Source organism: Chanos chanos, chromosome 2 (genome assembly GCF_902362185.1).
Source record: "Chanos chanos chromosome 2, fChaCha1.1, whole genome shotgun sequence".
Lineage (NCBI taxonomy): Eukaryota > Metazoa > Chordata > Actinopteri > Gonorynchiformes > Chanidae > Chanos > Chanos chanos.
In genome coordinates, this window is record NC_044496.1 from 31,990,812 (window position 1) to 32,054,324 (window position 63,513).

Below are 63,513 nucleotides of genomic sequence, written 5' to 3' on the forward strand. Positions count from 1 at the left end.
CCGAAAGCGCCTTTTGACGAGTTGGGGATGAGAACGTGTTATATCTACAATGGGGCGGGAGAGCCCAATTGCCAGTGGTGTCGCTAAGCCTAGCACCGAATATTTTCGCCCTGAAAAAACATACTGACTGTGTGAGAGGGCAGAACTTGATTTGCAACATCCGAAGGAGGGGGAGTAATCAAGCGCTGTACAGTGCACACAAAGTTGGAGGACGAGCGCACCCAGACGAGAAGCTCCGGTTTTCTGAGTTCCGGATCTTTTCAATAGCTAGAAACGCCCCTACCAAATACTCCAGCATATCTAAGAAAGTTATTGAAACATTGTGCTTCTGGAGATACACTTTCCTAACTTACCCTTTTTTTCCCCCAAAAAATTATTCCAGTTTGTAGAGTGGGGGTGACTATGCCATATCTCTTGCGGGGGAAACACAGCGAGTGAAAAATGCGCCATGACGCTTTTCGAGTGCGACCAAAGCGTAGAGTACGTCATCTACCGGCGACTCAACGGAAAGAGTGGCCTGCTCAAATTTTATGGCAGACTTGAAAAATTATGACACAGCTGTACGCAGAAATTTAAACCTTCGTAATTCTAGTACATTTGCACAATTAAATAATTATTTGATGTGCGTTCACAATCGAATTGTCATTTTGGGGAAAGTTAATTGTTCTCCGGGTACATTTCGTCTACCTGTCCTGTTTATTTATGTATTTATATATTTGTTATGACTTTGTAGAGTTAACATTGTAACTTTTAGCTGTAAAGGGAAGGGCCGAGAAGGAGGCATTAAACATTAAGCTAATTTAATGTTTGTAATAGTGCGGGTAGCCTATTTTACAGACAGTTTTGGCCGTTGATGTGAACAATGAGCAAGAGGGATCCCCCTGTTTGTGAGGACCGCATGAGTTATGGGTACGGTAACAGAAGGGGCCGAAGGGGAGGTCGGAAGTTTGGAGATGGTGCCGAAGAAAGGTGGGATAGAGCTCCAGGCTCCAGCGGTGGCGGCTATCAGAGGAATTCCAGATGGGAATCAAGAGAGGACCAGGGACGAGGAGGATGTAGCGGTGGTTCGCGGGGCAAGCACCCACCACACCTGAAAGGCCGAGAAATAGGACTGTGGTATGCGAAATGGGGAGGCATCAAAAGATCAGAGCAAGAAAGAAAGTCTGTGAGTAGTCTGTGCAGACGTGGTTATCTATACTACTGTCAGTTCATCTGCTCTTTGTCTAAGTTTTTCTATGCTAGTCGCGTGAAAAGAGCCACCCACAACAAAGAGTGCAATTTTTGTGGCATTCTTTTTATTGTTGCATCTTTCGCTTTAGCGTTATCTATTTCTACTTAAACATGTTTTGCTGCTGTTGTTGTTTTTGTTGTTTTCTGGGAAGTACACGATTTTAAACACTTGTGGCTGTAGGACTCGGCTGTAAGACTTGCATAACGAGAGAACATGTAAGAATTTTTAATGATTACACGTTCCTTGATATTGACAACATAACAGTGTCCTCAAATTAATACCAATATTTAAAGTTTAGTACATTCTGATTATATTTACGGGTCTGTAATATTGCAACCTGCCACTGTTAAGCTATAGGTAAAATGAACTAGTTTTAATTTTTAATTATATTCATAATGATTTACCCAGGATAGTTAGTATCACAGCTGGTTTCCACACTATGACACTGACCATCTCAGAGATTGGGGTTAAATGATTTTTGTAGTTGGAAATGGATTCCATACATTTCTCTTATAAATGTTACATTACATGTTATGTTATAATGATAATGTTACTGCAGTACTGTTTTAAAAATATATATAGTGTTTAGTTTCAGAAAGATCAATTTCATTGATGGAACCCAGAGTGGATTCTTTGGTTTCAAAGGAATCATAAAATATTTGATTAAAATAGTTTCTAACATCTGCTTTGTCCCAAAGTTCTAACTAACAATGATTATGACTTGAGAAATCCAAATAAATGGTGAAACATCACCCATGGACTCCCCAACACCCCATTCTGTAACCTTGGGTTTCTGTTGTGATCATATAGTGAGAACCATAACCTTAGAGTGGGCTTATAATTACTTCAGTCTTTCTAACGCTTTTCCTAGAGAAATGGAATTTTCTTGTCTAGGACTGATTAATTAATCTTTGAAGTTTTTTATTGATGTCGTTCTACAAAGTACTTTGATAATGTCATGTTTTGTACACAGCAAAGTCCTTCTAAGAATGTGAATGTCATATCCTGTTATAGATGCCTCTTTTCACTCAGTTTACACATCTAACATTGTTATATGTAAATGCACATGCAAATATCAGGCCCAGATGGGTTGGCCATGAATCACCATAGAGCTCTATGAATGGCTCTACGCCCTTCGGCTGTATGTTTGGCTGTGTTTGAGTAGTTTCTATCTTAAGTAAGTAGGACATGTCTAGCTTGGGCTCACATCATTCTTGATATGTACAGAGAGCTGTTGTGCAAATGGACGAGTCAAGAGAACAGTGCATCACTCAGCTGCTGAACACAGTTCAAACAGAGCCTACTGATCCCAACAAAAGTGACAATGCTTCAGCATCTCTGAACGGGTGTACTAAGCCAGAGTTTAGTGGTCACTGGTGAGTGTAACATTTTATTAAATTCCCAACAACTCTGTGTCTGTGCTCAACATCTCCTGGCTTATGTTACCCTTCTGGAGTTCTGCATTAGGTACATCAGAAGTAAGTGCATTTAGCAGTAGCTATAACAGTGTAAATGAAAAACCTGTACGCTTAAACTTGTAGATTAAGGTTTAATGTCTCTGCGATTGTTATCTGCATCCAGTTACTTTGACGGGGACAAGCCATCGGACGAAGCACAGGAAATTGAGAAAGTGCCAAAGATGGACCTAAGAGAAGAGTGTGAGGAGAAAGAGAGGATGGACAACAAAGATCTGGAATATTTGTCCCAGGAAATTATCCGAAACACCTCACTGGATGAAGAATTGAAGAGGGACCTTCAGATGAAAAAAGAGAATTGTCAGTACGTGGAGATGCTGGTGAGATTCATTATTAGGATTCATTAGAACACTCTACCAAGCCTCTCACTCAAAACTATTGCCCTAATGATACATTCCTACTTTCAGAATTTCAGGGAAAAGCTCCCATCCTATCACATGAGACAGGTAAGATTAACTGTACGCTATTATAATATTATATAATATTAATTATTACAATTATCATAATTAGTCTCTTTTTATGCATAAAATATATTGAACACCTGATGTGTTTAATTATCTGATACCTCAATAAAACCATAAGGGCAAATTACAACAATGTTTTGTCATCTTTTTCAGCTGTAACCAAAACAGCCAATGATTGGTTGATTGATTTTTTTTTTCTTTCTTTTTTTTTTTTTCCATGGATTATGTTCTTGTTTTTGCTCAGGTTGTCTGGTGTCACAGCCTTCATGCTGGCAACAAAGTTCAGATATGTTCAGATATATTGTTTCCTTTCATGTTTTCCCTTTTGTGGTGTTTTTTTTTTTTTTTTCCTTTTTCAGGAGCTGGTGAAGCTGATCCAGGATAACAAAGTGGTGGTGATCAGTGGGGAGACTGGCTGTGGAAAGACTACGCAGCTGCCCCAGTTCATCCTGGATGACTTCATAGAGAGTGGCATGGGCTCTGTATGTAGGGTGGTATGCACTCAGCCTCGACGCATCAGTGCTATCTCTGTACGTATTCCAACACAGATTAGCAGTAGTGATTACTGATAAAATGATGCTGAATTAGCAGTAATGATTCATGTTACTGATGAAATGATGTTGAATTAGCAGTAACAACTCATGTCATTGATGATAATGATGTTGAATACTGCTCAGGTTGTGCCAGAGGGAGACACAACCAAAGCACCACAGTGGCCACTTTGGCACAATGACAATGTGTCCTAAAGCATGTGTGTGTGTTTGACCTGTAGGTGGCAGAGAGGGTGTCAGCGGAACGAGCTGAAACAGTTGGAGGAGGGAATTCTTGTGGGTATCAGATTCGACTGCAGAGGTAGGTGAATTAATTCCAATCTGCACGTGAACATTGCTGTTTGAGAGAGATTGTTTGATTGCAATAGTCATTTCAGCTCTTAAAGATTCTGATTTGAAATGTTTACCAGCTAACAAATTAATTTAGAGTGGCTGGGTTCAAATAGGGAAAAAGCAAAGATTGCACATGTAGTGTGTACAGTTGTTATCATCTGGCTAATTCTCAGATATTTCTCCTTAATTTATGATTAACACGAGTCTGCACAGTTGAATAGCTGGGTATTTGAAATGTTTGCTAAGGCTTGTGCACACTAAGACAGTGAAGTACTACATCACCTGAAGCTCAGTTTTCATGTTGTCCGTTGAGGGATTGAGAAACTGTGCAGATAGAATTCTGTGTGTGTGTGCTTATTTATTTATTTTTTCTTTCTTCCTCTCGCACTTTAATGCATTTTAATCTGGTATTTCAGTACAGTTTTGTGGCTGCAGTTGAAGTGAAACGTTCAAATCAGTCCAGTTAGTGGTGATGTGACCAGTGCTCCCTCTTCCCCCTTGAAAATGGTGTGGTTGTGTGTGTTTTTGAGAATGGGGTGGTGGTGTGGTTGTGTGTGTTTTTGAGTCTTGTGAACGGTGTTGTTGTGTGTGCTTTTGTGAGTGGTGTGGTTGTGTGTGTTTTTGAGAGTGGTGTGGTTGTGTGTGTTTTTGAGTCTTGAGATGGTGTGGTTGTGTGTGTTTTTGAGTCTTGAGATGGTGCGGTTGTGTGTGTTTTTGAGAGTGGTGTGGTTGTGTGTGTTTTTGAGAATTGGTGTGGTTGTGTGTGTTTTTGAGTCTTGAGAATGGTGTGGTTGTGTGCTTTTGAGTTTTGACAGCCATGTCACTTGAACATGTTGTGGGCTAGAGGAGACAACTGGTTCTTTTTTGGGACTTTCTAAGAACACTGTGTTGAGACCAGCTCTCATCTCTTATTTTAGTACACACCATTTTCACTCCAGTTTCATTTCGCCGTTCCCCTCTTTCTTTCTTTTAGTCTTGTCTCCTTCCTCCACTCCATCCCCCACTTACTTAACGCTCTCTCCCTCTCCCTCTCTCTCTCTCTCTCTCTCTCTCTCTCTTTCTCTCTCTCTCTCTCTCTCTCTCTCTCCCCCCCCCCCCCCCTTTTCCTGCGGGAACTGCTCATGCTTCAGAAGATCATCAAATGTCAAGGCAAGCCAAATGTGATAAAATGTCAGGGCAAGCCAAATGTGATAAGATGTCATGGTGTGCCAAATGTGACAAAATGTTGCGGCATGCCAAACATGATAAAATGCCAAGGTGTGCCAAACATGATAAAATGTCAAGGCATGCCAGAAGTGATAAAATGCCAAGGTGTGCCAAACGTGATAAAATGTCGCAGCGGCCAAGTGTGGTAAAATAAAAGGCAGCAAGTTGGCAGCAAGTCTCTTTGTCATAATTGTCCAGTGATTCAACCCGTGTTCAGTTAGGAATAAATATCAGAGGAGCTAATTCAGCTGCCATGACAAATGCTGTGGAGGAAACTGCTAGACTTTAAGGTTTGCTGGTAAGAAGCTGATTGAAGGGTGATGGTGCAACGAGCATGGTGGTCAGATAGAGGAATGTTGAAGCTCAAAGTACTTGTTTGATAGCACTGTTTTGGGTGATGATGAACCAGCTGAGAACAGTAAGTTTGGCTTCAATAGAACTTATTGGTTTTCATGAAGTATAGAAAGCTTCATACCCGCAATCAGTGTGGGATTATGTACAATTTTACATGGAGAGATTTAGCCTACTCCAGCTCCTTTACTTTTGTGTAGAAAAGAATTAGTTATGTATGAGATAGATGTGCAGACCATAGGCGAGTGATAAAAATTCGAATTAAATTGAAGAACACAAACTACTGGTTTCTGTCAAATGATTGTCGTGCAGCAGTCACTGATCTAAAAATTGCTTCACTGTGTTTTGTAGGCAGCTGTGCTAGTCAAGAGGTGGAACGGTGATCTTAAACATGGTTTTGAATTATTCATTTCTTGATATCTCAGTAAAACATTGTATCGTCTAACCAGAGCCTGAGGATTTTTAAGATGATACCGATTTCAATATTTGAGGATTTAAAAAACGATAATGATTTTTTGGCCGATACTCTTTTTTTTTTTTTTTTCTTTTCAGAAACTCATAACATGAGCAAAGATTTAGAGAGAGAGATAGAGAGAGGTGTGTGTCTGTGTGTGTGTTTATGTATGTATGTATATCCACATATACATATACATACATACATACATTTTTTACTTTTAATTCTGTCCAATGTGAGCTACGAAAAACCATTTTTCAACCACCATTTGGCGCCGTCTAAAACATGCCATCTTAGACTATGCAGTAAACTGATAGTGACCTAGAGTAAACGCTGAATGCATCTAATACTATGTGACTGTCTGCAACGAGGACTCATGGCTGTGGGATTTCATGCTACACTTTACAATTTACAATTTAGCATTTGGCAGATGCTTTTAGCCAAAGCGACTTACTATCAGTGCATCAGTCAGATTCCTAATACCTCATAAGCAGACATCACAATAAGACTGAGCGTCAATATGCCCCTTCGTATTGCGCCACTGGAATACTTTGCCAAACATAGATACAAGACAAGGTTTTTTTTTTATTTTATTATTGTAAGGAAGGGAGGTTAGGCATTGGGGGTCAGGTGGGTTCTGAAGAGGTGGGTTTTCAGTTTCTTGCGGAAGATGGTAAGGGATTCCGCAGTCCTAACTGTATGAGGGAGGTCGTTCCACCACCACGGGGCAATGGCGGAGAAGAGGCGTGGTCGGGAGGAGGTCCTAGAGCGGAGGGTTCTAGTAGGGGTATACGGAGTTAAAAAGAGAAGTATTTGAAAGAGAAGCTCGATAACTTTGTTTGGCTACCAAGCGATGTTAGATACTTGTGCAGCTCACGTTTATTTATGTGTCCGCTCTGGTTTAATAATTTCCAATGCACCGACTAACTACAGACATACGAGTCGCAGATATATTTACGATTGCTTCATTTAGGCAGACTAAGATAAACGCCACAGTTAACCGTGCATTAACGATAGCGTTCTTCCATTGATAAACATGGCGTGAGCTAGCTTTGTGGATAACCTCATTTAGCAATGGATAGCGTTATCAGCCGCTGTAAGCGATGCTGCCAGAAAATTTTTAGAGCAGACGAGGGAGAAATGATAGAACCATTGTTTGTTTCCTCGCTAGAACTGCCGCGCTGTTAAATAAATAAACCTGCAATCAAGTTTGTCGACAGCCTACACCACTCAAACACCTTAAAATTTAACGTAATTTGTCATTTGTTGTGTTCACACGTGTTGCCAACAGTGGTGTTGCAGTGTGCCTTCTAGAGGATAAACTACACAATGACAACATTCATAACATCTTCTGTCTCCGTTTCTTTTTTAATTGTCTTTTATCAGCCGCTGTAAACGCCGATACCGATTTATCGACAAGTAGCTCATATCGGCTGACAATATCAGCACGCCAGTATATTGGTCGGGCTCTACTTCTAACGTTAGGACTTAAATTAGTAATATCTTATTAAAACTGGACAATAAATAGCTTGGTCTTTACCCTCCCTTTACCCTATCGCAGATGGCTCCATTTGCAAACACTTAGGCCAGTAATGTGTAATGATATGTGTAATTGCACATAACATGTCAGGCTTGGGCCTGGCTGAGGCTTAAGCATTGCTCTGTTCTATGGATACCTGAGGCCATTAAAAGCAATGACAGTAATCAGTGGACCAAAGCTAGGCATTGGTTTGGTAGACAGGATTAATATGGGTTAACAGTACTGGGTTAACAGTAGTTGTTATTGAGCAGTTACCATTGCTTGGTGACCTTGGTGAGCATTGCAGTTTAGACGGTAAGAGTTTACTGTGCAGGAGTTAAAAAATGGGTGAATGAGGACTGCCCTGTTTGTAGAGCAAGCAGAATGTCTTTTTGAAAGTCAAATGAATAGTCAGATAATATCATCACAAAGAACTGATGTATTTTAAATTGCTTATGTCAGGGACTTGTCAATTTAGCCTGAATTTAAATGTCAGAAATGATGTGGCAAAATTTTATTAACTGTTTTGTTTCCTGTATTTTTCTTCCTCTTTCTCTCCCCAATATCTTCATCTGTCGCTTCGCTGTTCAGTCGGTTACCACGGAAACATGGGTCAGTGTTGTACTGTACAACAGGCATTATTCTTCAGTGGTTACACTTGGATCTGTGAGTACCCATTCGCCTCTTTTCTTCTTCATTCATTCATTCTTTCCTCTTGTCTCCATTTTCGCTTTTCTCTAAGCACTGTTAATGAAGTTCTGTCTTATCAGACTCCGTGATCCCAGTGCTTACTTGCATAGAGGCATAGTTTGTCAGACTCTCAATGTCTGATAAGAGCAAATCTGTTGAGGCTTCACGGTGGCAGCACGGTGGCTCAGTGATAGCACTGTTGTATCTGGAACTGCGGCTGCCCACTGCTCCTAGCTCCTAATGTGTGTGCTCACTGCTTGCTCACTAGTGTGTAGAATGGGTTAAATGCGGAGGCGGCATTTAAACCGCTCACAGCTCAGGTGTGTGTGTGACAAAGTGCTTCTACTTCTACACATTTTTCTGGAGAAGAAGGAAATAATTCCATTAACTTGTATCTGGATCTGTTTTCATCCCAAAATATATGTACATGCATAACTTGTGTTTAAAAACCTCAATATACTGAATGACTCAAGAAGAGCATGCATGATGATGACAGCTTTGTTCCCTTTTCTTTCTGGGTCTCTCCATGTTTTTCTGCAAACCTCAGGCATCTGTCAAGCATCAGTCACTTGGTTATCGATGAGGTACATGAGAGGAATCTACAGTCAGATGTTCTTCTCATTATAGTGAAAGACCTGCTTACAGTCCGTCATGACCTCAAAATCATCCTCATGAGTGCCACTCTTAATGCTGAGAAATTCAGCAAGTATTTTGGTAAGAAAGCTGGTTTTCTAAGCTATGTGTGTTTTAGAGAAAGAGAAAGATAGTGTTGGAGTCAATTCTGAATTGAATTGAGGACTGATGATGTATTTTTTTCAGCTCTTAGTGTATGAAATTATTAGAATAGTACTTGCGCTCATTTAAAATAGCAATGATATCTAGATATTTAGTCCATTACATTTCTGACTGTTACACTGAGTCTTTTCATTTTTTTAACCTTAGAGATGGCATACTGCTATTCAGTAGTTCTGTGAATTGTGAATTGCAGTTTCATTTTTGGTTGCTTTTCTGTCCCTGAGGGATCGGACGCAGCAGGGCCAGCTCTCATGGTATTCCCGCTTTTTTAAATTATGTTTGAACAAAACCTTTTTGAATTGATTCAGAATATCCAGATAGTGTTCAGAGGAGGGAAATCAGAAAACCAGAATTTTGGAAGCCAGCACCAATACCAGTGCCTTGATACCGCAGCCAAAAACAGAAATCCCATTCAGCATTCATTCTTTTATTAAAAAAAAAAACTCACATTAGATCTATTAAAAACCCCATAAAAACTAGAACTATGACATGTTTCCTTCAACTTTTTAACATTTATAGTGAGTAGCAGCTTTAGAGTATGTCCTTCATCTCTGAAGTACACAATATTGTGCTTCTATTCAGTATTAGATTGTAAAATGTACAGTAAGCAGTTTACCGCACAACTTTCCAATTGCAGTTCCCTAGCTATTAAAAAAAAATAACATAAAGTAACATAGGGCCATATATCATGTGTTGTACGTAACACTGTTGTCTACAATCAGTGCAAGCTATTTATACCAAAATAGTGACAATACGTGTATTTGTTGATAAGAATGCTGTGACGAAATGTTATGATGGTAGTTGTTAATGTATTCTCATCATGAGTCTTGTCGGTTCTGCTTGAACTCATTGAACAAGTCAGAGTATCAGGTTGTCAGTTTTTTGGGTGCCTTCTTACATTTGGTGTATTTCCTCTTTTAGTTTGAGCTGGTCATATTACATAAAACATATTTTGTGAACTAGACCATGGCTGTCCATCTAGTTATCCCCCAGTTTACATTAAAATATCTAGAGTCTAATCTAAAAAAAATGTTGAATTTTTTATGTTGTATTCATGCAGTCTTGTGGCTGCGACTTTTTAGACCCAAATGTCTCACCCAAGTTTCTTCATAGATCATAACAGGAGAGTAGTACACAACTTTGAGAAGAAAAGTGTGAATACTTGTATACAGTTAAAAAAAGAAAAATCTTTTCATTAGAAAATTTACATGCATGCATGCAATTCTCTGTGAACAGACAGCAATATTGGTCAATAATTCAGTATGTTTTTTGGGATAGGAAATGACTGAATTGAGAAAATAGACCTAATAACTAATTTACATTTGCTATTTGCATAGTTGTCTGAGTTATTGCGATATCATTTCATTGCTGTTGTACATGTACAGTTATGCATGTGACAAATACATCTCTTGAATCTCTTGAACCCAGATTAAATCTTGAAATAGAAGCAAGTGATATTCTGAGCTTAGGAGTTTCTGATGGTGAGATGGTAATAGGCCGGAACCATGATGTCAGTTAAATGCAGCTAAACTCTGTCCTAACCCCCCCACCCCCCACCCCTCTACCTTTTTTTCTTTGTTTCTCTCTCTCTCTCTCTCTCACTCTCTCACACACACACACACTCTCTGTCTCTCTGTTTGCTCTGAGTATAGATAACTGTCCAGTGGTTCACATCCCAGGATTCACGTACCCAGTCAAAGAGTACCTCCTGGAGGATGTAGTAGAGATGCTAAGGTAAGAGAGGGATAGAAAGACACAAACAAGGGGGAATAATGATGGAGAAGAGACACAAATACATGAGGCATGTCCATCTTTAGAACAGAAAGCAAATGCCAAGATCACAGTGCAAAAACTAGATGAACAACAGTGCAAAATGGAGTAAAAAAATGTCAGGTATTGTGTGAATTGTAAATTACAGGGCTCTATACTCATTTCCTATAAAATGTTGTGAAAGGTCTAAAAAGAGTTATACAGGTGTCAGTGGATGTAGCAGGCTCACTGTGTTCTGGTAGACTTTTCTATAATTTAAATTTTGAAAACAAATGATGCCCTGTGATGGACTGGCAACCTGTCCAGGATGTTTCCCCGCCTTTCATCCAGTGAGCACTCTGTGACCCTTATTTGGATAAATGTCTTTGAAAATGAATGAATAAATGAATGAATGACTGAATGAACACAAATGAAGACCACTGGAACTGTATTTATAGGTGTAACTGTGTAGAGAATGAAGAAGACAGAAACGACTGCATTTATATGCTTCTCTCCATTTGCAGGTACTGGCCACAGAGCCAAGAGAGACGGCCACGGTGGAAAAGAGGCTTCATGCACCGCCAGGCTCTCCGCCCAGAGAGAGTGCAGAAAGAGCGGGAATACCGTGAGAGCTGGCCCTGCTACGTCCGATCCCTCAGGGACAGGTGAGTCACTTTGGTGATGGAGAGGACAGAGTGAGTCTCCGTAGCTGCATATACACAGGCAAAACAATTGGGTTGCAAACAGTACTCATGGGGTCAAATATCCCCCCTGGTGGCCCATTAGTAACAGTTTGTCTCAGGAGCAGTTAGTGCCAGGAGGAAGTGATGTCATCAAAGAAACAGAATGATTATGACCACTTTTCAGTGCTTCAAGCTGTTAAAAGTTTGTTGTAATAAACCTATTAAATTTCAAAACCAGTGTCAAATGCTACATTCCAAACCTCCTTCAGGTTAAATTCATAGAAGTACTGAACAGTATGCTGCTCTGAAGCATTATGCAAACTGTTAGCACACTTTACACAAACAGTACTACAGACACACGCACACTGTAGGTACAGTAGCAATCCTAATACGAGGGCACCAAAAGATGTGGGTGCAATAGGATTATCAAATCAGAGATTGGCATTCAGTGAATATTGCAGAAAAAACAGAAAGGACAACATTTTATTCCAAAGGCACCATCTATTAACATAATCAACACTACTTAGCAAACTAATGCTGATATGACACAATCAATAATCAGCAGGAAACAGAAGGATCAAGGTGTCACGCTGGTGGTGTGGTGCAGGACCCAAGTGCAAGACACGATGGTTGACGGTGACAAACGGAAGACTTTACTGACAAAAGAAGATAAAAATACAAGTGCAAACTGATAACAAAAGCCGATAACAAAAAAGGTGCAGCTTGACAGTGCGCAAAATACACAAACAACGATAGACAAAGGACAAGGAAAACACTAGGACTTAAATAGAGGGAGAACTAAACAGGGCAACACAGGATTGGTAGAAACTAACAAGGTTAATAACTAGACAAACAGGAACAGGTGAGGGGCGGAGACAGACAGAGCAGGAGCACAAAGACAGAACAAAACAAAATGGAGGTGCAGGCTGTGACACAAGGCACAAATGGTAATATAATGGTAATGAGGTTGTGGTAATGTACAAGTATTCAGTGTAAAATTGAATGAGTGTAAGAGCAAAGATATGTGTGTGTGTGTGTGAGAGAGTGTGTGTGTATGTGGGCGTGTGCGCAGCTGCGCACTGAAGGCACCGCCAAGAGTGGGGATAGGCAACAAGAAGCGTGTGCGAGGGAGAGAAACAAAGGATCTCTAACCTAACAGCTACTCTCAACTAGGCTCTAAACCCAAACTTCTACCCAACCTTTAACTAATCCTGAAGCCCCAGTGTTAAGGTGTGTGACCAGATAAAGGGAGTTGGAGAGAGAGAAAGAACACATGCAAGTTCTATCCTTTAAAAGTAGCAAACAAAAGAGAGATAACGAACAGCTAAAACTGAATGCGTGAATTACAGTGTGCACATTTAAATCACAAAATAATTCAAATACAACAACACTTTCTTCATGTTACCTAAATACACCATTAAAACTGACTTTGCCCAGATGCCATCCTTACTTGTTTTAAGGAGAAATCGCATCACGGTACCGCTATGTCCAGAAATGTTATACTGAAAGGTGATACCGTCAGTGAAAGGGGATACTATTGCACTAAAGCGTGAGAAGATGGGTGAAGATGGCCAATGAGGTCAGGCAGGGGATTATGGGTAGTATGGGCTACAGGCCTGGCAGCCCTTACAATACATGTACTACATCCATGCAGTAAGTAATATAGTGAGTGATAAAACTGGGGTAATATAACTAATAGTTGTTATAAGTAACATTGGTGTAGAAACTGTCAAGAGTTTTTAGAATGTGGTCTTGGAACCATGTTTTAGTGGTTGAAGGCTTGACAGTTTGAAAGGCTTGTTCTCTTGGTAACTCAGCACTTCATTATATATTTGGCTTGAAACAAAGCAAACTTGTTGAAATTTAAAGCCTAACACTCTAGCCTTTATGAATTCTTGTGAAAAAGCCTTTTTGTTCTGTAAAATTTCTTGTATGACACCTATACAGTTTATGCAGATACTACTCACAGTCAGCATTTGTCACAAACACCAAATATACTGTACGCACTGTACGCATGTGCGCGCGCACGCACTTATGGAGTCAAGATGGCTCTGGTGAGACCGATCGCAGTCACAACGGCTCCATTCAGACTGCTTTTTGTTTGTTATTTATGTGGTTTTTTATGTTCTTCTACCTCCCAGTCTTCAGCATTAACTAGCTATGACCGCAGCACAAACATAGCAGCCATACCTTGTTTCTGAAGTCACAGTGCTTCAGCCTCACTTGGCCGAAAGAGGTGCTCTGGGACAACAGAAACGAGCCTCTGTGCAAACGCGGAAAGAAGGACACTGGGGGGAAACGTGCCGGAGTCTAAAACAGATTGCGGACGAGTTCACATCGCCCACCTCTGCCCAGTATCCTGCTTGCAAATGTTCAATCCTTGGGCAATAAGCTGGATGACATTAGGACCTGCATCTGATTCCAAAGGGACATGTGAGACTGCAACATCCTTTGAGACATGGCTCTTCCCTGTGGTGCCGGATCATGACATTCAGCCTATCGAAACATTCTCTGTGTTTTGCATGGATAGGACGGGGGAGTCTGGCAAATTTAAAGGTGGCAGAGTGTGTTTCATGACCAGCAACAACTGGTGGGATCTGAGGAATGTTTCTGTTCTGTCACGCTCCCGCTCGCCCAATCTCAAACACCTAGCGATGCTCTGTCGCCCTTTCTACCTGCCCCGAGAATTCCCTTCGGTCATTACCATTGCCGTTTCATATTCCACCACAGGCAGACACAGACACTGCTCTGTCCACATTACACGACGCCATCAGCAAACACTACGCCCAATCCCCGGATGCAGCCCTCGTCGTGGCTGGGGACTTTAATAAGGCAAACCTGACACAGGTTATGCCGAACTTTTTCCAACACGCTACATGCCCTACCAGGGGTGAAAACACACTGGATCACTGCTACACCCCGTTCAAGAACGGCTACAAAGTCACCTCTCTACCGGGTTTTGGTAAGGCTGACCACGCCGCCATCTTCCTCATACCGGAATACAAACAAAGGCTAAGACAGGAAGCCCGGCACTGAGGGAGGTTAGAGGCTACAGTACAGGATGTGCTGAGTTACATAGGCTGGGACATGTTCCAGGAGCGCTCTGATGACACCAACATGTTTACGGAAGTGGTGACATGCTTCATATCCAAGCTGATAGACAATATCATTACCATGGTGACTGTTAAGGTCTTTCCTAACCAGAAACCGTGGGTTGATAAAACTAACCGTGAGGCTCTGAAAGCACGCACCACTGCTTACAACGAAGGGCTCAGCTCGGGAGACATATCACCATACAAAGTGGCGTCCTACAAGCTCAGACAAGCGGTAAAAGCAGCTAAAAGGCAGTACAAGGATAAAGTGGAGACTCAATTGTTTAATTGTGACAGCACACGCATGTGGCAAGGACTTCGGAGGATCACGGACTATAGAGGACGAACATACACCTCAGCCATTGTGGACTCCTCACTGATGGATGATACAAACACCCACTGTGCTTGCTTCGAGACCTACAGCGCTAGCACCAACACTGTTAGCACTGCTAACATAGTGGCTAGTGCTTGCGCAACTGACGTGGACAACCTGACCGATGAGGACCGCCCACTCTTTGTCTCAGAGCACGACGTGAGGAGAACTCTGAAACAAGTGAACAGCAGGAAGGCAGCTGGCCCAGATGGCATCCCTGGGAAGGTGCTAAAGTCATGTGCTGACCAGCTAGCCCCGGTGTTTACTTCCATTTTCAGTCTGTCCCAGGCTCATTCTATCATTCTTACAGGTTTAAAAAGTCCACCATACCGAAGAACCCAAGAAGTCCACTGTACCCTAGAAGCTCAACCCAGCCTGCTTAAATGATAACCGTTCTGTCGCTCTGATCTCTGTGGTGATGGAGTGCTTCTAGAGAATCATCAAAGACTTCATCTGCTCATCTCTGCCTTGCTCATTAGACCCACTTCAGTTCGCTTGTCGCCCCAATAGGAGTACTGACAACGCCATCTCCCATGTCCTCCTTTCCATCCTCTCCCACCTGGACATCGGCAAGGGGAATTATGCACGGCTGCTGTTCATTGATTTCAGTTCGGCGTTCAATAGTCCCCCTCAGACTTTTTACCAAGCTCAGGAACCTAGGGTTGAGCTCATCACTCTGCTCCTGGGTCCAGAGCTTCCTGACTGGCAGACCAGGGTGAATATTGGAAACCGCTCCTCCAGCACCCAAACCCTCAACACCAGCGCCCCCTAAGGCTGTCCTGAGTTCTCTGCTCTATTCCCTTTACACCCATGATTGCATAGCCACACACAGCTCCAGCATCATTGTGAAATTCGCGGATAACACAGTAGTGGTAGGCCTTATCTCCAACAACAATGAGCCTGCCTATCTGGACAAGGTGGAGGTCCTGTCATCATGGTGTAAGGACAACAACCTGGACCTGAATGTCTCTAAGACCAAGAAAATGTTGGTAGACTTCAAGAGGGAGAAGCAGAGGATCCACTACACAGCACTCAGGATCTACGAGACCCCAGTGGTGATCAGTTACAGGTACCTTGGAGTTCACATCTCTGAGGACCTGACATGCACCACACACATCACCACTCTGGTGAAGAAGGCTAGGCAGAGCTTGTATCACCACAGACGGCTAAGGAAATTCAAGATCTCTACAGCACTGCACAGATTCTTCTAAAACGGCACAGTGGCGTCTGTGCTCTCTTGAAGTATCACCACCTGGTATGGCAATTGCAGCTCTCTAGGAAGGAAAGCTCTCCACAGAGTGATCTGGTGTGCCAAATGCATCACCAGGACTGCATTGCCCTGCCTCCAGGACATCTACACCAGGTGGTGCAGGTCCAGGGCTAACAAGATCATTAAGGACATTCACCACCCCAACCATAAACTGTTTCAGTGGCTGCCCTTTGGCAAGTGTCTGTGCTCAATCATGGCCAAAACAGAGAGGATGAGAAGGAGCTTCTTCCCCCAGGCCATACGGAACATAAACACTTACAACCCCACAAAACACACATCCAACACATATCTTTCATCCATTTTGTACACTGCATCTTGCAGCACCTTACATTACATACCATTATAAACTGTTATTCACTTGCACCTTTTGGACAATGCATAGTGTTCATACTCCTGCAGTTGTCACTTCTTACTGTCACCCTACCAGTGGTACTTCTCTGTACATAGCTTTATTTATTATTTTATTTTGTGTCTCCGTTACTTACTATATGCAGGTTTAGTTTGTATATTTCCTCTATTTTCTTTATTATAGCTGTATAAAGGTTTGGTTTTTATATTTCCTCTTTTATTCTAGCTATTTTTATTCTACCTTTTTTGCACTATTGCTTTATGTTTGCACAGTTGTTGGTGTCGGAGTTGTTGCTATTCATTTCACTGCTGCTGTACTTGTACAATCAGGCATGTGATGAATAAATTCTTGAATCTTGAAATGGACACTTTAACAGCACTTTGCTCTGTATGCATTCACACATGCACTCACTCACAATCTAAGCCATTTATCCTAATCAGGGTCGCAGGGGCTGCTGGAGCCTATTCCAGCATTCATTGGGCGAAAGGCAGGGAAACACCCTGGACAGGTCACACACACTCAGACAAACACACACACTCATTCACACCTAGGGGCAATTTAGTATTTCCAATTTGCCTGACTTGCATGTCTTCGGATTGTGGGAGGAAGCCGGAGCTCCCGGAGGAAACCCACGAAGACGCAGAAAGGATACATACAGAAAGGACCCTGGCCATCGAACCCAAGACCTTCTTGCTGCGACAGCGCTACCTCCCGCACCACCGTGCACCCCCTCCACACATGCAATACACATGAAACACAGTGTCTGGGAACCTATGGCCCACACAATGCACACTACGCTCCAACCCACCAACCCAAAATATGCACAAACACACCCTGCTCAGATATAACATGCCACACAGACACAGATGCGCACACACACACACACACACACACATGCACTCTCTCTCTCTCTCTCTCTCTCTCTCTCTCTCGGCTGTTTCAGATATTTTCAGGTTTTCAGGTATCACCATAAGCAATACGAAAAAGCTAAAAACAGTAGTGTTCCAACATTTTCTCTGCTGCATCTCTGATGAAAAAGAAGGATAAAAAGGAAACAATAGGCTGCACTAACAAGAATATTGTCATTTAAAGAGAAATCCAGTGGCATTTCTGCTCAGATCAACAAAAGTGCTCCAGCAGCCTCCAGTCTTAGAGTCACTGAAATCATGTTACAAAGTCTTTTGATTGTTTGTTTTAAAAATGAGGCCTACACCACTGATTTACTCTGGAACGACGAGTCATTTGTTGCCCAGAGTTTTGGTTCTGAATGTGTGCTTTAATTGGCAGGTACTCTGAGAGCACCACTGATGTTGTGGAGATGCTGGACTCTGATGACAAGATCGACCTGGAGCTCATTGTAGCACTGATTCACCACATCGTCATGAATGAGGAGGTGAGTAGGTCCCTCAATGTGCATGATGAATGAAGAGGTGAGTATGTCCCTTTGAATGTGCTTGATGAATGAAGAGGTGAGTAGGTCCCTTTGAAAGTGCTTGATGAATGAAGAGGTGAGTATGTCCCCTTGAATGTATTTGTGTTAGCTCACAGAACAACTAGCTGATGAGGCCCAGACAGACACAGATGGTGGAGACCTGTTTACTGAACCAGTAACATTATGGCATGAGAGATGTACTAACTGCACTGATTAACAGACGCCCTGGTCCTTTCCATTTGTTGTCTTTCCTCTCTCACTGTCTTTTCCTCTAGCCTGAATGAAAGTCTGTGTGACTCTTAAACATGGAACTCGCTCAGGCTTCATTTCCCAAGACTGCCCTGGTATTTTAGGCATCAGTGATGTCACTCACTGCTTTTGCTAATCATGTGTCTGGTAACTGCGATGGACTAGCGTCCTGTCCAGGGAGTTTTCACACCCTTTCCCAGTGAGCGCTGGGATGGGCTCCAGCACCCTGCCACCCTAAGTAGGATAAACGGCTTAGAAAATGAATGAATGAATGAATGAACGTGCCCAGTAAGATTTGACAGTGAGAGATAAAAACAGATTGAACAGGACACATTTGCAAATACCATCTGCTGTATGGCCCCCTGGGTTCTGCTCTCTTTTTAAAATATGAATTGTTTGGGGTTTTTTTCTACTCATCTGTAACATCATTGCTTGCATGAATGTTGATCATAGACAATAAGATGGATGGATGATCCCAATGACCTCATATCAGGGATGAAGAAAAGGAGGAAAAAAGTAGGGAAGAGTAGCCATGGGGAACTGATTTGCCCTGGTTGGAGTGAGATGGAATAGAGGGCTTACAGCATCCATCTCTGGAATGAAAGGCTGGGTTGAATTATCATAAATTAACCATAGCATTTGGGAAAATGGAGCTTTTTATATCAGTTTGGTTTCACATGTTGATAGGTTGAACACACTGATATTCTCTTACAAATAGACCCTCTTTCTGCTAACACACATGCTTACACACCTAAGTTTATGAAGCAATAAAAATAACTAAGAACCGATAAATGAAAATTTCAAGAAACTTTCTTTCTGAGCAACAGCAACACTTGTAATATTATGTAGTTATTTCATTAGACTGTAGATAAGCTCTTTTAACAGCTGAGAGCACCAGATCAGCTCTGTCATGCTGAGGGCTTTAATGGAGGCTTCAAAAGCATGTCTGGGTGTAAGGTGTTTTAATGGTTTTGTACGGAAACTGAAAACAGTGGCTCTGTAGTCCTTGGTTTGTTTCATGGTACGTGTGTAGTGAACCTTGGATTTTTTTTTGTGCCTCATTCATTCGTTTTCCAAGCCATTTATCCTAACTAGGGTAGTGGGGGTTGCTGAAGCTTAACCCAGGCACCCACTGGGCGAAAGGCAGGGAAACACCCTGTACAGGTCGCCAGTCCGCAGGGCAGAAACGCAGACCAACACATTCACACCTTGTATCTCCAGTTTGCCTGACTTACATGGACTGTGGGAGGAGGCCAGAGCTCCCGGAGGAAACCCATGCAGACACGCGGAGAACATGCAAACTCCACACAGCTTAAAGGCTTAAAGTTCTCCCTCAGGGTGGTTTTAGGTTCCAAAATAGATAATTATGTCTATGGAAAAGAATAAGGCTATGTGTGTGTGTAAATGTATATATATGTATATATATAAATACATATTTATGACAGCCGTAAGGAGCCATATATTTTGTATTAATCAAGTAGACTTACTTTATTAATAAAAACTTTTCTTTATATTGTGACTCAGTGAAGTGTCAGCTCAATAATGACTGTGCTACTTTGAAAAAGCACTGCAATGAATACGCTATTTGTTTTGTGTTCACATCGTCGTTGCGACCTTTTGGACTAATTTAGCAATCGTCTGAGAACAGTAGGCCTATTATGGCGCATGCACTGTTTAGAGACCAACGGAGGAATGAGCGTCGAAGTTTGTAAGATAGGTGTATTGGATAGGCTGTGACTTTGAAAGTTGTGCTTGGACTTGGATACAATTACCAGACTACAGTTTCCGACTGGGGAATTGGTGAGTAGATAACACATTTTTCCCCCATTTGGACCTTTCAAGTTAATGTGAGGACTCACATTTATAAACGAATAGATTTGGTGTCTTTCTGAAACGGGTCGCGATTAGGGTTGCCACCTTTCATGTACAGAAATAAGGGACGCCCCCCAAGACAACCCCCCCTTGGCAGGTTCTAGCTCAGGTTTTGCTTAACAGCGTGACAGTGTCAACTCTGTGTCAACACTGCAGCTGTTACCTGTAGAGGAGGCATCATTAATTGGATTGAAAATGTGTATGGATTAGGCTGTTAAATACAAAAAGATACTGTAATTCTTTTTTCCCTAAGTTTAAAAAACAAAAATTGTGTATATGGCTTATACAGGATAGACTGATAGGATTATTTATTTAGATGTTTTAAATTGTAAATTGTCATATTTATATAATGTATCACATTTATGGATTATAAAATAAATAACTATCTTAACCTTCAGCCCAAAATCTAAGAGAATGGATGGAATATCAGGATTATCTTTGTACTGATTATTGCCTAGATATTTGTACTGGTTACTGTGTAATATAGGCTACAGTTGGCAGTCTACAATTAATTAGACAATACACCATGTCCGTCTTGGGGGGAAGTCTGAGCTATAAGGAATCAAGCAATTCCACTCCGTCTGCTCTGCTCGGACATGGGTAACACCTGCAGCGTGCAGTTTAAGGTCAGACACCCCTCCATGGGCGACCAAAAAGTTTGTCACCAGGGAAAGGGCTGACCCACTGATCATTCAGCCCAATGACTCGTCTGCCTCTTATTTTTCACCAGGGACTTGAGACATCATTGAAATTATAAGGAAAAGAAAAATACAATGACTGAGGGTGCTATTTTCAACTGTAAGCTACAAGACAACCACTCAGTCACACCTAATGGCAACGATGACGCTGACGTGCAATCTAACACAGCACGGAGAGCTTGTTGTTCTGTAGCTCACCACTGAAATTAAACTTCCCCACTCCACTTGTATAACTGGTTTGATTTTACTTGATATTATGTTATTCTCAGCACTTTGAAGACCTAGTGTATATAGGAAACGACGTGTATGAAAATACGTGACAAATTGAATCAATATGGGACGCAGCATTTTATTTTCCAATACAGGACGATCTTGTATTATAAGGGATGGGTGGCAACCCTAGTCGCGATACGCGCCACAGCTGTCATCCATTTGGCTTAGCCTACAGCTGTTTTTAGCAACTTACCACCAAAGTATCTCTAATTTGGCATCTTACCACCAAGGTATCTCTAATATCCTCCATTTAAGTTTGTTTGTTCGCATATATTTTGTTATTGCACAATGTGTTATTGTTTGTTATTTGTATCAGTTGTGGTAATAAACATGTTCATTTTCAGTCAGACACAGAAGGTAACAATGGCTGACACTGCACGCTGCGAAATTGAGATGGCGAATGCCTAATTTTATGCAAATGAAAACCACACAAGAACCAATCAGTTAAGCATGTGATGTGTTCGATATGTGGCGATCTCTAGAGAGGCGGGAGTAATAAAAAAAAGTCTGACCAAGATGAAGGCTAAAGGCTACGTGTTGCATGAAAACACATATATGATTAAAATATATATGGGTGATCTTATTGTGTACATCAACAAGAATTGTTGTGTAGGTGTTATACGAACTTAGTTTGGGCCAGAGTGGTAGAAAAAAACTCTCTCAGCGGTTCTGGTCAGGGCAAATAGACCACTGTAGACCTTCATTTAAGCATTCGATCTTTTGAGCTTACTGTTTTCGTGACCACGCCCCCAGAGTGAAATTTTGTAGGGCGAAATTCGCGATTCGCTGTTCGGTGTGTTTTTTGCGCACTTTTGTGCTCACATGACTTCCATCATTGGCGCTGATGTTTTAGGCTATGCCCATTTCTAATTAACATATATTTACATGTAGGCGAACTCGAAAACGAAAAGGCAAAGTGGGAAACATTAATGCAATGCTCATTTGCATTTGCCTTTTCATATTGTCAGATACACTGTGTTGATGTCGAATATTAAATTGCAAACCGGGACTTTGCCACAGGTTTATCTTTTCTTTAGCATTTTGTCTGATTTGTACCGCAAAATCTGTTGAAAGGAAAAGTATAACTAATGATGTGAAATGACAAGAAGATATTTTAGTTTTATGTTTATTTTTGTCAGAAAAGACTCGTGTTTGTAATGAAAATGAGAATGAAAATTGAGTTATCTAATTTAATTTTTCATTTTGGCAGGACATGTGTGCACAGGTATTGAAAAAGAAATGGCAAAACGGTGTTTGAACTTTCATATTCAGTTTCATTCTGGCAAGGATTACCTCCCAAAGGAGTGAGAGGGATGTCAGACGCCCGAGCTGAAATGGTATATATTTCCACACTTTAACAGTGCAATTAAAAGTATAAATACTGTACAAGAATGTGCTGACAAAACGTATTTTGCAGCTTGTCTTTATTGATAGCCTACAATTAGGAATAAAAAAGAGCGCAAAAAAAAACCCAAAACCCCTGAATATCTGAATCTCACAATTGAAAACCGAATACCTACCCCAACAAATGAATATCCGAATAGTCGAATATTCGGGTCCTGCCCTACTAACAAACTAGAGATAGGCAGTGACAAAAATATCCTAGCTACCCTAAGTGTCCCTGAATTTAACAATATTACATTTGTATGGATTATTACTCATGACGAGGCACGAGTAAACAAAAGATACTGTCTGAGCTCTAGTTCATCTAGAGATGTTCTAGTGGAATTACTTAAACACAAAATGGTGCTGAGGCAATGAGAGAAAATGGGAAGAAGAAGAGCTGGCCCAGCCATGTTCAGGTGTGAAAGTCTGTGGTTACAAAGCTTGACAGTAGGAGATCACGAGCCAGACTCATTGTCACTTTTAAGAGAGTCTTTAAGCATTGCAGATCTTCTGAGGTGGTGAGACTGGGCTGATTCTTTGCAGAGACCACCAGGGCAGAATGGATGGACTACATGAAAGTTGACACAACCAGAGCGCAACTGGCTTCAGTTGTTATGAGCTTCCCAGAGCAAAAGCTGGACTGAACCGTAGGATAGCAAGGGGTCTGGCATTTTTGCTGCTATCCCTTTGGAGGTGTCTCTGGCTTAAGGGAGGAGACATTCTTTGGAATTTTGGAAGTGTTAATCTTAGCTCAGTTTGCAAAGGCTTTTCCAATTAAGGAGTGGTAAAATTATATATCAGCCAACTCGTATCTGCAGCGTTTTATGCTTCTGAGCAATATCAAAAACATGTGATTACTCCATAGTTTAACTTTCTTTTGTTCCATGTGATTGGTGAATGAGTGAAGGAATGGATTGAACTGCATTCTCATTCTCATGATCGTTATCAGCTTGTGACCAAATGGTACAGGGGTTGCTGTGCTTAAACGTCAAGCCTATCGTCTGTTTGATGTTAAGGTTAGTGGTTTTTGCTTTAATGTGTGTTGGTTCTGAAAAGAGGGGCTTGGGCCATGGAAAAGGGAAATTAGGATCAAAGGGACAGGGATATTTATTAGCCCATGTATGGCAGTGTAAAGTCTCTCCTCCCATTGCCGCCCAACACTCCTGTCATGAATCTTCTTGGCTTAAAGGATTTGATGCCTACAGTCTCCTGTTTAAGCTCTCTATCATCAACTCATCAACCCATCCATCATCAACTAGAGTTTTTTCGGATTTCAGAATACAGTCGTTTGTCGCTTAATGTCAGGGATTCATTCGGAGATGTGTCGTTAGGCGATTTAAGCGTTGTGCGAACATCATAGAGTGTAGCCTACTTACACAAACCTAGATGGTTTAGTCTGACAGTGCACTCTAAAATTACAATAAAAAGTACAGTATAGTAAATACATAAACCAGTCACATAGTTGTTTGTCATTATCAGGTATTATGTACTGTACATAATTGTATGTGCTGTACTTTTTTATGACTTACAGCACAGTAGATTTATTTACACCAGCATCATCACAAACACCTGAGTAATGTGTTGCGCTACAATGTTACAATGGCTACTGTATTTAAATTTAAATAATGAGATATCTTGGCGCCAAGAGAGTGTCAGAGCCTCACATGGGCAAGTGAGGCTAAGTGTAGAAGTTTCCACTTGTGGCGTCTTGTTGGTGCTCAAAGTTTTTGATTTTGGATTTCAGATTTTCAGATTAGGGATGCCCAACCTGTATTGATTGATTTTTTTATATTTTTATATATATATGTGTGTGTGTGTGTGTGTGTGTGTGTGTGTGTGTGTGTGTGTGGAAAGACATAGCAATTAACATTAACTATAATGAATGAGGTACATTAGTATTAAAGAAATAAATAAAATAAAATTAAAGTGAAAAAAAAATTAAAAGAAAGGAAAGTGTAGTGAATATATGCAAGGGTCATTGCAGTGCATAACAAGCTGTTGGGAGGTCTTCACTGTCTTGTCAAAATGTAGAATTCAGTCGTTACCTTGTATTAATCGTCCCACCCAGCTAGTCATTTTGGGGAAAGGGAGGTCAGACTCTTAACATAAATGATAAGTGGTTGCCAATGGCGGTAAAATTTGTCTGCCAAACCCCGTATGGAGAATTTGATCTTTTCCAAGCCCAAAAAGGACATTGTATCACGCAGCCACGACGTTGGTGGTGGGGGCAATGGTTTCTTCCATAATAAAAGTTCTCCGACGGGCTATAAGATAGGTAAATTAGATTACATTTGCTTGCTTCACTGATATATTTTTGCCGGCTTTGGGTATACCAAATATAGCAATCAGTGGGGATGGTTTGCTTGTTCTACTTTTAGGGTCTGATACATAAAGTAACAGGTCGTCTGCATACAGGGACACTTGCTCTGTGCTCAGCTCCCCCCCTCATGACTCCTGGGATGAGTCTGCTGGCCTTTAGTGCTATAGACAAAGGTTTGATAGCTGTAGCAAAGAAGGGGGGGGCAGCGTGCAACGTTTGCATGCCCCCCACATTAAAGTGAAGAATTTGGGCTTGATAGCATTAGTACATATACATGCTTGTGGAGATGTGTATAGTAGCTGTACCCTAGACATAAAGCGTTCTCCGAAGCCACATTTTTTGAAGGAAAAGAATAAATAGTTACATTCCACCTGGTCAAAGGCCTTCTCAGTGTCTAAAGAAATGACACCTTCTGGAACCGTTGTTCAGGCTGGAGAGAAGACTATATTAAGAAGCCGTTACACATTTGAGAATGAGTGTCGGTTTCTGATAAGCCCTGTTTGGTCTTCTGATATGACAGTAGATAGAACAGTTTCAAGTCTGCATGCCAAAACTTTGGCAAGCATTTTGCCAAGTATTTATCTGGGTCTTCTCCTTCTTTAGGTATTAATGATACGGCTGCTTGTTTGAGGGTGGGTGGAAATGTACCTTGCTACAAAGATTAATTGAACATCTCTAACAACAGAGGGGCAAGTTGTTTGGAAAACTTCTTGAAAAATTCTACAGAGAAGCCGTCAGGCCCTGGAGACTTTCCACTGTGCATTAGTGTAATGGGTGTGGTTATCTCAGCTATATTTAGTGGAGCTTGTAGGTCGTTTTTCTCTTCAGTTGATAGGTTTGGGATGTTTTGATTTGAAAAGAACTTTACCAATTCAGAATTGCTGCTCAGTGACTGACTCATATAGTTGGGAATGAAAAGGCCTGAAGGTATTGTTGATCCCAGATGGGTCAGTTATTATTTGACCTGAAGCGTTTTCTATTTGAGTAATCAGCTGTGAGGCCAACCCACCCTTTAGCTGATGTACAAGGAGACACCCTGCTGTCTCTCTGTGTTCGTATAAGATGCCTTGTGATTTGAGTAATAATTTCACTGCCTTGTTTGTTGATATGAGATTCAGTTCTGTCTGCATTTCAACTTTTTCTTTGTACAGTTCTGCAGTTGAAGCCAATGCATAACGTTTGTCTAGATCAGCTATTGATTTTAATAGCTCTTGTTTTCTTTCTTCTCTTATCTTGTTAATATTTGCAGGACATGAAATTATCTTGCCTCTAAGGACTGCCTCAAGAGTCTCCCAAAGTAAACTGGGGCTAATATTGTTAGTTTGGTTTCTACAAACAAATCTATAGATTGAGTAATACAGATGCAAAAGTGAGAGTCTGATAGAAATGTAGGGTCAAGTTTCCAAGGATCGATTCTTTGGGTTGGGACTTGAAATTCAGGTCTGAGGCTAGAGGAGAATGATCTGAGTTTACTCTTGCCAATGATTCAGTAGAGGCCACTGAGGGAAGAAGCATTTTATCTATGAAAAAGTAATCTGTGTGAGAATGAGACCTCTGAAAATGCGAAAACTGCTTATCTGTTGGGTGTAGAGATTGCCAATGGTTAGTGTAACCATACTGGTTTTTGAATTCTGATAAAATCTTTGCCATTTTAGAGGGGGCTGCATCTTTGGGATTTGATTTATCAAGTATGTTTTTTTTTTTTACCATGTTCATATCACCCTCAAGTATCAAGTAATGAGCATGTAACTTGGGTACTGAAGAAAGTGAGCTTCTTCATGAACTCTTCATAAAGAAAGGTTGGAGCACCCAGCCCTTTCTTGCCCACCCACCTACACTTCCCCCTATGTCCACTACCCCAGATGGAGTGAACTGCAGGTATATCACACTTTTTGAATTTCGGGAGGACATGCCCAGGTACTCTTGATAGAGGGAGTCTAACAGCATTGAAATTAGCAAGCTTAACACTACAATTATGCAAACCAGCAGCTGAAATGTGAACTACAGTTACAGATTTTTAACAAGCCATTGCTGTCACTATTTGGTAATTAGTAGAATGGAACATTTTTTCATAATTTCCTCACATTACATATACTCATGATTTAACCCTGTATTAACATGAACATCATACTTTGCTTGGTATTCCCAACTGAAACAACACATAAATTTAATACGAATGAAATAAACGAAGAGTTAAACAAAGATTTTTAGGTGAAAAATTGTATTAACTGGTTTGACCAGATTCAAGGCTATATTTAAAGATGTTTTCCCCCATTGAACACTCAGGCCTAATAAGCTGTCAAAAAGGACTTATTAGTCATTCTACCACATATCTGTACTCACACGAGACTGTGGGAATATGTTCTGATGTCACGTTACAATCAAAGCAAAAGATATGCATGTCCTTTTAAGACAGTGTCCTTGACGTTTTCCTGTCAAATAATAACCACGTCCCAACATGTGTAAAGGCCAGTCGAACAGATGAGTCGTATCTATCCATAGGAACAGGGGGCTAGAGTCTGAAAGGACTGTTGAAGACCACAAACATGAAACTGCACGTGAAACCACAAATGTTGGTCGATGTAGCCTAGTTGTACAGTTCTATCCAATTATCCAGTCTTTCCAGTATTGCTGAGCTTTATGCCTCGTGAGGTTACCATTTATGTCCGCCCAGGGATTTGTTAGCCTTAGTTAAACGTTGCTGCTAAGTTGTTGATTGAAGATACGCTCTGTGTCCTCTGGTTTGTTGAACTTATTGATAAGTGACACAATGCACAGGAGGGTAGCAGAGAGATAACTTGATGGCCTTTTGGCGTTTGGTCTTGACAGAGTTGAATGTGGCTTGCTTTTTAGCCAGTGCATTGCTCAGATCCGGGAAGATGAAAATCTTATGTCCCTGATATATTAGCTGTCCTTTTTTCTTTGCAGTCTTTCTCCTGGAAATGGACAATAATGGGTCTGGGTCGCTCTCCCTCTGCAGGCTTAACTTTTTTGCATGTGTGCTCTGTCCAGTTTAGGTAGGTTGGTAAATGAGCCATCCTGCAGCAGGTTGACAAACTTTGACATGAAGGTAGCAGCTGCTCGGCCCTCGTGTCCCTCCAGTAAACCAATGACTCACAAATTATTTCAGTACAATCTATTTTCAAGGTCCTGGCTTTGCCAGTAACTCCTTGTTGTCACTCTGGAGCTTGTCCACCTCCCTTTCTAAGCGTTCCAGCCTGTCACTGTGGTCAGACAGGCAAACTTCCATTTCAGTGATTCGCAGTTCATAGGCTTCAAGCTTTTTACACACGCTTTTCAAGCTTTTTGAATCTAGTGACAGTTTTATGGGTGAAAGTGAAGCTTGAATCTCAGACATGATAGCTGCCCAGTTTTTCTCCAGTTCAGATTTTAGCACAGAGATGGAGAGCATCCTCCCCTCATCTGACTTCCCCGCCATTGCTATTCTGTCACCAGCATTAGTTAGCTTGATAGGTTTGGAGGTGGTCCTCCCTTTTTGCAATGTCACTTTTAGCTTACCCGACATTGATGAAACGACTTATCTTAAATCAACACACTGCAGTTGAACAGATTCACAGTTTTGTTACTTGTAGCGTCTGTATGTATAAATATATGAAATCGTTCTCAGAGCCCCTCTCCACATGTCTACCATGGTCTGCCACCATACCGTATTGATTCCTGTAGTCCTGTATTGATTTTTCTGTATTGTTTCAGGACGGAGCCATTCTAGTCTTCCTGCCAGGCTGGGACAACATTAGTAGTCTGCATGATCTACTTATGGCCCGACAAATGTTCAAGTCAGGTACATTTTTGAATCAACAAGCACACAGATACAGACATGCACCAGCCATATACAGCTACACATGTAGACTAAGACAGGGAAATGATTTTTTCCATCTTTCAGATAAATTCATCATCATTCCGCTGCACTCTCTGATGCCCACAGTCACTCAGACCCAGGTGAGATGGTTACGTCATCCTATTTGTTCCTGTTCACTATAATAAGATACCAGTTATACAGGATATGCTACTACACGCAGCACTGGATGAAGTGTAATTTAAATGTTATCTTTGTGTTGCAAGACAATCGGAATCATTACAGTACAAGTCACTGAGTCACAAATTTGTTATTTTGTGTATGTTGTGTAACACATCTGTAAATGTGTGCCTGCCTCTTCTCAGGTGTTCAGAAGGCCGCCCCCTGGAGTTCACAAAATTGTAATTGCAACCAACATTGCAGAAACAAGGTGCGTAGTCTGATTTCAGACACTGCTCTAAAATGGAAGCTGCCTCTGTCATGTGGAAGTGCGTTTGGTATGCTTCTCAGTGTTGAACTATTTGTCATATTTTGACTGCTGTTCTAGTGGGCACTTTCACTGCTTTGGATTTAATAGAACACAATGGCAAGATTTACTACTCCTAACTGAATTACACAGCACTCTGTGTTTTGAATGGTATAGACTAACCTTGTCAAAAATGCAAGATTGAGAAAAAAAAAAAATAATTTTCTTGATTTCAAATAAGAAGATATGTTATAATTGTGTGTGTGTGTGTGTGTGGATTTGGTTTTGTTCTTGTTTAGGCTGATGTGATTGTGCTCCTCCCCATGTCACCCCATTTTTATCATTTTCTTCTTTGTTTGTTTTCCAGCATCACTATAGATGATGTGGTGTATGTGATTGATGGGGGGAAGATCAAGGAGACCCATTTTGACACTCAAAATAACATCAGCACCATGACGACAGAGTGGGTGAGCCAGGCCAACGCTAAACAGAGGAAGGGGCGTGCGGGCAGGTACAAGGTTTTTTGTTGCCCTCCTCTCCTGCTGCACAGTTCTGTCTCATACTTTGTCCTTCCCTTAGACATCCACTCATCCTTCAGATCTCTTATGCCAACATTTTTCAAGATGTACCCACCAAACCTGCTTTATACACAATTGCTTTGCACAGCTACAAACTCAACAAACAGTGTGCACACTACATACAGTCCAGACACAATATGCGCACTAGGCATGACTAGAGCTGTAGCATTTCCAAATGTTGCCGTACAATAAATTGTCTCAGAAATAATTGCAATTAACAATATAATTTTTTCGTCAAATTAAACATAAATAAATAAATAAATATATTTACTATTTTTCAGCCATACTGAAATTTGGAATGAACAGGATACACTCGCTTTCACTCATTATCTAAGCTGCTTAGCCTAATTAGGGGGTGCTGGAGCCTATCCCAGGACTCATAGGGCGAAAGGCAGGGAAACACCCTGGACAGGTCGCCAGTCCATCGCAGGGCAGACACACAGACAAACACACTCACACACACATTCATATCAATGGGCAATTTAGTGTCTCCAATTCGCTTAACCTGCATGTCTTTGGACTGTGGGAGGAAACCAGAGGAAACCAACGCAGACACTGGGAGAACATGCAAACTCCACACAGAAAGGACCCTGGCTACAGGGTGCACACGGGCATTGGAAACGTGTTTTATGGATCCAAACAAAAGTCTGACCCGCCTTTACCCATCTCTTAAAAAAAAATGCGGTTCAACAAAGAAACTGTGATCACGTCAGAAAAATCCGTTTTTTAATGAAATAATTGTCACAGGCCTAGGCACAACATACACTGTATGCTAAGCACTTAAAAACGTTTGTGAGCAAATCTACTCAGCTACCAGTGCTACTGTGCTGACTTTAAAGACTATCATGGCTATTAAAGCTTTTGGCTTTTCAGCCAAATTAGTGTATTGACAGTCTTTCTTTTCTTGTTACTGTCATTAAAATGTAGCAAAACAAAGCTCATACACTTCAATAGTAGAAAGCTAGAATGTTTACTATGATCTTTTTCTGCAATACAAACACCACATGCTACTTCAGGCACAACACACACACACACACCAGTTCTAAAGCTGTTGTGCTCATGTGCTTAGTTTAGTTGACTTTTTTTTTTTTTTTTGCATAAACAGCAACAGAAAACAAAAGGTCTATGAGTCCTTAAAATACTAAAATGTTAAAATTTTACTGAAAAACTCACATCTGGTAGATAGAGATGAAGTGTGATTGCATGTGCTATTAGCAGGTATCATGGCTGGTAGAAGTCATGGTTGTCCTAAGCTAAACAAGCAGAGCAGTGTGAACTGGATCGTGACTGGCAGGGATCACAGTTGTGCCCAGCAGGATGTACAGAGGTCGATGAGTTGGACTGGGTGGGCTGGATTTCAGAGATGATCCCTACTTTTGGGATGGAAGGAGAGGAAAAAAAGAGAGAATCATTAACGATTTTGTGAGGAGTGGGGGAAATGGATATATCAGTAGCACGCCTAACTGAGTGCAATATGGGAGTCTGATGCACTTTGTTAGGGCAGCATAACTGAAGGTGGGGTTGGAGTCAGAGCGTGGCATAGGCATGAGAGCTCCCGGGGGTGCCAGCACCTCATCGACACACTGCCACATAACAGGACAGATCACAAGTGTTGGAAGAGTCCCACTTTCTTCCTTTTATCATAAGGCAGTCTTAACAAATTTTTTTTAATATACTTGCTCTCTCTTTATTTTCTCTCTTTGTTGGTAGATAACACATCTGCTATGCTGTGTCTTGCTTCTATCTCTCTCAAAACTGATAAGATCGCAGACAGAAAGCCATCACCCATAAATGGAATCCAGTAGGTGTGAGAGTAACTCAGCCTGACCTATGGCATGTTCTTTTATCTCTCAGCACACTAACGCTGCTAGTTGCTTGGTGCTGAAGTATTTTTGGCACTCACAGTTTTTGAAGTTGGTATGTCTGTGTCACATTGTCAGAGACTGATACTCCAAAAATTCCTTGCCTTGTGGGTTTTGATGTGTTTCTCCATAAATAATGTATGTATACGTAATTTTACAGAACTGAGTCTACAAACAGACTGAGCCTTCTGGTAAGCTGGAATTCTGGCTCGATTCAGATTTTAAGAGTTGGTGTGTCAGTGATTTTGCTGCTTATGTAGAGCTGGACCATATAGGGAGAGAAAAATCATCGTAAAAATTTACCCAAATACTTCATGCTCTGACATAAAATAATAAAAATAAATTATAGGAGTATGGTAAACAAACAGAAGTTATTTATTTTTGGGGCTTTCACTGTAGTAAAGGAATGATCACAGTAGATATGCAAACAATTATAGAGTGTTTTTTGTTTTTTCTTTCTTTCTTTCTTTTTTCACTTTCTTTCTTTCATGTTGGGGCCATTTAAAGAATATTGCTTCAGTAACAGGCTTGAGTAACAGGACAGCATTCTCTTGGATTCTGTAAGAAAACTGGCTCTAATGCCTGCTACTGAATATACAACTCCATTTGAACTCATTGTGCAGATGGCTTGTAGAGCAAATTGAAGGTGGTAGCACCACAGTTATTATAATGAACAAGTGCTCAAAAATGATGTGAGTACAATAAATGAAATTTCAGTGTTGATTAAAATTCCATTCTGTTTATAAAGGAAAATATCTACTTAAATTATTATGCTCAGGAAAGAATAGGTTATATCAGATAATCTATTCTTAACAGATTCTGTTCTGTAGCCATTTTTTCTGGTGGCATATTGTTGTGTAGTTAGACAAAACTATTATGGTTGAAAATATGTTGTTCTGACTCAAATACCAGACACTGTAGAGTTCTCTGAGGTTCATCAACTGAGATTATGATCTGTATCTAGCCCTGGTACTCTTTAAAACCATATATATATATATATGTGTGTGTGTGTGTGTGTGTGTGTGGTGGTGTTTTTTTTTTTTTTTTGCTTTGTTTTTTTTGGCACTTGCTGTCTGTTTACAGTGTTTTTATTTACCCTACTATCTTCTGCATGTGTAGGCTCTCTCCTGGGAAATGCTACCACCTGTATAATGGGTTGCGGGCCAGTTTGCTGGATAACTATCAGCTCCCAGAGATCCAGCGCACAGCATTGGAGGAGCTCTGCCTGCAGATTAAGGTACAAATTCATGAACTGTATGCCTGTGTTTGAGTGTATGGTACAGAACACTTCAGAGTGTTTGGAGCCTTTTACAGCCTCTTTTACTTGATCTCTGAATTTTGAATGTGCACTGCTCTCTTGTTATGCAAATTCTTCTAGTCCCTTTTTCCTCCTCTTCTTTGTCCTCTTTTGTAGAAACATAGGCCCTGTTCACACCTTGCATTAAGATCTGATTTTGGTGATCCGATCACAATTGGACAGCTCAAAAGTACAGGTGTAAATGGATCCATTGCGCATTGAGGTCGCATCGAGATCTGATCACTCAGACCACAATCGGAGGTGGTCTGGACCGCGTATGACCACATTCTTATGGCAGTGTAAATGCAAATGTGAACTCGACCACATTGAACAACTGCCAACTCAACTGACGTCCTCTGCTTAGGCGGAAGTACGAACTCATTCGTGTATGTATACATTTGCTCGCCAACGGCGTCGTATTAAAGTGCGACAACAGGCAACAACAACAGGCAAAAATGTATATTGTTTTGATTTCTTCTTCTTCTTCTTTTAATTTCCAACAGACTAGGCATTGAAAATGCATTGATGCCGCCCGCCGATTAAAAAACAACAACATTTAACGTGACAAAACTTAACTTGGCTTGATGTTCCAAAACTGCGATCAAAGATCACCAAATTTCTCTCGGGCATCTCTTGTCAGAAAGCCTCCTCCTGTCAAAAAATCAAAACTGAAATCCTAGGAATATGGTCGTTATCTTAGTTAACACTAAAAGTGCCAAGCGCCGGTCATTTGTGATGTCTAATTAAATCTTTGCACTCGGTCAATTTCAGGACCCTCCTTTCATGACTTTTCCTAGATTTGTGCGTTTTATCACCCAGCATCCTTAAATTTTCAAAATCACCCCGGTACAAGCTAATTTAAAGCTATTTTGCTCCTATTTCTGTGAAACTGCCGTCAGCCTCGCGTTCTGCCATGTTGTTTCCTGCCCTTCAAGGCAGCGATTCTCTTTTCTCTCAGCAGATGTCGCAAGGGTTCGCTCATACTAGTCTTCTGTCTTTATATATATCAGGGTTTAATAACTATGAAGCGCATTTTTGTTTCATATAGGCCTACATGGGTGTATCAGTTGTCACTAATGTTTGCACTAGCCTACTTGGGCCATGCATGACTAATCATCATATGTTTCTGATAGTTTGTGTGTAGACTATGGTAAGCTTTATTCTCATGTCATGACATTACATTATTTTAGAGCTGCAACAATAATTTACAATATTAAAATGCAAATGTTTTGCAAAGCGGATAAACGTATAATAAACGCATTTTTGTTTCATGTACAGGGGCGTAACTAATTATTATATGACATAGATAGTTGGCAGGAATTTTGCAAATGCTAATTCATTCAATATAATAACACCCTACACAAGAGACGGCACAGTATGGGTTGAACAAACTGCTGGCAACCCACGAGAGTGCAATATCATGAGAGAAACCCCAGGGCCCACATATTATGCCAAGGACAATATTACAAGTCCATTGAGCAATTTACTGAGTTTGATTGACACAGAAATGTTGGAAAAAAAAAAAATTCAGAAATACTCTGAAGCAGAAACTGATCGAAATGATGCTGATAAGTTCAAACTCACAGCTGATGAACTAAAAGCATTCGTGGGTCTCCTTTAATTGAGAGGTACTATGGGTGGTAAAAGCATGAATCCGGATGACTACTGGTCTGCTAACTTGGGAAATCCCATTTTCAGAGACAGATGTCTCGACAGAAATTCCAAGATATCATGCGCTATCAGCGCTTTGATGACCAGAATACAAGGGCTGCCCGCCTTGTGACAGATAAATTTGCCATGATGTCTGAGATTTTCGATAAAGCATTGCTTCTTACACACCCAGTGAGGACATAACTGTAGATGAACAACTGTTCCATACCAAGTCACGCTGTCGTTTCACACAGTACATGGCCATTAAACCAGGCAAATTTGCTATTGAATTCTGGGTGGCCGCAAGAATACATGTTGAACGCAACTCCCTATCTAGGGGAAGATGACAGTAGGCCGGCAGTAGGCCGAAAATTTCTTCACCTCATTGGCATTGGCAAACAATCTTTTGGTCTACATTGAAGGGAACCTCTGAGTTGGTCAGTTGACCAAGTGATTCATGACACGGTCGTTAGGAGGGGGTTGGGATCACACCTAGGCTATTGTTCTAGGCTGTCGGTTGAATATCTCTCCACTTGAAATGGGAACACACATCAGCGAGGTGCAACATTCCCTGCTTAAACAAGCTGTGTAAAAGGGGTTACAGCATCCCGGCACATCGGATACTAAATAGCTCAAAAAGTACTTTATCTATTTATTTACTTAGTGTATACAGTGAAAATGTACTATCTCATGTATCTATCTTGTATAATGTATAATTCATTCTTTCTTAAGTATTTACTGTAAATAAACTACACAGCTGTCGATTCACCAAAAAGAAGTTTTTTTTTTTCGTGCTGTAATTCAGTTTCAATAAATGGTAAAAAATCAGCCTTCTTATGCTACACTATTCACTCCAAAAGCCTACACACCCAACACAGCTTTGTTTACAAAAATCCATTGCAACATAGCCTACATATTTTTAAAAACAACATTCATGCATATTTATTCATTTCCAAGCTGTACCTACATTTTCTATTACAAGTGTGGAATTAGATTTAGCTGAGACTCATGATAGACGGTGGTAGGCTACTCGTGGTATGAACTAGTTCTGGCCAAATCATTCTAATGCTGGACACTAACAATAGACTATGGCACTCTATTGGGAGGGGGTTGGGAGATGTTACTTGTAGGTTACTTGACAGGCTAGGTGTTAGGCGACTCATCGCCTGCTGCATGCCGTGAAAAGTTGTAGTGTTTGCTTCTATAATGGCATAGAATGATCTGTTAGTTATTGTAGATAATTCATTTATTAAAATGCAAGTGTAAAGCTTGATATGCTCGGCTGGGCTTATTATGTGGTGTAAGCGATAATTTTACAGAGACAGACGAGTTTGGAACTGAAACGCTTTACCCTACTTCTCCAGCGCCACCGAAAGCACTCTCACACTCTAAACTTCAACAAGTTTTGATTTACATGCGTTGTAATTCTAAACCAATTACTACCTGTCTTGTCATTCCAATAAGTTGTTCTACTGAGTAAGCATAAAGTCCAGTTTATAGCTTACTCCGTCACCTGACATGTCGCCCAACAATTAGAATGTCCAAATCTGTAATCGCTCCCTACAGTTAATTTACAATCACAAGGTGTAAACGGAGCTGTCCACTTGTGATAGGATCACCAAAATCGGATTTTAATGCAAGGTGTAAACAGAGCCATATATGCTCTCTCTCTCACTTTTGTTTGTCTCTGTGATGGTGTAATTGTCTGATATTCAGTTGAACTCTTCTGGTCCCCCATTATCCTTGTCTGGCCCTCTAATAGGCAGTAAAGGGAGAAGATTTCACAATAGTCTCTTGTGACAGTAGATTGCGCACAAATTCACTAATAGATTAATGTGTGTGTTAATCACTGTTACTGTGGCTGCACAGCAGTGTAATTATCTAATGAGGGCTTTTAGCATTGTTGGTTACAGCTCTCACTAGCCTCAAAACTCACACTCATTACATCCACCATCCATTTCAGCCATGCCCCCTGATTCATTCCTGCCTCACTAGCTGTCAATTCTACTAAAAATGACTGCGAGCATGATGGCGCTGAGGGTGGCAGCCTTGATACGGTGCTCTCTAGTACTTTCTTTGTTTTTATTTATTCTGTGTTTGTTTGGTTACTCAAACCCGATTACTTTCACCAGAGAAGAACTGCTTAACACAAGGCAGTCCGCTCCAGATAGTTTTTTGCCTTTTTTCACAAACACGGAATGTTTTCGGGAGATACTAGTCGGCGGAACAGCAGCTCTGTGGGGGACATGGATAAGACACAGATGGGAGAAATGCACTGGTGCTCCGACAGCGGGGATTTCGAACTGCGTTCCCATCGATTCACCTGGCGAATCTCCGTTCCTTGCCCAGCAAGATGGACAAGCTGCTTCTCCTCAACAAACAAGCAGTTTGCGCATTCTGCTGCCCTCTGTCTCACTGAAACCTGGCTCAGCGAATCCATCCCCGACAGTGGATTACATCTGCCGGGTTTCCATCTACACTGAGCGCATCACGTAATGGAGCTATCAGGGAAAACGAAAGGGGTGGAGTTTGCTTCTACGTCAATGTGAAGCGTGCAGTGGTGCAGGACACGCAAGACACGGTGGTAACGAAAAAGGAGGACTTTACTTACAAAACGCAGATAAATAAACGGTGCCGCCAAACAGTGTGTATCCAAACACAAACAATGATAGACAAAGGACAGGTCAAACACAGGGGCTTAAATATAAAAGGAGAACTAAGCTGGAGAAACAGGATTGGTGCAAATTACCAATGTTAAAACGAGGTTAATAAACGGAATAAACACAATCAGGTGAAAGGCGGAGACCCACATGGAACAGGAGCACAAGACATTTCAAAACAAAAGTCCAAAATGAGGTGCAGGCTGTGACAATCAACGAAGATTGGTGCAAAGATGTCACAGTGCTAAGCAAATACTGCAGCCCAAACTTGGAGGCATTGTTCCTAAACTGCAAGCCTTTTTATTCTCCGTGGGAGTTTTCCTCATTCATCTTAGTCGGTGTTTACATGCCACCTCAGGCCAGCGCGACTGACGCACTGCAAACCCTGGCTGAACAGATAACTGGCTTGGAACAAAAATATGCGGACTCGCTCTTCATAATCCTTGGGGACTTAAACGAGCGAAATTAAACCACAAACTACCAAAATATAGACAGCATATTAATTGTCCCACCAAGGATAATAACACACTGGACTACTGCTACACAGTTCTTAAAGATGTATATCATTCTGTTCCCCAGGCAGCTTTGGGGCACTCTGATCTCATTCTAACCTACAGGCAGAAACTAAAATCTGCAAAGCCTGTGGTCAAAACCGTGAAGAAATGGACCCGCGAGGCAAAGCAGGAACTACAAGACTGTTTTGACTGCACTGATTGGAGTGTTTTTGAAGATGCAGCTGACCCAGATGTCAAACTCCTGAAGTTTGACATCCTGAACTCCAGACGACACTACAGTCAACGGACTCATCCAAGATGGTGACGAGTCTGCATATCGGTGGGAGGTGGAACGCCTGGTGCAGCCAGAGCAACTTGGAGCTGCACGCGCTCAAGACTGTGGAGATGATAGTGGACTTTAGGAGACACCTCTCAGCACTGCTCCCCCTCACAATATCCAACAGCCCAGTGTCAACCTTGAAGACCTTCAGGTTTCTGGGTACTACCGTTTCCCAAGACCTGAAGTGGGAGACCAACATCAACTCCATCCTCAAAAAGGCCCATCAGAGGATGTACTTTCTGCAGCAATTAGTCTGCCACAGGAGCTGTTGAGGCAGTTCTACAATGTAGTCATCGAATCTGTCCTGTGCACATCCATCACGGTCTGGTTCGGTGCAGCCACAAAACAGGATAGGAACAGACTGCAGCAAACAGTGACAACAGCAGAGAGAATCACTGGTGCTCCCCTGCCCACCCTCTAGGACTTGTACTCTTCAAGAACCAGGAAACGGGCAGGGAAAATTATTACACATTGCTCTCACCCAGGACATGACCCCTTTCAACCCCTCCCCTCTCGTAGGCGCTACAGAACCTTGTGCACCAAGACTACCACACACAGGAGCAGTTTCTTCCCTCATGCCGTCACCCTCATTAACAACTGACCAGCAGTATCATCTGCTACACATGACTACTCCTGTTCTACAAACTGTTCTTTCAGCTTGCTCATGTCTACAACTACCATGCTCTACAATATCCATATATCCATACCTCCATTTCCCATTCCCATATGTGATGCATATTACTTCTTTTTGTCTTGTCTTGTTTGTCTTGTTTTACCGTTGTTCATGTACATTCTGTTACTCAATGCACATTACTGTTGTTGTTTGCACTTTTCTCCTGTAGTCTGTATATTGCTTGTATATTGTGTACTCTGGTCTGAAAATAACATGTACATTGTCTCTATATTGCCTGTAGTACTAGAGAGACACCAACGGCCGGAACTAAAGTCCTTATGTGTGTTAACATACTTGGCCAATAAATCTGATTCTGATTCTGAGATGTCTGAGATTTTTCTGTGTCATTGAGAGCTGATATGTTTACAACCACCCAGATCCTGAAACTGGGCTCCATCTCTTTGTTCCTGCGGAAAGCTCTTGACCCTCCATCAGACAAAGCTGTCGAGCTGGCCATCAGTCACCTCATGGATCTGGTGAGTTGGGAATGGGACAAAAAAGAGAGAATAGGTGAGGAATTAGGTGGAGAGCATAGGACAGGTGTGGACTTTGAGTAATTTACGAATGATAAGATGCTTTTGTAGGAAGATTTTCAGTGGGTGGCTTGTATTGGAAACAAATCAGTTAGCTATGGGCTAAACTACATATGTGTGATTGTCTGTAAAAAAGTGAATGACCAATACCCTTGTTGAACATCACTGATTGTATGCGGGCATGTGTGTCAGAACGCCTTGGACCGGAGTGAAGAGCTGACACCCCTTGGTTTCCACCTGGCTCGTATACCTGTTGAGCCACATATAGGGAAGATGATTATGTTTGGAGCATTGCTGAGCTGCCTGGACCCTGTGCTTACCATTGCTGCCAGCCTTAGTTTCAAGGATCCATTCTTCATACCACTGGTACACACATACATATACTACTTCATTTTCAGTTAATTACAGTTCTGATATTTCAATTAATGATAGATCCTGTGAAATATTCAAGTGTCGACTTTTTATACCAATAACACCTACCCACACACACTTCTACATCCATCAGGAACTGAGAAACTGACTCAATTTGTAAGCACTGTCACTGCTGGTTTCAGCTGGAGAGATGAGACTGGTTCAGTGTGTCAGAAAATTAATTGTCTGCAAAGCTGTGATAAACTGAGTGGTTTGTAGAACTTGTGTTTTTATTTGTTTGCTTGTTGTTAATTGGTCAAATTTATGTTTGTTGGTGTAGTTAGCTATTTTGTGGTGAATTGTATCTCTGAACACTTGAAGAGGCTGAAACACATAAAAAGGTTCTTGTGCTCATTATTTTAGCAACAAAACAGAAACAAACCACATCATAGACCTGATTTAGATTAAACTTTATGAGGACATGTCTTAGAAAAGGTGCAAGATTCAAATACCTGTAAATAAGACTCCTTGCCATCAAAAACACTTATGAAAACATTGATTTTGCATTTCCTTTTTGCTGTTTCCATTATTAGTTTTATGTGTGTACTCCAAAAGCCTCGTGCATGCTTTTTCATTGTGGATTAAATTTGTTTGTGATGATGCATGGACTCTGTTTTAGGGAAAGGAGAAACTAGCAGATCAGCGTAGAAAAATACTGTCCAAAAACTCCAGGAGTGATCATCTGACTGTAGTTAATGCATTTTGGGTAAAAACAGAATTTTTTCCTCACTATTCCATTTCTGTGCCCTTGAGTGATACGTTTGTATTTGCAGTGTATGGTAGCTCTCATATTTTGGTGACCAGATATATCTGTGATATTGCTGTTTCAGGCGTGGGAAGATGCAAAAAGGCGGGGCTGTAGGTGTGAGCGCGAGTACTGCTGGGATAACTTCCTGTCTGCTAACACACTTGAGGTCAGTCTCCACAAACCTCCTGTTATATTCATGTTTACAGAATTTTCAGCTAATGCAGTCAGTCAGTGCTGCTTTTGTTCGGTGGAGATAGGCTTTAGCCATTCAGACATTATTTTAAACCACCAGCCAGACTCTTAATTCGAAAACTCCAAACTAGTTTCATAGATGTTAGTTACCAGAGAACGTGCTTGTCAAAAATCTGTAACCTAGGCAATTTATACACATGTAAGCGATCATGTAGATGAGGCCAAAATGGCTCTAAATGTAATTGAGAACAGGAACAAGAAGTTAACATGTGGCTGGATTAATTTTTTTGTACCTTTTTCCTTCTGAATTTCTCTTCCCACTCCCCTGACTCCCACTGGCAGATGCTCCATAATATGAAACGCCAGTTCGGAGAGCACCTGTTTGCAGCCGGCTTTGTCAGCAGTCAGAACCCAAAGGATCCCAGCTCAAACATAAACTCAGGTAAAGCTCTGTCAGCCCCAACACTGTCTTTTAAAGGTATCAGTGATATTCTTTTGTGCTGGGATGTGATGAATAATTTATGCTATTGTAATGGTTGACAGTGTATTGGTATCTGTCAGTCTAAAATACAATACATTAAGCTTCTGAGATGAGAGTCTACAGTGGCAAATGGATTTACAAGTGCTAAGAAACATACAAATCACACACACACTGACATAGTAAGACACACTAAGAATTTGTTCGAGGAAATGGACCAGAAAAGCCAGCACTCTTTTCAAAATATTTAAATGAACGGCAGTCTAATCAAGTTAACTTCCCTTAGCTACAGAGCTAGTGACAAGCTAATGTTAGGTAACATGTCTGCTAACTGTCCATAGGTGCTAATGTTAAGTTGTCTTTCACATTACCAAGTGACTGACTGACCTGTCTGGGTGCATTTTCAGGTGCCTGATAATAATTTGATGTGGTCGATCCAGCATCTTTTATTTTGATCCCGCACACCTTGCATTTAGCCATTCTTTAGTTTGGGCCTTGCACGAAGACATTATAGCCAAAGGTTATCACAAATGGCACTGCAGCTGCGGGTGTGCTCGCCATGGTCACGATGAAGTCGCTATAGCCTATAGTCATCTGTGGCCGTGCGCATGCATATGATCAAGTTACACATGATAATAAAGGAGGGAATGACATCTAGCTTGTCAGACATGTCCTTAATGTTAATGCACTAAAAAAATAAAAAAGTAAAATAAAGATTGTTCACGAGTCCCGAATCTCAAGTCTGAGTCGAGTCTCAGGTCTTTTGAGGACAAGTCTCAGGTCAAGCCACAAGTCACTGTGTGTACGATTTAAGTGCGACTCGAGTCCAACTTGCAAACTCGAGTCCCCATCTCTGCTCTACAGTGATAGTGTTTAATCACATTCTGTTCTATTAAGACATTTATTTACAGCTTCATTGACAAGCTCTCCCATGGCTCACAAAACCAATTCTCGAAGCATAGATCTAATGGCACTTAAATAAAGGACAAAACGTTGGAAGAAGCACTTTGTTTGACCATACAATGATCTTGCCTTTCCTTGTTTTCCTTCATGCATTTCTTCAACTGTTTGCAAAGCTGTTTTCACTGGAGCTCCTTACAGTGTTATGGTTATATCTGCCTCTTACAATCGCATCGCATGGGTTACAGTTAAAGTTAAGGTCGGTCCACTAAATAAACAAGCCAGTGCCAGCAAGCTGTAAACAAGATGGTTGCAAACAGATGAAAAGTACGCATGCACCATCCTCTTAGTTAGTCACTACACTAGGCACATCATATGGCTGGCAGCAGGGTTTCTGTTATCCGGTAACTACCGGTTTTTGCTTGGTAAAATTTATTAAAAAACAACAAATTAAAAACTTGCTGGTCAAAGTGTCGGATAATAATGTGCATACAGAATATAGTTATAACAAAGGCTATCCCTAAACAATACATTTGTGTTTTGACAACAAAACAGCCTATTTACCACATTGCAAGCTGCAAATACACATTGGACTCGTTGATTTCAAGTCGGCAGCAGAGAACTTTCAGGCGTTACAGGTTGCATGTATTTTGTAATAGCCTACATTTTAGCGGCAAATGTTGAGGCTTTGCTCAAACGTTACTGTTCGTTTTGCTTAATTGTTACTGTTCATTAAATAGTAAAACGGATTGAGGTCTTTGGCATTCTTTCGTCAAACAAGGTGTGCATCATATTTGCTTCTGTAACATAGACTGTTATTGAAACATGATCAGTTTCAGATTTGTGAGGTAAAATAAATTCTTTCAGGACACTGGACCAGCAAGAAAAAATCCTAGCAGAAACCCTTGTTGACAGTAATGGATTTACAATGAGTTTTGCACCAGTCTGACATAGTATGTTTGCAAAGCAAAGTGCAATTGAATGTCTACATATAGTATAAATTTGATTGTGCCTGCTCTGTATCACAGTTAATTGACTGTTAGACCCTATCTATTGACATTCTCTCACATTTACATCGTGTGCGTTTGCACTTTCATATGTCATTTTCCTTTCTCTTTCTCTCTCTCTGTCTCTCCCTCTCTCTCCCTCTCTCTCTCTCTATCTCTCTCTCTCTCAGAGAATGAAAAGCTCATAAAAGCAGTCATTGTAGCTGGCCTTTATCCTAAAGTAGCCAAGATCCACCCCAGCAATCCCAAGAAGAGACCCAGGTGAGTCAGAATTGACTTCATTTCTTTTTTTCTTTTCTTCCTCTGAGCATGATGCCAAGGCAGAATACATATTCCATGTATACCTAGTGTAGGAGAGAAGGACCCTACCCACCCCTCCCACATCCACTTCACCCTCCTACCCTCTGGCAGGAGGTACTAGAGCATCTGTGCTGCCTCCACCAGACTATGTAACAGTTTCATTCCTCAGGCTGTAAGGTTCCTCAACAGCTTGAACACTCAGAACTTCCAAACAACAACTCTCTGACCTCTCCTTTGCACAATAAATTGCACTTTTGCACAATCAACTGCACTAACACCCCAACAATTCACCTACCTGCACAATGCCAATGCTGTTGCCAGTAATTCACTGTCCATGTCAGGTGTGCTTGTTATGTCTAGGTTTGTAATTTGTAGTTTTTTTTTTTTTTTTTTTTTTTCATAGTATGTTGTAGAAGTTTTACTCTTTACTTACTTATTACTTTCTTTACCCAGTACTTTCTGTCCTTATTCAGTACTTTCTGTTTTCACTCAGTACTTTACTTTTATCATATTTATTACTCAACCCCCCCCCCCCCCCCTCAGTATTTATTGTGCGTTATTTATTGTTTTATGTGGTATTTATTCTTATTTGTTTTATGTGGCACTATGGTCCTTGTTTAACACAATCTCGTTCCCCTGTATGTATGAGTCATGCATATGTGGAAATGACAATAAAAGCAGTCTAAGTCTGAGAACATTCCACAGTGTTTATGCTACAGATTGTTTAGAATAATGTCAATCATAATTTGAAGCCAATGCACATACATGCATTGTGTTTATCATGCATTAAATGTATGCTTTCGCAGAGCAGACAATAATAGGAGCTTTAATGAAATGTAACATTTTTTTTTTATTTTAACATTTATTTTGAGATAGCAGCATACATTTGAAAACTTACATCAAGCCAAAGATAGTTTTCATTTTCCTGCCATCCAGATTTTTTTAACAATTACAAAAAAAATAAACATAAAATGCATAATAAGAAATAAACAAAATTTAAAAACTTCAATTTGGGAGAGGTTAAGTGTGCACATAAGAGCAATGAAGAGTATATCGGGAGGTGACTTGAAAGAAAAATAAAAATCAAACAGCCTCGTTAGAATAAGTCAACATTACAGAGTCATTCAGTCAATACCTCCACAAAATCCGGACGTAAGGGCCTTACATATTTAACCCACTTGGTCCAAAATTTAATAAACATATTTTTCTGAAGACGAAGAGAAAAAGTAATCTTTTCCAAAATGAATATCATTTACTATATCTATCCACTCCTGTATTTTGGGAGGTTCAGGAAGTAACCAGCGCCTTGTAAGCGCCTCTTTACAAGCAGATATCAAAATACCAAATCAAAAAACGAGTAAAAAAACGAATAAAACACTTCCACCCAAACTTCCGCCATACGTGAGAGTTAGAGCATTTCCAGTGGAGTTTACATACATCAAGCCAATCCTCATTTGATACTGAAAAGTTACCTTGTTTTTCCCGTTTTTCTTTAATATATTCTGTAGTGTGGGATTTTTTTGTCATAAGGGCTTTATAAAATCTAGAGATAGCACCCTTATTTGAATCATTTTGATAAGCACCGATAAATGTTTTCACTATTGGAGCATTAAGATCTGTTTTATTTCTAACATTATGTTCAAAATAACTGCGTACTTGGAGATATCTATAAAAATCTGATTTTTCAAGACAATATTTTTTCCTCAAACTTTCAAAATCTTTAATTGTCCCTTTTCTGTGAGGGAATGGAATGTTGTTATTCCTTTTAAAATCCAGGATTTAAATCTATGATCTATCTTGTTAGGCTTGAACTCAGGATCATAAGCACACCATTGAATTATTTGTAATTTATGGACCATTTTATATTCTTCTCTTATCATATTCCAGATTTTTAATTCGGCTTTGATCCATGGATTTTGCATATTATCTATAAATCTTCCCAAATTTTTGTGAGCCAATAATGCTTGAACTGGAGAATCATTCATAATGGAGAGTTCAATGTCTTTCCACCTTGCTTTAAATGTTGGGTTACACATGTTAATTAAGGGTTTAATCTGGGCTGCGTAAAAATAATCCTTAAAATGGGGTAGTGCCATTCCTCCCTCCTCCCTTGGGAGTTGTAAAGTTTTAAGTTTAACCCTGGGTTTTTTGCCCTGCCAAATAAATCTGGAGATAATCTTATTTAGTTCAGAAAATTGTTTTGAGGAAATTTCTACAGGAAGTGCCTGAAATAAGAAAAGGTATTGTGGAAGAATATTCATTTTTACAGAATCAATTCTATGACTAAGACCAAGGAAAGAAATGGAATTCCATCTGTGTATGTCATCTTTCATTTTTGTTAGGAGGGGGCCATAATTTATCTCTGCAAGTGTTGAGATTTTTTTCCGTAAATGTATTCCTAAATACTTCAATGAGTTCTGATCCCAATTAAGGTGAAATTTCTCTCTAAATGGTTCCGAGGGTGTATAATTAAAAGTCAAAATCTGTGTTTTTTGTATATTAAGTTTATATTCTGCATATCTACTGAATGTTTCTAAAGGGTTCATTTATTCAGAAAATGAGTTAGAGGGTCTACTTAAATAAAGATATCATCAGCGTGCAATGCTACTTTATGGTCTTCTCCATTTATACTGATGCCTTTGATGTTTTCGGTCTGCCTTATCCATTGTGCGAGAGGCTCTATATAAAGCGCAAAGAGTAATGGGGAGATTGGGCACCCCTGTCTCGATCCGCGCTCTAATATGATGGTATCTGAGAGGTATCCATTTATTTTTATCCGGGCTGACGGTTTGCTATATAGTGTACGAATGCCCCCAACAAAGTTTTTGTGCATGCCAAATCTTTCAAGAACTTTATATAAAAAAGGCCAACTCACTGAATCAAAAGCCTTCTCAGCATCCAAACTAACTAAGAAGGCTTCAAGTTTATTTTGTTGAATATGGTTTAGTATGTGCAATGATCGTCTGATGTTATCGTGAGTTTGTCTTTGTGGTATAAATCCAGTCTGGTCGTTATGTATAAGCTGAGGAAGGATCTTTTTCAGTCTTCTGGCAAGGATGGCTGTATACAATTTGTAATCAACATTCAGGACTGAAATTGGCCTATATGATCCACATTCTAATTTGTCTTCTCCTTCCTTGGGGATAGCTGGAATAAATGGAGGCATTTTAGCATCCATGAAGGTTGTATTGCAAGCTCGAAGAAGGCTTGGCATTAACTCAAATCTAAAAGCCTTATACCACTCTGAGGGAAAGCCATCCGGGCCAGGAGACTTATTCGCTTTGAGCCTGGAAATGGCGCTGTTAAGCTCTGTCTCGGTTATTGCAGCTGTTAATATTCGATTTTGTTCCTGTGATAAAACAGGTAAATTGAGGGAATTAAGAAACTTGCCAATTTGTTGTTCATCTTCTAAGCACGGTTGTGTATATAAAAATTTATAATACTTTTTAAATATTTTTTGTATTTCATCTTGTTTATTATGTATAGTTTTAGAATCCGGGTCCCTTATTTTATATATGGTGTTATCCACTTGTTTTTGTAGCTTCCTTGCCAAAAGTTTTGTTGATTTTGAGCCTGACTCATAATATTTTTGTTTTGTAAATATCATTTTTTTTTCAATTTCCTGTGAATATAACATATTTAGTTCGTTTCTAATTTTCTTTATTTTTGTCATCAAATTAGGATTTTGTTCCCTTTTATGTTGTGTTTCGAGATCTTTTAATTCTTTATTAAGGTCTATCAGTCTTAATTGTTTTTTTTCTTTTCACAGGCACAAAAAGATATGATTTTCCCCCTGACGACTGCTTTTAAGGCATCCCATACTGTAGCTGAATCAACCTCCCCCTTATCATTTTCTTCTAGAAACATTTTTATTTCCGCTCTCATTTGAGTCTTAAATTGCGAGTTGTTTAAGATGCTTGTATTTAACCTCCATAATGTTCTTCCAGGGTTATCGCTAATATGTACAGTACAGGAGAGAGGTGCATGGTCAGATAAGTCAATACATCTGATATCACAACTATGAATTCTATGGCGATCCCTCTTTAACACAAAAAATAATCTATTCTTGAATATACATCATGGGAGCATGAATAAAAGGTATAATCATGGCCTGATGGATAAAAGTCTCTCCAGAGATCCAATATGCCCAATTCTGCCATTAGAACATTAATTTTCCTATGCAATGATGTCGTAGTCAAATTTTTTGATGAGTCCAGTTTTGGGTTAAGACAGAAGTTCCAATCTCCACCACATATGACTATTCCTATGGCCCCTATCATCAAATCAAATACTTTTCTGTAAAAAGCAAAATCATTTCCAGGGGGGGCGTAAATACTACAAAATGTTATCAGAATACCATTTATTTTCCCTGAGACAATTATATATCTCCCTTCCTTGTCTGAAACCTCTGAAAGGTGTTCAAATGATACTTTTTGTGATATCAAAATCGCTACGCCTCTCCTATGGCCTGATTTATATGATGAGTGATATAAAAACCCCATTCTCCTTAGTTTTTCATGTTCTGATGGAGTGAGGTGTGTCTCTTGCAAGAGCACAACCTGTGCATTTTCCCTTTTCATTTTTAACAGTATTTGACTTCTCTTAGCTGGGTTCAAAATCCCATTCACATTGAATGAAATAACTTTAAGGATTTGCTCATTTATAGTCTCCTACATCGATTACCACAAATAAAATCTCTGCCGATATATCTGCTGGTGTTAAATTTGTACATTAAAAATGTCTCTCCTAAAGAACAAACATAAAACAGAAACCAGATTGGAACAATTTTTAACAAAACGCTACCGAAACGGTTAGGAACAGTTGTTTCCAATGTTGAGGCTCATTTCAAATGAGCCTTGCGGGACTTTGTCCCACGTTGCGACAGTGGTGGGGCCCTAAGATGTAGCCACATTTTAAAGCCAGAGTTCAAACACAGTTATAAATAATATAACTCAGTTATATATATTTAAAAGAAAAAAAATAAACAAATAAAATAAAAACAAATCGTAGAAAACTTGCCAATTAACAAGTCCAGACTCTTTTAATTCGTTAGAAAATAGGACTGTAGGAATTACTCGTGGGCTATAAAAAACTACATGGCAGTCTTCTGGACAAGTAATCAAGGTGAGGCATATCACTTGGAAATCAAATAAGACTTATCTGCATTTGCGAAACGATTGTAAATCATCAGTGTTCTGCCATAGGCGATGGCTTTCTAAATTCCTGAAGTCTTTCCTTATATTGAGAGCGGTGTTTTTTCTTGGACTGTGTACAACCACCCGCTGCATCGAGATCCTGATCTCCACCCCGGTGGCACCTTTTCCCCGTCACCTGCCAAGTAGACAGGAGCTGGATCTCCTTTGATCCGAAACAGCGGAGGACCTCACCAGAGTAACTGGGAACCCTCATGAGACCATATCTTTTGTCGCCTCCGCAGCATCCTGGTATAGCTGAGTGCCGTCATCATAAAATACCCGCATCCTTGCAGGATACGGTGTCTGAAACTTTATTTGTTTTTCTTTCAACACTCTCTTGGCTTCAACATATTCACCGCGCCTCTTAAGCTCTTCCAAGGGGTAATCATGATCAACATAGAAGACATTGTTCCAGAACACTTCTTTTTTCTCCCATGCTCTCCGGAGCACCTCTTCTTTCGTCCGGTAGCTCCCAAACTTGACCACTATAGATCGGGGCTTTGCCTGCAAACCTTTGGGCTTCGGTGCCAGTGCACGGTGTGCCCTCTCAATTCTGAGCTCTGTCATGGGGAATGTCGAGCGCGCTTTTTAACAAGTTATCCAGAAAACCAATCATATCAGTGCCCTCTTTATCTTCAGGTATTCCATAAATCCTTAAATTATCTCTCCGCGCTCGACCCTCCTAGTCTATCAACCTAGCTTGTAGGTTAGCCTGGCGCTGCGTCAATCGCTTGATTAGCATAGATGTTGCCTGAAGTACAGTCTCCGTTTCATCAATTCTTCCCTCTGCCTCGTCCAATCTTTCGTTTGTTCTTGTCAATTCTTGTTTAATGTCGGCGAGCTGTACTCTGTTATGTCTTCCTAGCTCCCGACGTTCGTTACTGTCCTACTTCTAGTAGTAACCCCTTTCTCCATTATTACACAAAATGTTCACTGGGATTGTCAAAACTTAAGTTTTTTGGGGGTTATGTAACAAAGCCGTCGGGGAGCTCGGTAATTAAGCTGTCATCTTTTCAATGGCGCAACCGGAAAAACACTTTTTTTTTTTTTTACACAAACATGTCACATATTTAGACATAAACAAACACAACATGGAAGGGAGAGGAGTTTTTAACCTCTCTTTTCTCTGTGTGACTATCAAGGCTTTGAACTGGCTCAAGGAACGAAAACAAAAACCAGAAATAGTCAATATTTCACTAGGAACAAAAAGCAAATTTTCTTCCAGGATAACCTTGTACGTGGCTTGATTCATACACAAAGACAAATCTGCCCGATTCCAGCCTTGCTGAAGGACCCCCAGATCATCACCAATCCTCCACCAAATTTCACAGTGGGTGTGAGACACTGTGGCTTGCAGGCCTATCCGAGTTTCCGTCTAGCCATTAGACGACCAGATGTTGGGCAAAGCTGAAAACTGGACTCATCAGAGAAGATCACCTGACTCCAGTCCTTTTCAACTCTTTTGGCATGGTCAATAGTTATTTTTTTATTCCAGTTGCTTTTGAGGTAGTACTAGCACTGGTAGATTCAGCTGGTCCTATTGCAAGAGGATAGTGATGACCACAGCAGTGGTTTTTATACTTACAATAAATAAATTATATATATATATTTATTTATCTCTTTTTTTGTTTAACCTTTTATTTGTTTTTCAGTTGAATCATATTTAAAGTTCAAGAAAATCTACTGTTAAAAAGACATTTTTTTAAGTTCAATAAATGCATGATGTTTCTAAAGTCAATGAGTAATTATGTTAAATAATCATGAGCTCAATATTGACCAAAATAAATAATTGTGAGTATGCTTTCGTCATAGCCTCTCTGTGAGACTGCAGTTTGGCCGCCAGTGTTTTCTGGCAGATAAGTGTTACCCAGGTTTTAGCTCCGCTGTTTTAGCTTCTGCTGCTCGCTGGCATCACTGTATTTTGTAGGGTTTTTGCTATCTTTTTTTTTTGCATAAATCGTGTCTCATGTCCAGTAGTGCGTATTCAGCGGCTTAGTCAAAGGCACCAATGATTGTTAAATTGACTGGTTGGTTAAAATGTAAATAAATTATTCTGAATCAAGCGAGCCCCTTCATGCTGCCAGCTCCATTTGGGGTAGTAGCAGAAGTCCCCAGTGTAACCATTTTGTGTAACCATCTCGTTACACAGACCAAGTTTGTAATCACACTCAAGCGACAGTTCAGAAATTGAGGGCCCTCCTGTCTCAGTCACATCGTTAGCGTGGGAGCACTATGTTTTTGTCATCATTTATGACAACATAAACCCTAAAGTACTGATTTCTTTCACTCATTGTCATAGAGAAGAGTAACAATATCAGTTGCTCAAGTTTAGTTTTCTTACAGTCATTTTCTAAGATCAAAAACCCTAAAATAGAAGGTACTAAAGACTGCTAAATTTTTCTCATTTGAAAGTACTGATTTTTCTTATTTGTTTTCATGTTAAACTTTTCATGGTAAATTTGTGCTTTTTGTGTTAAATTCAAACACACACAAAAAAAGTGTGCAATTTTTTTGGGTGTTATTCATGCACGTACCTGGTTATTCAATTATTCTATGGTAAAATTGTCTGTGTGAAATACCTGTTCGTCATTGTATGCTCTTGCTGTAGTGTTGCAACTCATCAGTCAACCCTGAAATGTTTCTCCTTTGCACTTTAGGCAGGTTAAGGTGTACACTAAAGCAGATGGGAAAGTGTGTATCCACCCAAAGTCGGTAAATGCAGAGGAGACCCATTTTCACTACACCTGGCTAGTCTATCACCTGAAGATGAAGACCAGCAGTGTGAGTGCAGCCACACATAAATGCAAACATGGAAACTTGCTCATACATTTCCATTGTAAACTGCTCTCAAATAGGATGATCAAATGTCAGTAGAAGAGCAACTAATACTCTAGATAGACTTTTTTTCAAACACATAACAAAATGGACCTACTTGTGAAAATTAGTAAATTGGCTGATCAACTTGCAGTAGGCTGCACTGTCATTATAAAAAAGCAACTTCTAAAACATGATTCACATTAAATATTAAACCAGGCAGTAAAATGCTTTAAGCTTCAAGGAAACATTGCACATAGGCAGTATTGCATACACAGTATTGCAAGCGTTCATAGAAATACATTTGTTCGTTCAGCACTTAGTGTTTTTGGTCCAAGTGAGGGAAACATTAACTCTACAACAATTTGCTATTATTTTAGGAATGCACCATAGGAATGTTGTGTTGTTCACGTCATAAAATACCTAACACAAGAGCTTGTGCAAGAATGGACACTATATGTGAACAATAGTCAGTATCCAAAAAGTGGGCACACCTCACAATATCAGAATGACTGAGTTCCCAATCAGTCGGTAAACAAATGTGGAATGACAATATTTGAAATTCGAAAGAGATCATCATTGGGGAGAGCCTTACATCAGTGTATGTCCATGGGAGGGACCAAGTTGCCTGACCATTTGTCTTCGTTAGCTGTGAATTAAGTAAACAAAATTTAAGAGATTAGTAGCCCTTTCTCAACAACAATTGCAGATAAACATGGATTTTATACTCCTTAATATTAACTTCTATTGCCCAGAATTAGGCCCTTAAGATACTGCAATTTGTCAGGATAACTCTGTGTTAATTCAGTGTGCTTCTAATCAGCAGATCAAATCTGCAAGTGGCATGTTACTTCAACTACAGAAACAGTCTAGTAAGCATAGTGTTTAACGCATGTTACTCCAACTACAGAAAGAGTCTAGTAAGCATAGTGTTTCAGGACTACTAGAATCCTCTTAGCATGTGACCAAAGAAAACTTGCCTTACTCAGATTTAGTCTCATGGAAACTCCACTCACATATTTTTCAGGGGCTAGCAGAGTGTTTACAGTTGGCTGAAGAAAACTGTTGATACTGAAGCAGGAGAAACACTAGTAATACTTATTAATCTATAGTGAGTGACGGACACAAGTAAAATACAAATCAGGCTACACGTAGATGAATTGTTTCTCCATGCCTTACAGCTTTGTGACCAATATGTTTACACCAGATATTCCTATATGACTGCACGGAGGTTTCTCCATTCTCCCTGCTCTTCTTTGGAGGGGAGATCTCTATCCAGAAGGACCAGGATCAGGAGACCATTGCTGTGGATGAGTGGATTGTCTTCCAGTCTCCTGCCCGCATTGCCCACCTAGTCAAAGTAGGTGGCTGGTTCTCACGACCATTTCTAAATAATGAGAGATATTCAGTTATAATAGTCTTGTAGTTATAATATTGATGTTGTGCTGTTATGTGCTTTGCTCCAAAAATCTCTGCTACAACTGAGAAAGGAGTTGAAAGGTAGCCCATATATTTGTTAATTACTTTAATTTTTCTCCCAGAACCTTAGAAAAGAGCTGGACATACTCTTGGAGGAGAAGATTAAGAGGCCCAAGCCAGTGGACTGGAGTGACCGTGCCTCCAAAGACTGTGCAGTCATTTCTGCGATCATTGACCTCATCACTACACAGGAGAGTGATGGTACCAGGAAGGCCAGTCAGCACTGGGACCTTTAGACCCTAATGAGATTCCCTCAGCAAAAATATCGTATGCTTCTGGGGTTTATGTCTACAGAGAATTGGTTTTGGTCATCCCCGCCTTTCTTTGGGAACCTCCAAGAATTCGATGTTTGTTGTAACTTTTTTGGTCGATGACATCAAACCTTTAAATGCCGAAGCAATTTGAGAAGTATGTTAGTAGTCTGGTTCAAGAGGTATGAATTAGGCAGAGGAACCCTGCTGTTTAGTTGTCTTTAGTTTCTAACCGAATCACAAAGAAGTCCGCAAGAACTGCAGTTCCTTTACATGTAAGACTATCTTCAAAAACTGGCCTGTACAGACAGTGTATGATATACTTAAGACAATCTTATCCAAAGCTGTAAACGCAGAATGTCTCTCTGTCTTACCTATTTTAACCGGACCAGTTATATATGACCAGGTTTCAGTTCTTCCACAAATGACTTTTTTGGTCCTTGAAGATATAAATTGTTGCTAATGACCCTAAGTCATATTGTTATTTGAAATTTGAAATTTTTCAGTTATTTTACAATTGCTTCATTTTTGGTTTTTCCATATTTTTCCTCCAACTAATAAAATAATCTTCAGTGACCTCAGTGTGCCTCAAGACTAATGTGTGAGCAGATTATCAAAAAACAAGGCGCATAAAAAAACTACAAGGAGTGTTATTAAAATATATAAGGGCAAAGAGTCTCTTTTTAAGCCAGAGTATAAAGAATAGCAGTAATCCATTCTTTAAGAATTTAAGGCACACATCAGTTCCTGTAAATGACAGGACTGACTTGGGTTGGCAGTATTTCTCAGCTGATGAAAAAAAGACTGTACAGTGTATTATTTGTTGTTGTCGTTGTTGTTGCTGTTGTTGGTTTGTTTGTTTGTGATATTCAAAACTTTAACAAGAATAAAAAACAACACCTGTATTCCTAGAGAAGATTTAACAAAGGGCATGAAATTTTTAAATTTATAAATGTCAAGGTATTTAAACTTACATAAAGGAGTGGGAAGCCTATTCCTGCAATGAAAGAACAACTTATAACAAGACAAAATGTCAGGGTGTATAATTTCAATAACTGCCTTCAGTAGCCTAGTAGGAATGACACGCATGGAATGAGTGGCTTATTTCTTGATGCTGGAAGTAAGGATGTGTAATATTTATAAAGATTATATTATAAAGATTTGTAAAAAAAAATAATGAAGTATTACTCATCTAAGGGATAGATTAAATGATGTGGTGTGGAAAGCAAAAGTATCTCCCCAGTCAAGCAGTTGAAAAAACAGACACAGAGTGTCAGAGAGAGCCAAAAGGAAATAGAGGCATGTGGACTGAGAGCGAAGAGGAAGAAGAAAAGTTTATAGAATTTGGTATTCCCACGCAATCTCCTACCCAAGTCCTTAGCCCCACACTGCTTTGCCAACAGAATTGGGTGTGCTCAGAGTGGTGTGGCCTTAAGTTTAATTAACACAATGCCTTCAGTTCATTAGTTCAAAGAGATTACAGCATTACAGCAACCGGACTATGACACACACAAACACAAACACACACGGCTGTCACCTTGCATACACAAACACACTTAAACGCAAACTACCACACACACACACACAGTTGCACAGTTACCAAGGCAGGACTTACATACATACAACATTTTGTACACACTGAACACTATTTATATTACCTTTTCCTTACTATTTTGCTACTGTTTTCCTTGTATTTTGTACACACTTAAAACTATTTTTCTCTTTAATATTTTTGCTAATCTATTGTTATTTATTACTATTGTCACTGCAACTGTCAAGGAGCAAAACCTAAGAATTTTACTCTTACACTTGAATAATGAGACGGAACAATAAAAGGAATCTTGAATCTGTTTCAGTTGCATGGTTAACATCAGTGTTCAACAAACAAACACATTCAGTCACCCATAATTTGAAACTGCCGCAGTGGTTAGCGCTGTCGCCTCACAGCAAGAAGGTCCTAGGTTTGATTACTGCCCAGTCCACCAGAGTCCTTTTTGTGTGGAGTTTGCAAATTCTCCGTGTCTGGGTGGGTTTCTGCCAGGAGCTCCGGTTTCCTCCCACAGTCCAAAGACATGTAAGTTAGGTGAATTGGAGATACTAAATTGCCCCTAGGTGTGAATGTGTTTGTCTGTGTTTCTGCCCTGTGATGGACTGGCGACCAATAGGGTTGGGTATCATCTGGGTTTTTTCCGATACCGATGCCAAAACGATACTTTTAAAACAGTGCCGGTACCTGAACCAATACCTAAAAAAAAGAAGCACAAAATGAAGGTCGACAGCATTAAAGAACGGCTTTTTTTTATTTATAAGACAAATTTGAACTTAAAATTGAACAATGTATTAACTTTACACCTTAAATATATAAATATCTATAAATGCAAGACAACAAATTTACATAACAAATTCTGGGTAACACTTTATTTTAAGGTTCACATGTTAGCCATTGACACATGACTAATAAATGCCTGTATTAGTGTCCAATAAGGTATGTGTTAAGCATCATTAATCATTTATTAGGTGTATATTTATTGATTTCTTACCCTTAACAAATAAGCCCTTTATTCTTGATATATCCTTAATAACAGACTAATAGGTCTCAATCTCAACTTACTGATACTTAGTAAGTATCAAAACAGACCATTTATAGGCTCCTAATATACTGTCTGAATATGTTACTTATAGTGCCAGAGTAAGTGTAAAATAAGTATTCATATTGACAAACTTCATTGCTATATTTCATTGCGCAGGCTGCTGTGGGCTACAGCCCTTTACATCCAGGAGATGGGTTCCCTGTTCTAAAGTGGAAATTGGTTCAGTGGCAACAAGCACAGTCCTATCATTAATGCCTATGAATTATGTCATTATTGATCCAGCACAGGTTCCCTATTCTAAAGTCAGGACTTACTTCCCCCTTACAAGAATGACATGATGAAAACAGTATTCTACAACAACTCAGGAAATAAAGACACATTTGCCCTTAATAAACAGCCAATACCTCAATGTTACTTCAAAGTAGGTTACCCATTCTAAAGTAAAGGCTGATAGCGTGAAGACAGAGTAAAGAAGATGAAATCAAAGTACAGTATGCATTAAACATCAAAATGTTTATTTTGAAATATACACACATGTAAATACATATACATTCTTGTCAAACATAAAAAGTTCTATTTTGTATAAAACCTCGTTCTTCATAAAAGATTTACTTAGAACAGTATGAGAACACCACTGCAAATTATGGGAAAAACATTCAAAGCATAATTCACTAGAAATTTAAACCAATCTGCACACACTTTGTATGAAATTTGTTATTGAACAATGAAGAACTTTCAAAGACCGCATGTCCTAGTATTTAAGCATAATTGGGAGCAAATGCCCTCTAGTTTTCAGATCCTCGATTGACCTTTTGATGTCTGGTGTTACATGACTGGCACATCTCTTTGCAAAACCCAGCAGTGTTTCTACTGCTGGGTCAAATTCTAGGGTGCTGTAGGTCTTGGGGTCAGCAATGTTCAATTCGGCAATGGGGGCTGTGGCTGCAATGGTTCCTCTGTCGATGTTATGTCTATGGAATGCCTCGGTCATTGTGCGAACCTTCCCAAATGTTTTAAGGACTTGCTGATAGCGCTGTATCACCTCTTGTGGACCTCGAACTTTTACAAAATAAACATACATACACAGTCATGATAAATGTGCTCTCCTCTACATTTACCCATAAAGGTAAAGCAATTTCAAAAACACTAAACGACCTTTCAGAGGGCACATTTGCACCTAACTCTTAAGTAATTGCAGTAATGTCAAACACCCCATTACTGGTGATTTTACTCTTTTACAAAATACATTTTACAGCAATATAAAGTAAATATTTTCTACATCTGTGAAACACATATTGGTGAACATCTTTTAATCTGACCCATTTGACTCTAGTGGCCCTATCTGCCATCAATCAACAGTATCCCAGTCTGGTCACTATGTACTATATAAACGGTTACCTCTTGTATGATGTGGAAGATGAGATTTGATTGCCTTTTGGTGTTTTTTCTTTTTGCTTGATGTGGGGACAAGAGGGGGGTCTGACTCGCTGAAACTGGTTGAGGAGTCATCCACATCATCATGGGTTTCAGCCTCTTTTCTGTATTTAAAAACTGAAAGAAATAATCAAGAATCTCATTTACGTAAAGTATTCATATTTTCATTGTTTTAAGCCATGTGCCTGACTGTTGCTGTAGTTATTCAATGACACAAGCAAAGATGTGGTTAACCAGTGGTACTGGTAGGAGACAGGTGTTTAAGGTTTCTTAGATCCTATGTAATCAGTACAACATGTCAGTGCCCGAGGCTGGCTGCGGAGTCAGCGTTATTCAAAAACCCTATTGATTGGTGATTTGATCACCAATCACATATAGGTGGGCTATATATGGCTATATACATGAGACAGAAAACTAATACGAGAGAACTCTTGCGACATTTGCTGAGAGAAAAGAGAATCGCAGCCTTGAACGGCAGGAAACAACATGGCCGAACATAAGGCTGGCAGCAGTTTCACACAAATAGGAGCAAAATAGCTTTAAACTAGCTTGTATCGGTGTGATTTTGAAAATTTAAAGATGCTAGGCGATAACACGTACAAATGTAAGAATTAAATTTTTTTTGTCACTGCGGTCAAATGACCGGCGGTCGGCGCTTCTAGTTTTAAACAGTTAACATTAAGTTTAAACAAACAATCATGTCTAAAATTTATTTACCCCTCTCTTTTTTGTCTCCTACAAGTTGCTGCCGCAGGAAATCACGTTCCTTTTCCAACTCTGCAATCATTTTCTCCTGCCATATTATTTTCTCCTGAAGAAATTCCATCCGCAGGGTCACTGACGCCAAACCTACAATGGATACATCATTCACCAAAATTAAGAAATAATAAATTCAAAATAGCCTGACCAAAGTCTATTAATGTCAAAAGGCAGGTTTTCTTTTCTTATATGCAGCTTGGAAATCAATGTAGCCAAAATAAATTTGATTCAAGCAGCATGTAAAAAAAACCTTAATTATGCTCCTACATTGCAGACAACTTACTTGCATCAGAGCCTTGGCTGCTGCAGCTTGCCATGGGAGAACTCCCTTCGTCCTTAGCAAGTGACACAGTGGGTGGAGTTGCACCTTCTAGCTTCTCCATAGGATTCACTTTGAGTGTTTTTATTTTCCGTTTAGGCTGTAGAAAGAATGTGTGGTGTTTAAACATGTCCTCCTCCAGCATATTAAATCTGCCAAATTACTAATGGCTAACATTAACTAAGGTAGTCGATTCTGCTAATAAGCCTGTCTGAATTCTCAACTTGCATACAGCTAATCTTTGCTAACAAAAGTTACAAAGACGAGACCTATACAAAATCAAAACATACCATATCCAAAGTTATAGATAAAAATCCAGCAAGCTCTAATTATTTCCAAGATACCAGGCGAGACCGAAACTGCTTATTCGTAGTGGGACCAGTGACCAGCATTTCAGTCTTGCCTGCGTTAAGCATCAGGAAATTTGAAGACATCCAACCCTTAATAGCACAAAGACATGCCTCAAGGCTAGTGAATTCAGAGTGTTCATTGTGCTGGATAGGTAAAAAAAATTGAGTATCGTCAGCATAACAATGGAAGTTAATGTTGAAACTATAAGTAATGTCACTCTAAGGGAGCACGTAAATAGAGAATAGAAGAGGGCCAAGGACTGATCCCTGAGGGACACCATAGTTAAGCTTACAGTATTCAGAAGTCACATTATTATAGTGGACACACTGCTTTCTCTCAGAGAGATAAAATTTAAACCAAGAGAGCGCCAGGCCATGAATGCCAATTTGATTTTCCAGGCGCTTTAACAACATAGTGTGATCGACAGTGTCAAATGCCGAACTCAGATCAAGCAGAATAAGAAGAGAAGTAGCACTAGCATCCATGACTAATAAACCCTACTCTAGTAAGCATGGTTTCAGTAGAGTGAAAACACCTGAAGCCTGGCTGAAATATTTCAAAGGACATATGGGCTATTAGCTGAGCAGCTACAATTTTTCCAATATCAGATCACTTTTACATAAGGTGTTGCTGGTTAGTGACTTGATCAGTGATCTTAGCCTGGACATGATGGGTTTGTGTGAAACTTGGTTAAAGCCAGACATTTTTCTCCCTTTGAAGCTTCACCCCCTAACTATTCCTTTTCCTATGCTGCTAGGGCTTTAGGGTCAAGCTTCTGTTTTTTTAAGTAAAGGCCTGATCACATGGCGGCACCCACTGGTTAATGTTGACGTTGGAGGCTTACCATGGGGGGTACTTCAAGAAGCGGGTTTAGTGAAAACTCTGAGTTTGTTAACCCTGAGATGAGGGAAACTCTGGGTTTTCCGCTTCAGAAAGCGAGGTAACTCAAACTCTGGCTCAGTTACCGCAGTAACTGACTCTGTGAACCTAACCTGCTCGCTGGCAGGTTTTCTTCAACAAATCCCGAGTTTCTCTCTAGCTCCTCCCTCCGACTGAACCTGAAGCATTTGTAAAACATGGCGTCTCCTTTCGTCGCTAACCCGATCGGTGTTGAAACCAAATTAATTCGCATAGCCTTATGTCGGGAGAAGTTTTTGAGACCCCAATTAGATGTATTATCATTCCCTGATGACTACGTAATCGAGCGTTACCGTTTTTCATCACAATCTATCATTTATCCGAACAACGGCCTACATATTACACACCGTGGACTTCTTGCTCTCAGATCGGAGTAAGTTCTTTGCTCTTCATTTTTATTTCTGCCGACGGGAGTTTCCTTTATCACACTGGCGACGCCGAGTATATTGGGAAAGCAACTGTTTGTAGAGCCGTAAAAAGTGTCCCTTGTACTTAAACGGCTACTGCACATTTTCCTAGTGTCAGACCTCTAAGGACCATCAAAGAGGAATTACACAGGATTGCAGGCGACTGATGTAGAATCATTCAGTTAAAGGTAACGATATTTTAAATTATATCGTGTTCATGACATTCTGCTGCGACCTCAGACTGGGATCAATCGTTAGTTTTTATGTTGCAGCGTTTCCCAGTGTCATGGGCTGCATCGATGGCACACAGATCCCTATCACTGCTCCTTCAGTTAATGAAGTTGACTATGTGAATAGGAAGTCTTTCCGCAGTATTAATGTGCAGGTACACTGACTATTGTCTTACAATAACAAAGACTATACATCACAATATACTGCAACTAATGTATCTCATTCTCTGCACTGTCAAGATCATATGAGATGCAGTGCACTTTATCACAAATGTTGAAGCCAGTGGCCCAGCTCTGTGCATGATATACGAATGTATCATTAGTGTACCCTAAGCAACGGATTTGCACATGGTAAGTAAAGCTTTGCACAAATATCATTCCCTTGTCTCCCTCTTTTAACACCCTTAAAATGTATCCACTGTATAATTACAGGAGAGTTTGATGGCCACCTGCTTGGTGACAGAAAGTACCCATGCCAGCCCTCTCTGTTGAGCCCTTACCCTGACCCTGAGCTGGGCCCCCAACAACGTTCCAGTGTGGCCCACTGCAGGACTAGAGCCTGGGTTGAGATGACAATAGGCATGCTCAAAGCCCGGCTCCAGTGTCTGCGTAAACTCAGGGTAACCCCAGAGATGGCGTGTGACATTATTTTGCCATGTGTTGTTGTCCATAATAATATTGCCACAATTAGAGGAGAGCAGCACCCTGCTGCACAAATGAACGATCCTGAGGAAGACAGTCCCATCCACCCTGCAGATGTCCTGGATGGAGGAGCGGTCCGAGAGAATTTGCCAAAAACATTTCACAGATTAAGACACCACCACCCCCAGCAGTCAAATAAAGAGAAATCAGTCACATTTTATTTGGTCTTCTTTATTTCCCACAAATGCAACAATTACTATATTTAGATTGTTCCAACAATTAACAATTCACCTGTGACCATGCACCCACCTCTAACTGCTGTTCCAGTAGCTGAATTTCAAGATAGGCCATTTAATCTGCCACTGCAAGTGCATCATTTCTCAGTCATTTTTAGCCATTTTCCTCCTTAATTCATAACTGAGAAAACATAAGGATGACATTAAATTCTACAGATCTACATGCAGAATTAACCTGGCATTTATTGAACATCTCACTGTGTCAGTCTGTGCTGTGGAGGTTGATGGACTCTCCTCCTGGTGATGCCCAGTCATGCTCTGTTAAAAAGGATAAGAACGTGTCATCCCTTCAATGTGCATTTTAAAATCAAAATTCCACACAAGAATGTAAAAACATTTTAATAGGGAGAGAAATATCAGTAGCTACCATACATAATATTAATGTAAACCACAGTAGGCCTTTCTGAATCCCTCTGAGACAGCAGACAACATGTCTTCATCATCATCCTGTGATGAAGAGCTTTCTGATTCAGTATACTTTAAACTACTATAATTGGCAAAATCTCTGGGAGTATTTACAGCCCAAATGGTAATCCGCTAAGCAGGATATTAGGTGAGAGGACATTTGTGTGTCTTAAAACAGCATTCTGTTGGGGGTTAAAGCAACTCCAAGTTGAAATAGCCACTGAATGACATTTACTTGGTTTAATATGTCAAATATGATTAAAACCGAAATGAGGTACAATCATGAGCCTATAGGCCTAAGCAAAATGTGTCTTACCTGTTTGAACTATGTTTTTATATTTCATTTTCAGCGGCTACCAAGTGCGCTTTGTGCCCGTAGGATTGCTCCTAAAGGAAAATAGAATTTTATTCACTTACATTCCACCACTTCCACCTGTAATATTAAAAGAAAGTGTGCTTACATGTTAAATGAATAGACTTCTGCATTCAAACCTACGCATTGACTAGGGCAGCAATTCTCTCCCACGCCGATTATCTCGCCTTTGCCGATGCAGGTGGGAACCGAACCAAACACCTTTTTGTTGTGAGGCGACAGCGCTACCCGCTGCGTCACCGTGTCGTCCCAAGTTGTGCTCATACTCGCCATAACTACGTATCAGAATTTCTAACTGCCGCGGGCTGAAGTAAAACGACTTTTGTTTTCGCCGGTTGCCATGGTGAATCGTAGTATCGGAGCTCCACTGATGATGGCTTTTTATAATTGTCATGCACGCGCTTAACTCGGAGTTATCATACTCAGAGTTGATCGAACCAACTCAGATCAGCTTTTCTGGAACCGAAAACTCAGAGTTTCCCATCTCAGGGTTAATCAACTCAGAGTTCAGAATTAAACTCGGAGTTTGTTAAACCCGCTTCCTGAAATACCCCCCAGGTTACTTGGCAAAACCTGACCAGCTCAACCACATACGTTAACTTAGATCAAATCTGATTGGTCGACCCCTGAATGAACTCCCTACCCCGCGCATATTTTTCTTTGGGTCGTTTTCTGTCCATAGCTGGCGGGAAATGGATAGCTTTTTACGAGAAATATTCTTCAGACCATCTTTCAGGGGAAACGAGAAGCTTGTTAGGTACCTTATGCAGTTAGGCCTCTTGAGAAGGTTCATGAGATGCCCATCTTGTCACCACGTCATGAAATACAAGAAGTCCTACGGAGGGAAGGAGCCACAATGGTAAGAATGTGCTTTTGAGTTATGTCTGTATTGTTCATAGATGTAGTAGCCCTATTTAATGTGCGCTACAGCACTTTACCCACCTCACTGCCTTATTGTTGTATTGAGCTTTTTGAGAGCCCAGGATATTTAGCTGTTTTGCTAACTTTTGTGACTAATGTAGTCAAATGTTACTGTAAAAATACAATGGTAACACTAGCTAAGATAAATTAGGACATTATATTCTGGAATTGAACATTTACAAACAATGGACCCAAATTCATCAGTTACATAAAGGAACGTGTAAAAATGCCTGAGATTTTGTGCTGATGACAATTCAGTTCAGATTAAGCACATAAACACATTTGCCCTGTGACATACAGCTTAACTGTGGCATCACACATGCATAATTTCATAGTTTTACGATTTGTACTCCTTAGGGTATGCCGTGATGCTTGCCACAAGAAATGTTTCAGCAGGAGCATCCGCAGTGGTTCATTATTTGCTCAGTCCCACATTAGTCTGCAGACGTGGATGCACTTTATTTACAGGTGAGTGACAACTAAGTTGTTTTAGATCATCCGTATTTTTGCCTAATGGCAGTATAAGCAAAAGACCTGAGTAGGTTTCACTGGAAAATTGAACTGAATTTTTGTATGTAATGGAGTCGAATGCGTGCTGTGTTTCTTAGGTTTGCTCAGGGTCTCCGTCTGCAACAAGTAGATATGCTGCAAGAGGGCATTACTGGAAGCTCCACTACATTGACAAAGCTTGCATATCGGCTGCGTAGCGTTTGCAAGGCTGCAATGAAAAGAGTAAGACGAAGGGGTGACCAGAGACTTGGGAGAAGACAGGAAATTGTGTTGATTGATGAAAGTAAATTTGGCCATAAGGGAAAGGTATAGTGATGTTATTTGTTCAGTCTGATTAATTGAGTTAAATCAAAGGTTTTTGAGTTCCATTTCTTCCATGAGTCCATTTTAATTGGGC

The 63,513-nt window shown here is 40.3% G+C and overlaps 1 protein-coding gene across 1 annotated transcript; it reads left to right on the forward strand.

The window, feature by feature from the left end:
- The first annotated feature begins 764 nt into the window (after positions 1-764).
- dhx36 (DEAH (Asp-Glu-Ala-His) box polypeptide 36) lies at positions 765-53,493 on the forward strand. Its single transcript, XM_030766348.1, has 25 exons — positions 765-1,165; positions 2,459-2,607; positions 2,813-3,026; positions 3,114-3,152; positions 3,530-3,700; positions 3,943-4,022; positions 8,176-8,250; positions 8,822-8,988; positions 10,722-10,803; positions 11,343-11,483; positions 17,873-17,978; positions 28,530-28,617; positions 28,720-28,775; positions 28,998-29,062; positions 29,466-29,609; positions 32,658-32,775; positions 39,030-39,128; positions 39,378-39,551; positions 40,216-40,302; positions 40,427-40,510; positions 40,879-40,978; positions 43,092-43,182; positions 51,074-51,197; positions 52,438-52,590; positions 52,772-53,493. Exons 1-25 carry the CDS (start codon positions 863-865, stop codon positions 52,943-52,945), a joined length of 3,084 nt encoding a protein of 1,027 aa, XP_030622208.1. The 5' UTR covers positions 765-862; the 3' UTR covers positions 52,946-53,493.
- Positions 53,494-63,513: the final 10,020 nt, after the last annotated feature.

Coding starts and splice junctions, on each gene's coding strand:
- dhx36 (XM_030766348.1), top strand. CDS start 863: ATGAGCAAGAGGGATCCCCCTGTTTGTGAGGACCGCATGAGTTATGGG. Junction 32,776..39,029: donor AGCTCTGCCTGCAGATTAAG/GTACAAATTCAT, acceptor ACAACCACCCAG/ATCCTGAAACTGGGCTCCAT. Junction 40,979..43,091: donor CAGCTCAAACATAAACTCAG/GTAAAGCTCTGT, acceptor TCTCTCTCTCAG/AGAATGAAAAGCTCATAAAA.